This window comes from Ornithorhynchus anatinus, chromosome 4 (genome assembly GCF_004115215.2).
Source record: "Ornithorhynchus anatinus isolate Pmale09 chromosome 4, mOrnAna1.pri.v4, whole genome shotgun sequence".
NCBI classification, from domain to species: domain Eukaryota; kingdom Metazoa; phylum Chordata; class Mammalia; order Monotremata; family Ornithorhynchidae; genus Ornithorhynchus; species Ornithorhynchus anatinus.
Window position 1 is genome coordinate 45,023,066 of NC_041731.1, and position 70,511 is coordinate 45,093,576.

Below are 70,511 nucleotides of genomic sequence, written 5' to 3' on the forward strand. Positions count from 1 at the left end.
AGACGGGCTATGGAGATTGGGACTGCTGCCTTCTGCCCGATATAAAGGGGCAAGGAGTTCCAGGCAATGGGGAGGGCATGAGCAAGACAGCAGCAGCAGCAAAGATAAGAATGATGGGCACCGAGTAAATTAACTCAAGAAGAATGAAGAAAACGATCTGGAGTGAAGTGAGAGAAAGACCTGCTTGAATGCTTTAAAACCAATCCTCAGGAGCTCCTACTTGATGTGAAGAGGAATGGGCAACCATTGGAGGCTAGTGAGTCAGGGAGAGGCTTGTGCAGAACATCATTTTAGAAAAATTATCTAGGCAGCAGAATGAAGGAAAGTCTGAAAAAGGAGAAACTGGAGGCAAGAGATGTGAGCAAGGAAGCTGATGCAGTAGTCAGTCCAGACTGTAAATTCCTTGTGGGAAAGGATTGTGTCTGCTAACCCTAGTGTACTGTACTCTCCCAAGCATTAAGGATAGTGTTCTGCACAGAGTAAGCACTCAATAAATGCCACTGATTGACTGAAATGTCTGAACCAGCATGGTGGATGGAGAAGAAGAGGGAGAGTTCTCTTTCCACAAAAAGGTCTTCTCTCCTCTGGCCGCCTTGACTTTTGTGTGTGTCTCCATTTCACTTTCTTTCTCTCTTTGTCTTTCTTGTCTCCCTATGTGTTCCGTTGTCTCTGTAAGTTTCCTTTTCTTCTCCTACTGAAATATTTCCCTATCCTCATTATTTTCCCTCCCCTATCCCTCCTTTTTCTCTACCTTCTTTCCCCTTCTTTTTCCTCCCTCTTTTCTGCCTCTCTTTCCTTCTTTCTCCTCCCTTCCCTGTCTCCCCCTCCCCCTCACCTCTTCCAGGCATGGATACCATATGTAGTGCCAGGAAAGTGCAGGAGTATTGAGGAAGTAAAGTGGCAGCCTGCTAACCATTCATTTCACCTGGTGTTCATGCTTTTACCATGTTGTAGTATCACATTTTAACCCTTGTGCTACCAAATCAGAAACTTTTAATCAATAAGTAAATTCCCAAAACCTTGGTAGAGGCACTTTCCAAGATACAAAAGCCCTTCAGAGCAAGCTGAAAAAGAATCTTCAGTCAAAGGAATTAATTCTAAAAGTCAAATCTACTAGCTCTATTCTTTCTGGGTCTAGATAATAAACTGGGAAATGCATGTCGATTAGACTGTAAGCCCATCAAAGGGCAGGGACTGTCTCTATCTGTTGCTGACTTGTACATTCCAATCGCTTAGTACAGTGCTCTGCACATAGTAAGCGCTCAATAAATACTATTGAATGAATGAATGTTGAGTGTATATATGGTTTTGTATATTCCTGGGTGCAGTTGTGTAGGTATTTTCACAAATAGTACGTATAGATGTCGATTTCTGATAGAAATGTGTAATCCCATGTTGACCTACTTTAGTCATTGTTATATCTAACTTTTACTAAACATCTTCAAAATGGCACTCTGGATAGTGTTACCTGTCACAGTGTCACTAGTATGGTCTTGTGGAAAGAGCATGGGCTTGGAAGTCAGAGGACCTGGGTTCTAATCTCGGCTCTGCCACTTACCATAATGGGCAAATCACTTAATAATAATAATAATAATAATAATAATGTTGGTATTTGTAAAGCGCTTACTATGTTCAGGGCACTGTTCTAAGAGCTGGGTAGAGACAGGGTAATCAGGTTGTCCCACCTAGGGCTCACAGTCTTCATCCCCCATTTTACAGATGAGATAAATGAGGCACAGAGAAGTGAAGTGACTTGCCCAAAGTCACACAGCTGACAAGTGGCAGAGCCGGGATTCGAACCCATGACCTCTGACTCCGAAGCCCGAACTCTTTCCACTGAGCCATGCTGCTTAATGTTGGTATTTGTAAAGCGCTTACTATGTGCAGAGCACTGTTCTAAGCGCTGGGTAGATACAGGGTAATCAGGTTGTCTCACGTGAGGCTCACAGACTTAATCCCCATTTTACAGATGAGGCAACTGAGGCACCGAGAAGTGAAGTGACTTGCCTACAGTCACACAGCTGACAAGTGGCGGAGCTGGGATTCAAACCCATGACCTCTGTCTCCCAAGCCGGTGCTCTTTCCACTGAGCCACGCTGCTTCTCTCAACTTCTCTGTGCCTCAGTTCCCTCTTTTGCAAAATGGGGATTCAATGCCTGGGCTCCTTCCTACTTAGAATGTGAGTCCCATATGGGACCTGACTATCTTGTATTTACCCCAGCACTTAGTACAGTGTTTGGCACATAGTAAGCCCTTAACAAATACAAGAATTATTATTATTGTCATCATTATTGATGCAGGCTATTTTCTCTTGTTGATTTAGTGAGAACCCTAGAGTTCTATCTGGACTAGTAGCTTAATTAAAGAGATTTCTCAGCTGGGGTAAGGGAATTTTATGGCTCAGTCTTGTTTGAAGGGTTACTCGATGAGTTTGGAGCTTTAATGAAGTCCTGATGTCCTAGAAAAGGTTTCCAGATCAGAAAAAGTCTCAGGCTATTGTCTTTTTTATATAGGCAGGTAGATCTCTTTGATTTTATTGCTGCCCTTATTTTTCTTCCCTGAGTTAGTCCAATGGGTGATGAGATGGGCTCCTATAAAGTTATTGTTAAGGCTTGATTCCTGTATTTGCACCAGGTTTGATGTTGATGATTGGTTCCCTTTTGCAGAAAATCAAAAGGAATTGGAAATGTATCTAATTTCTAGGTTCTGTGGTGTAGTTTTTGCAGCCAGTAATAGATGTGGAAGCTTCCTACTTGGAGGACGAGCCACAGGTGTGTTGCTCCTTGTTGAGCTCCTTTCAAGGGACATTTCAACTAACTTTCAATGGACATCTTCAGAGTTGTGATTTGGAAGGGACACTGAAAATATGGTGCTTCTCCAGACCTATATTTGAGTGAAAGGTTGCAGGGCGTATGGGAGTATATGTATATATGTGATTACTTATTTTGTACTGTAAAAGCACCTCACTCTCCCCTTTGCATCAGAGCCTTAGGGTATCAGCTCCCCTGTGAATGAGGCTGTGTCTATAAGGACACAGTACAGTAGAGTTGAAACATTTAGCTGGATAATTCATTCAGAAAAACAGTGATAGTGAAAAACTAGAACTTTTTTTGCATTGACTCAACCAGCTTGATTGTCCATACTGTTCACATACACTGGGAAACCGCTGCTGCTGTTGTCTCAGTTGGAAATTCCTTGCTTTTCCATTCCCTCCCCGTGTATGGTGTCTCATTGGAACAGCTAGGCATCTTTAAATGTCTTAGCTCCAACTTCTCATTCTGGTAGAAGTCTTTTTTTTGTTTTCAGACTGGAGAAAGTTGTCTTAGAAAGATGGTCTGAGCAACAGAGTGAAGTATGGACTGAAAAGGGGAAGAGGCTGAAGAAGTAGTCAAACTGATAATATGACCACCTCCTTAACATGACTGATGAAGGAAGGAGAAGGAGAGATGAATCTGGGAAATGTTTTGGAGGGAAAACCACCTGGATTTAGCAACAGACTGAATGTGAGAAATGAAAGAAACAAGGAATCAAGGACAATGCCAAGATTGCACGATTTGGAAACAAGAGGATGGTGATGTTGCCTACCATAATGAGAAAGTTACGTGGAGGAGAGGACTTGGGAGGGAAGATTAGGGGTTCAGTTTTGCCCAGGCTCACTCCCAATCTGGCTTCAGCCTCTGTAGGCCTGGGGCACCGCAGTTCAGGTCTCTTTGCTTAGGCCAGACAGGTCAGTAAGCACAGATTTCTGGCCCATGTAGAGTATGGTGGTGGGGTGCTTAGGAAGAACCACAAGGAGAGGTGTGTGTGGTTGGGTTTTGAAAATAAAGTGCTGCCAGTAGGCACATTCTTCATTAGAGTAGGTCCTATAATAATTAGTGGTTAATCACCATTTCCATCTCCTTCCAAATACCTTCTGGTATGTGATTGGACACGTTGCTGTAATTTTCTAGATGGATGATGTCAATGAAATTTGCTACACTAGGAAGAGGAGCCAAAAACCCTGGTAATTCTCCTCTAGCCTCCCAACTATTTTGCATTACCCTTCCGGCTCTGGCAGAGGCATTCCCTGAGTTGGGAACAGGCAGGGAGATGGTGCCATGCCACACTTTGGCTGCCCAGTGCAGCCAGGTGAAGGGAGCAGAGCGCCGTGTCACGCCCTCGGTTCTGCGGGGCCTGTGGCTGCCCCACCTGTGGGCGATGTTGACCGAGGAGTGGGCAGCCTTCCCCTGCCAGGTACAGGAGCTGCTCCCTTCCTTCAGACGCTGCATCCATCCCCCTCCGCTTCAGAGTCAGCCTTTAAACTTGCAGTAAAAAGATATTGCCTTTGAAGTGTTTGAAGTGCCATACACTGGATGACCTCTCGGTGCCCTGTTCACAAAGGAATAAGCTGTAACTATTCTTATTTTTAAAACCTGTGATTATACCAACAGCTAGAGCGTGGACCCATGAAATCCCCTAATATAAATAGGTCCACTGGAGACTTGCTCCCCTGAAAGAAAGAGAGAATGACAATTGACCTGAAAGGACCCTCTGACAGGTTTCATCTTCCTGTTTGCAGAAGGATTTTAGGGATGGGATTTTAAAGAGAGGGCAGTGGAGGTTCCAGAAACTCTCTTCTGCATCCCCCATTTTTCTCCCTTCCCTAGCTAGTCCCTCCTCCATACTTATTCCTTCCGATTATCAGATTTAATGACTCACACCATTAAGGAAGCCAAAGAGGAGGGGAAGATGTTCTTCTTCCCCTTTGAGGAGTTTGGCTGTGAATGACCTTCCAGTCTCATCACCACGCATCTCAGGGAGGCCAGGGAACGTGGAGAAGGTTGGTGATGGGAGGTGGGCTCTCTGTAGTTAGAACCAGAGGCAAGATAGTTTCCAGTGAACATCGCCTCCAGGTGGCAGGGGTTTTCTGCTCACCTTAAAGACCTGGTGAGGAAGGCCAAGCTGAGCCACGCCTGGCCTTGCGTCTAGGCTCAGCAACGAAAGTCTTGTCTGGTTGGACAGCTGAAGTTGGAGGTGGATACGGGTATTTTGCCCTGTTAAGAGAAGGACTGTGGCCTAGTGGGAAGAGCATAGGCCTGGGAGTCAGAAGACCTGGGATCTAATCCCAGGTCTGCCACTTGTCTGCTGTGTGACCCTGCGAAAGTCACTTAACTTTTGTGTGCTTCAGTTTCCTCAGCTATAAAATTGGGATTAAATACCTGTTCTCCCTCCTATTTAGACTGTGAACCCCAGATGGGATTGGAACGGTGTCTAACCTGATTAGCCATGCTGAGCCCGTCTGACTCTGATCATGGGAGTTGGTAGAGTCCTGTCTCTGGCCCAGGTTGACTTGACAACCACTAGGGAATTTTCTCTTCTATGACTTCCTGCCTCAATTGAGTCTCCTCCTCTTCTCCTGGATCTGTCTCTGCCTCATTGTGAGCCCTCTGACTCTGGGGGAGTGCCATACTTCTTCACTTCAGCTCCTTCGCCTGCCTACATGACCCCTGGGTCCTGATTAGCAGATTGTCTTCCGGATCCTACACTTTTTTACCAGCCTCAGGAAAGTATTGCTTAGCAACACCAGGCGTGCCCTTTCCATGCCTCCAAAAGGGAGACTTTCCTCCCGAAGCACAATTAATCCCTCTTTCACCAGGCCATGAGCTTCCAATCACAGTGCTTTCTTTCCTGAGCATTACAAGTGAGGTTTCCAAAGTTGAGGTTTGATAAACCTTTGGAGGAATAGGGGACAAGACAGTAGTTTTTCCCACCCAGGAAATAGTTGAACAACTGACTCTGTGTGTAACTCCACTAGCCTCAAAGAGGTGAATAAAAAAGAAAGATCTTTGGCTCCCTCATTTTCTTGTCTCTCCCTCTCCTTCTCCCACCGCCACCCCCAGGTGAGAGCACCGTCACTCAAAATTCTCTGCTCTGTTCAGGCTCTGGGACTCCAGGAACATGAAGTAAGGTCACTGTTGGCTACGATGGTGTCTAATGACCACCCTGGGTCCAGGCTCAGCAGAGAAAGCCCTGCCTGGTTGGACAGCTGAAATTGGAGCACTTTGCCCTGCTAAGAGAAGTAGCATGGCCTAGTGGCAGGAGCACAGGCCTGGGAGTCAGAAGACATGGATTCTAATCCTAGCTCTGCCACTTGTCTGCTGTGTGACCTTGGGCAAATCTCTTAACTTCTCTGTCCCTCAGTTTCCTTAACTGTAAAATGGAGATTAAATATCAGTTCTCCCTACTATTTAGACTGCAAGTCCCATGTGGGACAAGAGCAGTGTACAACCTGACTAACTTGCTTCTACCCAGCACTTAGAACAGTACTTGACATATAGTAAGTGCTTAACAAATACAAAAATAACAATAATAATAATAACTGCAATGGGAGGGCTGCAAAATTGGCCCTTTTAAATTGAGCGGGGACAAGATTGATACTCAGGAGCAGTAGCAGCTTTATTATTATTTTCAAGGAAGTTACCCACTGTAAATGATGGAGCCCTGCCTTGTCAGTCCAAATATGAGTCCCTACTGAGCTGGAAGTAGTCCAGGCCTCTCCTTGGAAGTGCAGGGCCATTTATGTCCACCTAGCAGCACAGGCTCATCTGAGCAAATCTGATAGCTCTACACATATTCAGGGGCTCCTCCTATAAGTGAAGCCAGTGTCACACCCATGGTATGGTCCCATAGTTCCCCTTTAATGGAGGACTCAGGTCCCTTTAATGGGGGGACTCTGGAGTGGCCTGAGGGAATCCAAACTATTCTTGGCCCAACAAGATTCAGATTCAGGAGCAATGTGGTTCAGTAGAAAGAGTACAGGCCTGGGTTTCAGAGGACCTGGGTCTTAATCCCCAGCTCTGCCTTTGCCTGCTGTGTGACCTGGGGCAAATCACTCGACTTCTCATCTTTAAAACAGGAATTTAATGTTGTTCTTGCTCCTACTTAGACTGTGAGTCCCATGTGGGACAGGCACTGTGTCCGATCTGATTAATTTGTATTTACCCCAGTGCTTAGAACAGGGCTTGACACATAATAAATGCTTAACAAATGCCACAGTAATAACAATAATTTGTGCTATACCTACCAAGCTCTGTCCCAACCTTGCCTTCTATTATTTGGCATCCGTGAAAGCTGAACGTCTAGAGAATTTCAGCAATGATTGCCACAACTTGGCTTTCCTCCTACAAGCTCAAATTAATTTTCGGTCCTTTTATCGCCACGGGCCAGAGTGACATCACTGCTGTTGGTGGAGTGCCGTTTATTCACATGCCGCCCAACTAGATGATGCCACAGAGTGTTTTATGGAATTAGCCAAAATGCCACAGATCACTCCTGTTGTGTATCCTTGTTGCTGTGACAAGGGGAGACTCACAGAGGCCTAGGTCAGAGTTTGCTTCCCCAGTGATTTTGGGGTTTGCTCTTTTAATAGGAAAGGAGGCATCAGGAATATTTAGTGCCTGGAGGCAAGAAGCAGGGAGTGTTGCTGAAAACAGAACTATATGATTGGGACACCCACACATTGGGACACTGTCCCAGGCCCCATCTGCCAGAGGGCCAAGTCAGAGGGGATATTGCTGGCTCTGCCCCTACTTCGATGCCAATTGGCCCCACCGCAGAAGCACCCAATTAGCCGGCAGTGTCAGCAGGGGCAGCCTGGGGAAAAAGCAGCTGTGAGTGAGTGAGTGAGTGAGTGAGTGAGTGAATGAGAGAGTGAGTGAGTGAGTGAGTGAGTGAGTGAGTGAGTGAGTGAGTGAGTGATGGTATAGTGGCAGGAAGCCGGAGCAACTCTTTCTTTCTCGTTCCCCTTCTCCCTGTGAATAAAACCTGGGAGACAGAACCCACATCAGGGAGGATAATAATGATAATAACTGTGGTATTTGTTAAGCGCTTACTATGTGCTAGAGACTGTATTAAGAGCTGGGTGGATACAAGCAAATCAGGTTGGACAGAGTCCCTGTCCCACTTGGGGCTCACAATCTCAATCCCCATTTGATAGATGAGGTAACTGAGGCCCAGAGAAGTGAAGTGACTCACCCAAGGTCACACGGCAGACAAGAGGCAGAGGTGAGATTAGTTCTAGTCTGTGAGCCCTCTTTTAGAATGCGAGCCCATTGTGGGCAGGGATTGTCTCTATTTGTTGCTGAATTGTACTTCCCAAGCACTTAGTACAGTGTTCTGCACAAAGTAAGCATTCAATAAATACAACTGAATGAATAAACCCATGGTCAAGTTGGGGGTGGACTCTCAGCTGGTGTGGGCCCTGGGTTTGGTAAATGGACTTGGTAGGGGAAGGGGTGGTGCCTGAGGGAGTGATGACCCAGCCACAACTCAAGTCTCAAAATCTGGGTCCTCTTTTCAAATCGTCACCCCTAACCCCAACCCATTCTTTCATTTCTAAACTATCACTGATTCTCCTACACCTCGATGTTCAGTTTAGGGCTTTCACTGGTTAAACACCATAGTAATAATCCCAGTGTAATTCCAACATAGCAAGCAGAGATACAGTACAATCATTCAGCATCCGCAAAGGATTCTTGTCACATCCGGGACCTGCTGTTGTTGCCAAAGGTGCTTTGAGTGTTTTCCTAATTGAGCATCAGTGAGTAGTTAAAATCAGGCTTATTAAAATAACACAAAATATATATCAACTCTGTTGTATTGTCCTCTCCCAGAGCTTAGTACAGGGCTCTGCATACAGTAAGTGATCAATAAATGCTATCGATAGTTTTTTATGGTATTTGTTAAGCGCTTACTATGTGTCAAACACTGCTCTAAGCACTGAGGTAGATACAAGTCTATCAGGTGGACAAAGTCCCTTCCCACATGGGGCTCACAGTTTAAGTTGGAAGAGAAGGATATAATCCCCATTTTACAGATGAAGTACCCAAGGCATAGAGAAGCTTAATGACTTGCCCCAGGTCACATAACAGGCATGTGGCGGAGACAGGATTAGAACCCAGCTCTTCTGATTCCCAGGACTGTGCTCTTTTCACTTGCTCACACTGCTTCTTTGTTTGATTGACTGATGTCAGCCCACCCTCTTTAATGTTTTATTACTAGTCTCTTCAGGGAACACTAGGAATAAAATGGGCAAAATCAGCAGCTCTTTCTACTCTTCTGGCATAAATAAGTACTTGCCCTAGGAGAGTAGTTGAGTTGCTGTTTCTAAGTCTGGCTTCACACTGCTCTTAAAGACATGATCCAGTACCGCCCAGTACTTTTGTGACTTCAGAGTATTTTTCAAAGGCCAGGGAAAAGAATAGACTTCCTTCTTTTTTTTTCTTATGGTATTTGTTAAGCACTGACCTTGTGCCAGGCCCTGTACTAAGCACTGAAATAGTTAATCAGATTAGACACAGTCCACATCCCACATGGGCCTCACAGTCTTATTCCCCATTTTACAGATGAGGTAAATGAGGCACAGAGAAGTTAAGTGACTCGCCCAAGGTGACACAACAGGCAAATAGTGGAGCCAGGATTAGAACCCAGGTCCTTCTGATTCCCAGGCCCATGCTCCATCCATTCTTGTCTTATGCCATCTATTCATCTCCAACTCATAGCGACACCGTGGGCGCATCTCTCCGAGAGCACCCCACCTCCACCTGCAATCGTTCTGGTAGTGTATCCATAGTGTTTTCCTGGTAAAAATGCACAAGTGGTTTACCGTTTCCTCCTTCCATGCAGCAAACCTGAGTCTCCGCCCTCGCCTCTTTCCCATGCTTCTGCTGCCCAGCGCAGGTGAGTTTTGACTTGTTCCAGATTGCCTTCCACTCGCTAGCCACTGCCCAAGCTAGGAATGGACAGGCCTCTGCTTGACTCTCCCTCTCGTAGTCAAGACTGGTAGAGCACTGGAAACTCTCCAGGTGCAACCCTGAGAGGGGGCTCCATCCATTAGGCAACACTATTTCTCTCTGAACCCCAGAAGGGATGGGGACTGTGTCTGATCTGATTATCTTGTACCTCTTGTAGTCTTAGTACAGTGTTTGACACATGGTTAAATGCTCAAATACCATCATTGATCAAAAGCCTTTTATGGAACAGGGACTGTTTCAGTTCTGGTTATCTTTTTCTATCTCAGTGCTTAGCATAGTGTTTGACAATCAACCAACGTTTATTGAGCTCTTACTGGGAGCAGAGCCCTGTACTAAGCAGTTGGGAGTGTACAATATTCATTCATTCATTCAGTCCTATTTATTGAGCACTTACTGTGTGCAAAGCACTGTACTAGGCGCTTGGGAGAATACAATATAACAATAAACAGTGTAGTAAGTAGAACTGATCCCTCTCCTCTCAATACCATTGATTAATTGATTAATTGATTTTTTAATGGTATTTGTTAAGCACTTACTCAGTGTCAAGCACTGTTCTAAGCAGTAGGGTAGATACAAATTTATCAGGTTGGACTCAGTCCTTATCCCACATGGGGTTCACAGTCTAAGCTGGTGAGAGAGGGATGTAATCTCCATTTTACAGATGAAGTAACTGAGACACAGAAAGGTGAAGTGACTTGCCCAAGGTCACACAGCAGACAAGTGGCAGGGTCAGGATTAGAACTCAGGTTAATGTTAGATTCTCAGGCTAATGTTCTTTTCACTAGGCCACGTTCCTTCCTCCTGACACTCTGATAGGGATTCCCTCCCTCTGAAACCCCAAAGCTGTGGAGGTCACAAGCTGAGATCTGAGAAAACAGAGCACATGGAGCCAGGAATAAGACAGCTTTGGCCTCTCATAAACTGTTTAATATGGAGTTTATTATCTTCTGGGTCTATTTTAAGCCAGGTCATGGGTTTTTGGCATCTACCAAACTGCAGAGTACTCTCGGCTCTTTAGGAGAAAGCACATCCCTCCCAGGCAGACATCCTGAGAAAGCCCTGCTGGAGCTGTAATAAGCCATTTATTGGTTATGAAATTTTCCTAGCAACTCCAAACGGATAGTAAAATGAAGGGAGGGGAAATCATCACAGGGACTTCTAAGATGAGAAGGTGTTTTTATCCTGGGTCATTGCTCAATGACTTCTTAAAGGAACCTCCACAGCTGCTCCGTGTCCACTTATTGTCACCATTTTTTTTAAATGGTAGTTGTTAAGCGCTTTTTTTGTGCCAGACACTGTATTAATTGCTGGGGTAGATACAAGCAAATCAGTTTGGACAAGGTCCGTATCCCACATTGCGCTCACCGTCTTAATCCCAACTTGACAGAGGAGGTAACTGAAGCAAAGAGAAGTTAAGTGACAAGCCCAAGGTCACCCGACAGACAAGTGGTGGAGCTGAGATTAGTACCCAGGTACTGGAAGTTCAGTGATGCTATGAGAGTATTTTTCTATATTTCTCAAGACTCTCCTTCACAGAGACCAGAGAACCCAGAGCTGTGCGAGGAATCGTGGCAAGGTCGGGGGGATTATGTTTAACTTCCTTCTATATGGGACTGTGTTGGCCTCTCCCTACCCTGGCCAGTGGCCAGAACTGTCTCCTGAGTTGGGAGGGGTTTTCCCCCAGCACACTGGGGTCCCACGCTCTGCCAGCTGTGGGGCAGGAGGGCAACTGACTCTGGGTTTGGAATGTGCTTCAAAGAGCAACTTGAAGTCTGCCACGTGCACGGGCCCAGAGCTAAGGACCGGCTGGACGGGCTCCATAGAGGGCTGTGACTCAAACATCTCTACTCAGCAGCTCAATCCCCGTCTCTCGTTGCTTCTTGCCGACCTGAGACTATTGGGAATCAGATTTCACGTGCTAAATCTCACTGTGCTAGGGCTAGGGAAGCAGGAGGAAGACCTCCAAGGAAAACCCAAAAAAAAAATGGTATTTGTTAAACGATTACTGTGTGCCAGACACTGTACTATCCTTTAACTGTTGGAGTTCCTCAAGGGTCAGTTCTTGGCCCTCTTCTGTTCTCCATTTACACTCACTCCCTCAGTGAACTCATTCGCTCTCACGGCTTTGACTACCATCTCTACGCAGATGACACGCAGATCTATATCTCCGCCCCTGTCCTCTCCCCCTCCCTTCAGGCTCGCATCTCCTCCTGCCTCCAGGATGTCTCCACCTGGATGTTGGCCCTCCACCTAAAACTCAACATGAGCAAGACTGAGCTCCTCATCTTCCCTCCCAAACCCGGTCCTCTGCCAGACTTCTCTATCACCGTTGATGGCACGACCATCCTTCCCGTCTCTCAGGCCCGCAATCTCGGTGTCATCCTTGACTCGTCTCTCTCGTTCACCCCACACATCCTATCCGTTACCAAGACCTGCCGGTTTCACCTCTACAATATCGCCAAGATCCGCCCTTTCCTCTCCACCCAAACGGCTACCTCACTGTTACGGGCTCTCGTTATATCCCGGCTAGACTACTGTGTCAGCCTTCTCTCTGACCTCCCTTCCTCCTCTCTCGCCCCGCTCCAGTCTATTCTTCACTCCGCTGCCCGGCTCATCTTCCTGCAGAAACGATCTGGGCATGTCACTCCCCTTCTTAAACAACTCCAGTGGTTGCCTATCGACCTCCGCTCCAAACAAAAACTCCTCACTCTAGGCTTCAAGGCTCTCCATCACCTTGCCCCTTCCTACCTCTCCTCCCTTCTCTCTTTCTACCACCCACCCCGCACACTCCGCTCCTCTGCCGCCCACCTCCTCACTGTCCCTCAGTCTCGCCTATCCCGCCGTCGACCCCTGGGTCACGTCCTTCCGCGGTCCTGGAATGCCCTCCCTCCTCACCTCCGCCAAACTGATTCTCTTTCCCTCTTCAAAACCCTACTTAAAACTCACCTCTTCCAAGAGGTGTTCCCAGACTGAGCTCCTCTTCTCCCTCTACTCCCTCTGCCATCCCCCCTTTACCTCTCCACAGCTAAAGCCTCATTTTCCCCTTTTCCCTCTGCTCCTCCACCTCTCCCTTCCCATCCCCACAGCACTGTACTCGTCCGCTCAACTGTATATATTTTCGTCACCCTATTTATTTTGTTAATGAATTGTACATCGCCTTGATTCTATTTAGTTGCCATTGTTTTTACGAGATGTTCTTCCCCTTGACTCTATTTATTGCCATTGTTCTTGTCTGTCCGTCTTCCCCGATTAGACTGTAAGCCCGTCCAACGGCAGGGACTGTCTCTATCTGTTGCCGACTTGTTCATCCCAAGCACTTAGTACAGTGCTCTGCATATAGTAAGTGCTCAATAAATACTATTGAATGAATGAATGAATGAATGAATGAATGAATGAATACTAAGTGCTAGGGTGGATACAGCAAATTGGGTTGGACACAGTCCCTGTCCCATATGGGGCTTAGAGTCTCAATCCCCATTTTACAGATGAGGTAACTGAGGTGTAGAGAAGTTAAGTGAATCACCCAAGATCACACAGCAGATAAGTGGCGGAGCAGGGATTAGAATCAGGACCAGGAAGGTCAGTCAGTCAGTCAATCATATTTATTGAGTGCTTACTGTGTGCAGAGCACTATATTAAGCCCTTGGGAGAGTACAATATAGCAATAAACAAACACAGTCCCTGCCCACAATGAGCTTACAGTCTAGAGGGGGAGGCAGACATTAATATAAATAAATAAATTACAGATATGTACATAAGTGCTGTGGGGCTTGAAGGTGGACCTAAAATCTCAGAAAAAGCAAACTGCTTTCTTGGAGTCACCACTGTGACATGGTCCTTCGTTCCAGGATGGGGTGTTAATTTTCCTGAAGACCAGTCAACTGGTTTTATACCAGTTTGGTTTTCAACAGCACTGCCCTCTGCCTGATATCTCTGCTGTTGGTCTGGTGGAAAGAGCTGCTCTGGGAATCAGAAGATTGGGTTTTGGCCCCGGTTCTGCCTGCTGGAGCTATGCCTTCAGTCGTGAAGGTATCTAACTGACAAACCACCTAAGGCATTCCATGAAAAAGACAGGTCCAGCAGGAATCCCAAAAAATAACTGGCCAGTGTGCACTTCAAAGACCACAGAGAGAGGCAAAGACTGAGACAATGGTCTTTTGGGCCAGGGCACTAAGACACAGGTCCATCACTTCAGCTGGGGATCCTGTGTGAAAAAAAAAACCAACCTTTCACAGGCACTTTGCATCCTGCTGCACCCTTACCCACTGACTTCTTCATTGCATTCCATGCCCCTCCAAGAACTGGGCTGACACTTAATGTTTCAGTCAATTCCTTCATGTAAGTCCTCGGTTCTGAAGTTTCAAGAACAACGCTCATCTGTTATTTCCTATGGGTGACTTCATTCCCTGTCCAGTGTGGATTCAGAATCAGATGCTTTCTTGTTTGGTATTTTCACTTTCAGTGTTGGGGCTCATGCTCCCGAGTTCTGCCACTCATAAGCGGTGTCAGGGTTCACAGAGACTTCAGAAAGGAACTCAAAGGCTCTGGAATAAGTGGGATGGTCCAGGGGTCACTCTGGAAAAATGCTCTAGGATTGGCTAAATTAGGACATATGTTCCCAAAAGGCCTCTGTGATATCATCATGTTACACTGCTGATGTAATCAGTCCAATCACTCAGTCGCATTTATTGAGCGCTTACAATGTTCAGAACACTGTACTAAGTGCATGGGAGAGTACAGTATACAGTAGAAGAGACACATTCCTTGCCCACAACAAGCTTACAGACTAGAGTGAAAGTTGTGTTTTTATTTTTTTAAGACAGTATCCTCAGCTGAAGTGATGACAGCAAAGTATTGGAGCTGTGTCTTAGTGCCTTGGCCCAAAAGGCCATTGTCTCAGTTCACCCATTCTCCTTCCTATTTAAGCTGTGAGCCACTTGTGAGACAAGAACTGTGTCCAACATAATTTGCTTGTAACTACCCCTGTGCTTAGAACAGTGCTTGACACATAGTAAGTGCATAACAAATATCATTGAAATAATAAATTTGTTTATTAATATAAATAAATTCCAGATATGTACATAAATACTATGGGGTTGGGTGGGGAGAAAAATAAAGGGAGCAAGTCAGAGCTAATGCAGATGGAAGGTGAAGGAAAAGATGGCATAGTCAGAGAAGGATTTTGGAGGAGATGTGCCTTCAGTAAGATTTTGAAGTGGGAAAGAGTAATTGTCAGATATGAGGAGGGAGGCGTTCCAGGCCAGAGGCAGGACATGGGCTAGAGGTTGATGGCTAAACAGATGAGATAGAGATAGAGTGAGAAGGATAGCATTTAGGGAAGTGAAATCTATGGTAATTATTGAATACTTACCATGTGCAGAGCTCTGTACTGAGTGTTTGGGAGAGTATAGTACAACAGAGTTGGTAGACAAGTCTCCTGCCCCCAACCAGTTTAGAGTCTAGAGGGCAAGACACATATGATATTGTTTGCATTTCCTGAAGTCCCTCCTCCTCTGGGAAATTTTCCCTGATCAATTCACAGCATCCCAGTTGCATCAGCCCAACACCCATCCTTAGCACTTGGGTATTTTATTTTGCACCTCCACACTCGTGAACATATGCATATTTTAATGTATTTATATAGTTTATTTATAACTGTTCAGTTGTTTCACCCTGTTGTGTTGGTACTGCTTCTTGTATTATCCTTGTTCTCCCTCTGGCTTTCACTAGCTATAAATTATTTTTGTCTGTCTCATTAAACCAAAAGCGCCTTGAGGGTTAAGAACATACCTCTTGCTACTGCTGTACTTTGCCAAGTGCTTAAAACAGTGCTTAGCACTCAGAAGGTGCTCAATAAATACCACTGATTGATTAGTGAGGTCTTGGGGATAGGGGACTTTTCATAGGAATCCTAATGGCCTCTCAGCAGGTTATTCCTGCACGGGTAAAATGAAATGTAAAACTGAGGCAGTCATTTAGGTAATGCTTGCAACGAAATCTTCTAGCGGGGAAAAAGAGGGTTTGCTCTTCCTGAATTATCAAGGTTGTCTGTCTACCCTATCGAAATAGTTCAAACCTCCACTGCCGGCTTGCGTAGGCATAAGCATGTAGACACGCCCACCTCTCATTTCAAATTTCCCAATGCAGGATAGAAAAGCCAGTAAATGCATGAAATAAAACCCAACCCCAGCTGGGAAGCTATCCTTGGAATGAAGAAAGGCCTGTGGTATTAGGACACTTGGCTTGGGGAGTGCTTTGGTATCTTTTAAAATAATCATTTAGGCTTCAAAGTCTAGTGAGGTCAGGCTGAATTCACCTGCCGGGTTATGGGAATAGAGAGTTGCATACTCTGGGATGAGAATGGAAATCATCTAGGCTTTGAATCAGGGAGGGTGTCAGATTTAGCAGATGAATCAGTCAAGAAATTTGGTTAAGCATCCACTGTGTGCAGATTCCTGAATTGAGTGCTATGGGTCATAGGAGAAAACACAAATCCTGTTATCAAGGAACTGACAGTCTGATGGGGGAGATAGGACAGACACCCCACACCAACCACACCCACACCTTGTCCCCAACAAACACATACAAATTACAAAGATGTGAGGGGAGAGATTGAGAAACAAAAGACAGTACCAGGTTCCGAGCCACTAATTATCTGATTGAGGAAGCAGAACAGACCCAGAAGAAGAGTGAACAAACCGACATTAAAGTCAAATGACAAGGAATTAGGATATAACTGAAATAAAAGTACAAATACCAGAAACACGTTTGTCATTTAGGGGGAGATAACTATGAGCTGGCTATAATTTGTTGGATTGGAGTACTTGGATCCTAGGTGGGGTTAATGGAGGATGAGGAGGAGGAGGAAAATTTGATTGCACTTTGAAGGAAGGGCGTTCTGAAGATTGCTCTGCTCTCCTGATTGGTCTTTCCTCAACTGCTGTGAAGTCATAAAGTTAGGGTGGGCTATTCTTGGGTATGACTCTAACACAGAGTGGCTACTCCACCTGCCAAGGATCCAGTTGGCCTTTGTCAACCTCCCTGCTTCTGGCACCAGATCAGTGGTGGAAGTACAGACATAAAGAGAAAAAGAGTTGAGGCAATTCTCTGGATCACTCAGGAAAATAATCTCTCATCAATTTGATGTAAAAATTTACAGATAAGGTAACTGAGACTCAGAGAAGTTAAATGACTTGCCCAAGGTCACATAGCAGTCAAGGGGTGAGCCTGGGATTAGAACCAAGTGCTCTATCCACTAGGCCACGCTGCTTCTCATGTGGTTTAACCTTTCTCTTTAGTATTAATCTACTTGCTGATCCCAGAGCTCTGAGACTGAGGTGGGAGGGATGAGGGTGAGATTTTGAATGGGATTTGACAGGCCCCCATCAAAAAAAATATTGTTGTGGAAAGAAAAGAGGATTTCTTCTAACAGGATGATTTTAGATGGGCCATACACTCTGAATGAATTTCCTTGGTTACTGCTAACCTCTCCATTCTACACTACCTGCTAGACACTCATATGGGTGCATTTAGGGTTTCCTGCTTGGGGACGGACTGATATGTGTTCCACTGTGGACAGGCTTGTGGACTCCATCTGCCTTCCCGCAGCAGGGCTTGGGAGAAGCAGAAGTGCTTTCTCCCAGGCTTGGAAAGCCCTTTGCCCCACGTCAACGTTGGAGCTCCAGTCTTGGGAGAAACCAAAGCACTGAGAAGTCAGGTGACTGGCAGTAAGCACAAACAACACTCACACTGTGGATCTGGGACTGGAAAGCAGACTCCAATACCTCCCTGCCAGTCCTGCATATTGCTCATCTTGTCTATTGACCCAGATACCAAAGTGCAGCCCCAAAGGGCCCCTCAGCATGTCTGCATTGCCTGCGTCAACAGCCCAGTCAACCTCATCCTTTAGGACACCATTTGTTAAGTTTCATCCAAGAGTTGGCCCCAGTACTCCAAATTAACCAACCTGTCAAATCCCATTTGAAATCTCACCCTCATCCCTCCCACCTCAGTCTCAGAGCTCTGGGATCAGGGAGTAGATTAATCCTAAAGAGAAAGGTTAAACCATATGAGAAGCAGCATGGCCTAGTGGAAAGAGCACCTAGGTTCTAAACCCAGACTCACCACTTGACTGCTATGTGACCTTGGGCAAATCATTTAGCTTCTTTGAGTCTCAGTTAACTTATCTGTAAAATGGAGCTTAATACTGTAAGCCCCATGTGGGACATGGACTGTGTGTAGTCTGATTATTATTATTATTTAAGCACTTAATATGTTCCAGGCACTGTATTAAGCACTGGGGTAGATACAAGGTGATTGTTTTGCATGGGGCTCACAGTCTTGATCCCCATTTTACAGATGAGGTAACTGAGACCAAAGATGTTAAATGACTTGCCCGAGGTCACACAATGGACAAGTTAGCTTGTATCTAACCCAGAGCTTAGTACAGTGTCTGGCATATAGTACATACTGAATACCTTAAAAAAAAGAGAGTGAGAATGCAGATCATGCTGGGGTGTGTCCACTAGAAGAACACACGATTTGGAAAGATGGTAAGGGGAAAAAACTGACAGTGGGATGGCTGGTGAACCATTAAATTGAAGAAGTAAGGCAGCATGTTGCTTTGTATATCATTTTAATTGGAGAAATGACTATGGGGTGATTTGTTCACAGGCTTCAGCTTTCCCTGAAAGGCAGTGGGTTTCAGGTCCTCCTGAAAAGAAGTGAAATAGCATCACAACACCTCCCAACCCTGTCATAAATCCCAGACCCAGGTTCAAGGTACTGGATCTCCCGGAATCCTTGGAAACCCAGCAGCCTGTCCCAGCCCAGACTTCTGGCAATCGCCATAAATAATTCAATCTGTGACGTGGTGTTGAACTCCTGGATCTGGGACTGGGACTTGGTATCTTCAGGGGCTCCCACTGGGGCCTCCGACCTCACTGGGGTGATGGGCTGTTTATTGAGCCCTGAAATGAAGCTGATGGCCAAGCAGTGACAGGCTAAGGGGTCTGGGTGCTTCCGAAGGCAATCTAGTCAGCCTGCCATTCACTGCAGATTGAGTCCTTTTCCAGGTGAATTTTGTATTCCCGATTTTAATTTCTAGTTTAGAGGTTTGTGTTTAAGTTTGCTAGGTGTACAGTTGAATGCCTCAATCTTGTCTATCTTGCCGCTGACCACTCACCCACATCCTGCCTCTGGCCTGGAACGCCCTCCCTCCTTAAATCCTACAGTTAGTCTCCCTCACTTCAAAGACTTATTGAAGGCACATCTCCTCCAACAGGCCTTCCCTGATTAAGGCCCCCTTTCCTCTTTTCCCACTCCCTTCTGCCCTGACTTGCTCCCTTTGTTCCTCCCCCCTCCCAGACCTACAGCACTTATGTACATATCTGTAATTTACTTATATATTAATGTCTGTCTCCCCCCGACCAGACTGTAAGCTTGCTGTGGGCAGGGAATTTGTCTGTTTATTGTTGTATTGTACTCTCCCAAGTGCTCACTACAGTGCTCTGCATACAGTAAGCGCTCAATAAATACGATTGAATGAATGAATGAATAGGAAAAGGGGATGGCTAGTCAGAGATTGGAAACTCTGTAATCAATCAGTCATCAACACTGTTTATTGGGAGCTGACTGTACTAAGTGCTTGGGAGAGGACAATACAAACATTTTGGTAGATACAATTTCTGCCCTCAAGCAGCATATCTAGTGGAGGCTGATCAAGTTGCTCAACAGGGAAGAGACTGTATCCCCATCCCCACTGGGCAGGGTCTTCCTTGAGGTTTGGGCCAAGGTCAATGAGCGGGGAGAAGAGGAGGCTGGAGAGGGCTGGCTAGCAAGGAGACAGCTTCCTAGTTCCTGCCTGGTCCTGGGTGTAACTCAGGTTACTCCTTGAGATCAGAGGTTGGTCTTCTTTGTGTTCATCACCCAGTCCCTGGAGGGGCAACAGAACAATGATGACAATGGCAAGGAAGAAGATTTTGTTTGGGGAAAAATTGAAAAAGCTCTGACTGGGCTCTGAATAAACAGCTTGGCTTCTTGCATGAGAACCAGGTTTATTAACCATTAAATTCATTTATAAAACCCTCCCCACCCACAAAAAGAAGCACACCCCAAACCTCAAACCTTAACCAAATCAAAAATGCTCCTGGACTTCGGTCTGCCTCGAAATAAAACATATGTTATTTATCCCCAGGGACACCTTTTAAAAGGTCTCTTTTTCTCTATCTAGCTGCCTGTCCCCTCAGGTCTCTCTGCCGGCTGTTCTTGCTGACTCCGTTTTTGTCTCTCTCTTCCCTTCTCTCTGTTTTGCTGCATCTTTCTGTGTCTCTCCATTTTTTTTCCCTCTCTCTATTTTTCTCTCACCTCTATGGGATGGGCCAGAGAAACATTGGATTCTTACCCTCAGATGCTGCCTCCTCACAGCCTGAAGTCTGCTTCAAACCTGAGATCCTCCTCATCCCACATTTTTCAATATTTTAAAATCTGAGAAGATCCTGGAGCCTCTTTCTTCAGCTCTCTTTTCTGATTTCCTCACCTTCCTCCTCTGACCAGGGAAGCCAGAAGCTGGATGATCACACAGGCCAGAGTTACTGCTCGCTGCCCACAGGACCCTGGCGGACTAGGTTGTATTTAATGAGCGCGTCTTTGGTGACAGATTCATTATTCGTGTTCAGTCGCTTCAAGTCAAAACTGATTAGTTACACTTACTGCAGGAAAGATTTAATGATTTTATTGTTTATCTTCAATTTATTTTGATTAACATCTCCGTTCTTTTCATTGCAAGTGCAATTAGGTGCAATAGAACAGCGACTACTTTAATTTTGTTGAAATTAAGATGAATAAGTGACAGATTATGGGGCTTTGTTTAACAAATAAATCATAGTTAAGAGGACTGTATTAGTAATAAATGAAAAAAGGCAGTCTAATTAAAATGCATAGAACTAGTAGCTTGATGTGTACCTAAAATTTGAATCTGAATTTCAAAATCAACTATATTTGATGTTCAAAAAACCCTGAAAGCTTCTTGTAAAAGGACACAAAGATGAATTTGAAATAAAACATGACCTGGGCTTTTTATGCTGTCTGAATGCAAAAGAATAAGGAGCATGGACGTTAATGTGGACATTATAACCTTTACAAGTTAGCATTAGCTTGTCAGGAAATGCTGGGAAGAAAGCAGGTAGAAAACAAACAGACCAAGAAGACAAGAAAAGATGCCTTTTGAAATTGTTTTTGCCATGTTCAAACTTTAACATTTTCCTCGGAAACGCAAAAGGGAGAGGATAGGCTACTTACAAGTCCAGGCCCGTCCATTTCTTTAACTTTCTTTTAGATGCAATTTGCTGATTGAAGAAGCACAAGAGGAAAAAGAGGTAAGCAGTTCTCACTACCCTGAAAAATCAGGGCCATATGCAAATGACTCCTTTCCTCCTCTCCCGACCCCCTCCCTTACCTAAACCCTCAGGCAGACAAGGATACAGGATCAGGCGCTCTCTGACTGTAGGGTTAGAGGGACTTCCCTTGCTCTTGATTTTTAAAAACAAAGTAAGAAACTTCAGACTCAGAAACTTTCCCCTGTGATGTTTAAAAGACCCTGTACTTGACAGGACAGCTTTGAAGATAAACCCGGCAGCATTCTCCAGCTACAGGTTAGTCAGAGACCACAGTCTTGCTTCAGATCTACTTTGCTGGGCTCCAGAGTATTTTAAAAATAGAGAGAGAGGGAAAAAAAGATTGTTTATAGGACAGCTAATTGCTTTAGAAATTGTCTGTGTGTTTTTGGTCTCTCTCTTCATATTTATTTTCCTGTATATCTCTGTTTCTCTTTCTTCCATTCCAAATCTCTCTCTTTACTCTGTTTCTTGCTGTGGGGATGACTTGTTTTTGTATTTTGGTCTGTCTCCCTGTGCCTGAGCTTTATGGGCCTCTCTGAACTTTTGTTTCTAAATGCTTCTATTTCTTGTTCTCTCTCTCTTTTCTCTCTCTCTCTCCCTCTCTCATTGGCTCACTGTCTTTTAGTTATCCCTACTCTCTTCCCTGTTTCCTTATCAATGGTTTTCTCTCTCTCTCTCTCTTTTTCTCTGTTGGATCTGGACCTAACTCCTCTTCTCACCTTTCAGTTCTCCCTGGGTTCCCAGGTGAGGTCGGCTGGAAACTCTGGGTTCACATGGTAGAGAGAAGTACAACGAAAAAACTGCTCCATGTTTTCCCACTGAGATCACAGAAACAAAATGTTTCAGTATTAAAATCAGAATAGAAGTCGATGGGCTATTTCTTCTCTGTTCCAAAATGAATCAGGAGATAGTTCTATCTGTGTTGAGTTATCAAAAGATTTAATTTCCAGGGCAGAAAGGTGAACTGAGAAGATCACCAGAAGTCTGAGGCATGAAAAGTGTGAGAAGATAGAGAAAAAGAGAGGGAGAGAGAGGGAGAGAGGGAAAGGGAGAAGAGAGAGAGAGAGAACCAAGAGCCCCAGGATGACTTCAAGGCCAGGTCACCCTACATAGAAGCTACTCCATTACATTGCCCATAGTAGTCCCATAAAGCCCCTAAGAGCAATACAAAGTATTTCCTCTAGCCACATCAGGGCAAGGGCAGAAGATGAAATCTGGTCCAGGAGCTCGCTCATTGGGCTGCTCCCTCCTGAACACTCCCATCCCACCAGCCAAGTGACACACACAAAGTGCTTCACAGGCACACATAAAAAGAAAAGGGATGGCATTTCTCAGTCAGTGTAGCCATGGCATGCATTAACAGGGGGTAGGTGGTGGAGGAAGGTGCCATCTGGCCTGTCCCTACACAAAGTTTCCAGGGGCAGCTTTTTAGCCCCATGAACTTTTAGAACGGGCCGAGAAACAAAGAGGGAGAAAGAATGGAAAGAGAGAACAGAGTAGAGGTGGAGCGAGGAAGGATGGAATGAAGAGGGGGTTGGGGAGGACAGAGAGCGAAAGAAGCCGGACTGAGGAGTCGCAGAAGAGGAAAGGGAGAAGGAGAAACGGACTGCAAGGGGGGTAGGAAGAATGAAAAGGGAAGGAGAGGGAGAGAGGCTGAGAGAAAAAGAGATGCGCAAAGAGAGAGAGAGAGAATGCTAATGACCAAATCAACCTGTAACAAAACAGGCTGACTCTGACTGGAGCCCCAGTTATCAGCTGAGTGTCATGCCGGAGAGCTGGGGAGAGCCTGGAAGAGGCCGTGGAGGGATTGGGGAACTGGAGCCTGGCAGCATCATTGGTTTGAACAGACTGTGATTGATTTGTCAGCTGAGACCCATTTGACTGGGCAGAGGCTGGGGGGTGAGGGTGGGGGGGAGAGAAAGAGAGAGAGAACCCCTTATGATCTCCGACTCTCCCGCTCGTTCTGTCTCTCTGCCTCCTGTCGCCCACCCTCTTCCCCGGCTGTCTGGAACGGGTACCACAGGCCGGGCACTTGTTTCCAAGGCCGGGTATTCCTGATGGGAAGGGCCCTGCCGCTGGAGCCTTATAAGGGCTGAAGAGGGAGACACCTCCTCCCCCCAGTCAAGCTCTACAGACCATCTTCATCTCTACCTTCAGCACCTAAAAGAGGGGACTGCGAACTCTCTCCCCCCTCCACCCCACCCATCCCCACTCTCCCCCACAACACACCCTTCCACTCCCACAAACGCACGGTCACAGGCTCACACACTCTCGTCCTGCCTCTCCCTTCTTCCCCCTCTTCCCTCCCCCATCTTTCCTCTCCCAAATCCCCCTCCTTTCCCCTTTTCGGGGTTGGAAGAGCCTGAAGAGCCACACAGACTAATTACGAAGGACAACGAAAGGTAAGAAGGCATCAATTATCCCAAGTGTCGGGATGTTATTTCGAGGCAATTTGCAAATTGCACGAGAGGGGAAGGTTTTTTACCCCCGGCGCTTCCTTTCTGCTCGTCTGACGGGGCTGGTGTCGATTCCCTTCTAGAATTGCAGCGGCTTTGCCTTGAACCATACACTCTCCTGCAGGAACCAGCAGGCAAGAAAGGGCCTTTCCAAAATCCTCTCTTCCTCTTATTCATTAAGGGTATGAGGAGAATTGGAATTTGTATAAGAAGGGTCCGATGGGAATACGGTCTCGGGGGGTAGGTATTTACATGACTATCTATGTTCTGGGGTTAGAGAGATATAGCCCCCCCCTCTCTCTCCCCCTCTCTCTCTTCCCCCCCCCCCCCCGCTCCACTTTCGATGAGGCAGCTGCCCCTCTGCTCTCAGCTAATTCCAGGAGGCGAATTAGACCGACCTGCGTGTGTCGTTGGAGAAAATGTGTATTTATAACGAGTGGTATTACCTCCTGGGAAAATATCTGGGTGTTTTGTTTTGTTTTGCTTTTATAACCAGGTTGCTTTTCTTGCTCCGGGGAATCGGAGTACCTTGTTTCAGGTTGTCAGTCTTGGAGTTCAGTCGGACTAGGGCACTTTTTTCTAGGCAAGAAAAAGAAAGACAAGCGTAAAATAAAATATCATTCAGACAAAGAGAGAGAGAGAGAGAGAAAGGGAGAGAAGGAGAGATCTGCATTCTTTGCTCCTCAAAACACTACATAGCCAGGTCTGCTTTGCAAAATTGGGGATTGTATGGAAGGCTGTTGTGTGTTTCCCCACAACTTTAAAATAGTTTAATGAATACAAAGGAAAAATATATCTCTTTCTATATGTCTATCTCGAGAGAGATGTATTTGTGTTGAGCAGTCTACAAAGAAAAAGGAGAGGTGGGGGTGGGGGTAACTTTGATCCCTACAATTAGTTCCCTGGGTATCCAGGGGGGAGTGAGAGAGCATAGCAGGAGCAGCAGCAGCAGAACTGCAGTTCTTCAGATACAAAAGCATTTAGATCGCTTTAGTCCAGTTAATCCCGAGACTGGCTGGGGTCCCTTTTGTTTTCTAACTCCATTGTGGGTTTTGTGCAGTTTTTTCTGTTCGCATGATTGACTGGCCAATGGATGCTAATTATCCAAATGTCGCTTCTGTCCTTTGACTGACTTCCCCCGTATTATGGGCAACTGTCATGCCCTCTGCCATTCTATAGCATATTACATGTATTATCATATGAAAATAGTCCCTCGCCTAAAGGAGGATATCTGAGCCAGAAGATAGATGCTGCAAATATTAGACGACCTGATTAATTTGTGTGGATATGGATAGAAATGGCGTTCAGAATACATATCAGGGAAATCCATAAATGCAAAGTTTTTCAGGTAATTAATTTTGTTGGGATTCCCCCCTCCCCCCGCGCACTGTTTACGTTATGATGTGCAAAGCACGAGCTTCCTAGCACCTTCACCTTCCCAAATGCAGACACTTCCCTGCTATCAAACCAGACAATCACGCTGTATTTATTAAGAGCTGGCTGTTTAAGCTCATTAAACTGATATCTGTCTAAAGTAATATGTACAGAGAGTTAGAATAAACATTTGGATCCTATCGAGAAGGTAATTATAGAGTGCAGTGCCATTGTTACTTTGATAATATGCTGCCATTTCCATAAAGAGCTGCCTAGTTTTGAATATATATAATCGATAATATATAATGTATATATATATTCACATACATACAAATCCTCCTTCAGGCAGACATTGAAATAAAGCCAGAATGTGATGGTTTGTCCTGAAAATGTCTCAAACTACTTTTTGCTTCAGTATATAACAACAAAAAAGAAGGTGAGCTAATATAGCTGTGCAATAAGTTTCTTTAAAATGTCCAGAGCACATATTAGAGCCATAACCTATGAAAGGAAAGGATTTTTCCAATGTTGTTCTCACTAAGATAAACTTAGTGCCCTTCAATGCCATGTACATGCCATCACATAACAGGAATGCAAGATTTATAACGATGAGGCTTTTCCAGATTATCCTCCTGGGTCCATTGAATCCATAGGCAGACCTACCCTTTCCTCTCCTAAAATGTTAGGAAGGTGTTTTATTATTGCTATTGCTATGAAATACTACACAGATGTATAACATCACAGTTAATTATTGTATTCTTCATCAAATTTGCAAACCGTACATTTCTTTCAGTGGGATTCATTTTGGGATGTGTGTGTGTGTGTGTGTGTGTATACACACACTTTATGAATCAACAAAAAGGATACTTTAAAGAAGACTTGATCTGCTGAACCAAGATGCTTTGAATTTTTCAATGATCAAATATACATGATCAAGCTGTGCTTGTTAGGGTATGAGAAGCTCAAGCGGTCAATGGTTATTGATCAGACTGTTAAGTATTTCTGCCCTTTTTTATATCTATCCCAGATGATTCAAGGAAATGAACAGTTAAGAAGTGAACAGTTAAGTGGCATTTTACCTTTGCTCAGAAAAAAAGTGCACGTTTCTGCCAGGCCAATTAGAAAAGAACACCAAAATCTGTCTTTGTAGGCAATACTCTCAGAAAAAACCGAGATGGAAATTTTACTTTAAGTGGAGTGACTCATCAGTAACTGTCAGTAATTCCAGGAACGAAAGGAGAATAGGAGTGTGAGGTGCAGTCACTGAATTCACACTGAGGATTCACATTGAAGAAAGCAGAGACTCCGAACAAGTATCACTCAGTTTTTACACTTTCCCCTTTGTTTATAGTTGTACCAAAATGCTTCCACAGCCTTGAGGCACTTGAAGGTACTCATTCTGAAACTGAAATTCCAGGGTTGGGGAGACTTTTATTTACAGCAGCTAGTTGGAGATGATCAGTACCTTGCATTACCTTTCAAAAGAAATGGGGCTACTTTGCCTTGTGACCTTTCCTAATTAACATTTTTTCCATTAATAAATGTGTGGATTTGGTAAAGGGAAAAATTAATATTTAAAGATAACCTTTGCATGGTTTGAAATAAGGGCACTCCATTCAGTAGATGACACTTACAACATAAATCAATTTTCCCTTTCAGAAACTTTTCTTGAGATTAAAAATTGTCTGTGTGGGGTTATTAAATTGAGCACAGGGAGAGATTCCTGGCTTCTAGTGGGACATTTAAGAGACTTCCTATCAGAGGTGAATTTATTTAATTATCCATTCATATATGGATCCAATCTATATATGAAAACTACCAGTATCTTAAAGTTAGGGAAGACAACGAGAGTCTTTGGCATTTCAGTAAACTTAATCCAGATCAAGTCTGCGCTCATCTCATTCTTGTTATTTACTCAAGTACACATCAGAATTTCTCATCGTTGGCAAAACCAACAGTCTTTCTCTTAAATGAGTGCTTTACACTATCTTTACACGCTGGTGACACCCTTGGGCTATTTTAAAAATTCGTATTGATTAAAATAATAGGATGTGGAGCTTGCACCTACATAAAAAGTTCACCAAACATAAAATTGGCGGAATGCTACTTATTGGTTAGAATCGCCCCTTCACCTCATTGTGTTTGACCTGGCACTTAATTAATCTGTTTTAGATTGAGAGCTGTTGACAATGCTAAAGATAAGCTGTATATTGAACAAAGCAGGGAATACTTTAAAGAACATACCACAGAGAGGGTTTTTTTTTTTGTTGTTTTTGTTTGTTTGTTTTAATCAACACCCCTTGGATGAAGAGCCTTCTGATTTAAAATTATGAAGAAAACATCAAATCAAAGCCATCAAGCTAGTATTTCAGTAAAATGACCCCATCTTGGTAATCATCGCTTTTTCGTATTCACCAATTTCTTCCCACCCTTCGTGGCACTTGCTATCTCTGTCTCTTTCTCTGTTCATTCTGCCTCTGCCCTTGGCTTCTCCCCTTCTGCCTCTCTGCCTCTCTCAAAACCCAGATCACTCAGGTTGGTTGAGTCATCCCGTTTCTCCATCGCTATTCATTTCCTTCTCTGTGATTGTTTTAGAAGATATAGATATTGACGTGATCTGAATAAAGGTCTTAATGACAAAATATTGACTGCTCTCGGAATTCACTTATGAAGACGAACATTCGTGCCATAGAAATCTTTGTGACATACAGGGAATAGTTGGTTAATTAAAAGACCTGCTAATTGCTCCTTGAGTTACTGTGCAGAGAGGATGAAAAGCGTTTAGTAGGAGGTGGATTGTCTATGTTTAAAGATAATGTTTTTGCTTAAAACGTGTTTGTAAACAGGCCTTGAAAATTTGTAGCTGTTTCTTGTCGGGATGATATCTGCTCCATAGTCAAGTGTTCAATTGAGCTTCAATTAATGATAATATATAGTCAGGTTTTTTTTAGCTGGCGCAGATTGATGGAGAAGCTTTGTTTTATTTGGTGCAGGTGGCACTGTTTAATAAGCACAGGAGAGAGTGAATAATGTAGTGTTTGCAAAGAGAAATAAATGCAAAATAGATAGCTATAATTATAGCCGCTCACAGAAATGGAGAATAAATATTAAATGGCCAGATATCTTGTAAATAGCAAATGGTATGGGAATTGGCCTCTACCTGCACTGTGCCTTTTTTCATTTCTACGGATTTAAGTTTATTGCTTGGATGTAAATTCGGACAACAGGATCAGTTTCCCTACATGACGTAGACGTTTAAATACGGTATCCGTTGAGCGCCACAATTTTCATTTTTGTACACTTTGAGTAAGAAATCTTTCCCTGGCATTAGAGTATAAATTAAGCTCTAAATCCGGCGCTCTAAATACAACTCTTCACGAAGGAAATCAGCTCAAGGCTGTTACAATTAGTTCCTGTGTTTTATTGCAAAGCGTCAGAAGCTTTTTTCACTTGTCCATTTTATTTATGCCTGGGAAAAATAGCCTATAGGAAATCAGACTGAATCCTTAAGCAAACAGTATTTCTCATATAACTGCAAGGGTCATTAATGATTTTCATTCACGCAAAAAAAATCTCCAGAACATTTGCAATTTTAATTAATAGAATAATAAAAATGTGGAGTAGGGGACTTCGTGGAAATCAACACCTAGAAACAGAGGCGATGCACATGGAAAAAGAAACACAGTTTCATCTAGGCAGAGATGACAAATGACAGCAAAAAAAAAAAAAAGAAGAACTGAGGTCGTCTTATAAAAATCCTGCTACTCGGTATGGGACTCCAGGTAGGAGGTACTGTTGTGGAGTGTGAAGCCCAAGAATGCGGGAGGGACTGGGGATCTCTGCAACACTTCTAGCTCCCAAAACGTCAGCTGTAGACAGATTTGCTACAGACGATGTCTCCGTGCCGCAACTCCCCTCCCCCACAGCCAACCTCTTACATCTACCTATAAAACGCAAACCGTGCTCCATCCCGACCCATGAGGGCGGCTTCCTTGCACCGAATGAGCCTATTACTAGTTATAGGATTTGAGGTGTTTGCTGATGGGTTCGACTGAATGCAGTGGATTTAAGAGTTGAACTCTCTACCTTTGTGTATAATATTGATGCATAAAATAGGTATGTGCTTGTGTGTGCGGGTGCGCGCTCTCTCTTTCTCCCCTAACGAGTCTGTCCCTGTTAATAACAGCAGCTAGATATGGGGCTGGAAAGCGTTAGTAGGAGTTCCCAGAACTGTGAATTGAGGCGTATACCTTCCTCGGATTATGGATCAGAAGGGGGCATAGCCGGTGGCGTCTCTCGCCACAAAAATCTCTTTTTGTTGTTTGCAAATGTTTACCAAATCCACCCTCCATCCAATCAGGGAGGGCCGGGGAACGTCCCGGATTGGTGGACGGAGAACTCGTAAAAAGGTTTATAGGGGAATGTACGCCTGGAAACGGAGCTTGGGGTGTCCTGATGTCAGAGAGGAGTTACCGAGCCTCTTATATGCGGGGGAGAGGGGGGAGAGGCGAAGAGGGGGCGGGGGCGCGTTAGCCTGAGGAAGCTCTTCCGTGCGTTTAGACATAATAGTTTTCAGTGAGTCAAAATACCTGGTTCGCTTTTGATAAACAAAAATGATTCCGCCCCCGCCCCCACCCTTTCTCTTCCCCTTCCCCTCCCCTCCTCCTCGGAGCAAAAAGTGTTTTCCTGCGAAGAAGTTTATTGCGGTTATTCGAGCTTCAACTATAAAGCCTCGTATAGCAACCAGATTAGCAAAACGGCCCTTAAAAACCGTGGTAGTATTCTGGACTAGATTAAAAATAAATTAGCATTAGAGAACGGTTTCAGCAGCTACAGCAGCAGAGGCAGAAAAGAAAGAACATCTTGTTGCAATACTGACTTTTCTAACACGCGGGGAAACTTGGAACTCCCCCCCACCCACTCACCCTACCCCACCCCCAGCCCCGTGCCTGAAAGTGAACTCGCGAGAGATGCAATGGGCTGCCATGTATTTGGCTAAAATTGTTCTTGTTTAAGTATTATCCGATATGACAGCTGCACAATGCTGACAACATGATTTAAGGCTCAGTTAAAAGTCCTGTCCGCCTCCCCCACCAAATAGTAGTCAGTTCTTTAGCTGAAGTAGGCAACCACTGACCTCCGTATTCATATTTCCTTTTACCGATTCGCTGTAATAAAAATGAACATTTTGTCACCACTTTAGGAAACCGTGCCAAACACCTTAAAACACATGTCACACGCCAGCCTCCCTTCATTCCGACCCTCTGGGAGTGGATACATCTGGAATCATAATCACAGATAAAAACCTTGACAAAATTGCGTGTGAGCCCAGCCCCTTCCCCAGCCCCTGCCTCTTCGTAACATTTAATGCAATATTAATAGCGGCTACCGCGAGGAAGCAGGCGAGGAGGGAGGTGGGTTGGGGGGCGGGAGCAGAGAGAGGCTCTCAACCTGCACGTCCCCGGCCCATCATGTTCAGACCCGGATTTCACCCTTCCCGTCTCGTTTTTGGTTCAGACCCTCTAACGGGGTCCCGGGTCTTCCAAGGTCCCTCCCAGAGTCGAGGAGGAGGAGGAGGAAAAAGAGGAGGAGGAGGAAAAGAGCAGGGGGAGGAAAAAGAGGAGGAGGAAAAAGAAGAAAAGGAGGAGGAAGAAGAGCAAGACGAAGGCGACGAAGATGAGCAAGAGGTGGTTAGGGCTTCTCCCTGCTGCCAAAGGACTCGTGGTCCCGGGGCCCCCGGCGCCCTATGCCGAAAGCCCTTGCCAGGGGGCCCGGAGATTTGGGCCCAGTCGCCACCCCACGAAGCCTCGGCCGTTGCTAGAGAAGGGCATTGGTTTCCCTCCCTTTCCTGCGCACCGGGCCAGTGCGAATCCTGCCGCTAATTTTCACATGGCAATGCCATCTGATCCGATTTGCTGGTGATTGACAGTTCCCTAAATCAGAATAAAACGCATCCCTTGCCGAGCGAGCGTCCTCTCGGAGAGTGTCTCTGCCTGGCCGGGCTCGGGCTCAGGGAACCGCTGGGTCCCAGCAGCCACGGTCCTCTTTCAGACCAGGGGAAAGGGCCACGAGCTCCTCCCCATTGCAAGGATGCCGGGCTTAGGCCGGGCTAGTTCCCTGAAATCTGTTCAACCTGGCTTGTGGTCGGAAAAGAGTGTGCCTGGGGCAGCCCCACCAGCTCAGTTTGAAGAGGCGGGGCCTGGAGGGAGGGGCAGGAATCCCTGGTGGGGTTAGAACCGTCTCTCCGACCCTGGACTTGCCTGACTCGGTTCGCTTTAGGTGGGCGCTAACCGCCCGTTTCTATACATACGCAAAGGCTAAGAACGCCAGAGACGCCAGACAAAAGCCATTCGAGGGTATCTAACTGGACGTAGAGCTGGTTTGGTTTGTTTTTCTTTTCTCTTGTTTTAAGCTTAGGATGTGTAGAGTGAGACCCCAATTCTTCTCCCAGCAGTTTATCGTGAAGGAAAAGGGGGGGGGGGAGAAAAATAACACACTCAAACTCAACCAACAAATTTCCCTGAGCAGGAACCACTTTTGTGAGCAAGGAGAATAATTCGCTGAATTGTGCAAGCCAGGGAAGGGCAGGCAATGCTTCTTTACCTAAGGAACGGAGCCGTCCAAATTGGCTTCATTACTGCAAACATATTTCAGCACACATTCATTTTTGCTCTAAGGCAGAGTGGAAGCTGTAACGTCAGTTTTTGCCACCACGACATCCTTTCCTGAAGTTATCTTTTGGTAGGTTCACCACCGCCCCCTTCCACCCCGCCCCCCCATCTCTTTCAGTTTAAAATGACCCACCACGTCTAGCTTGCGATGCCGAAAGTGCAGGCGGTGATAGATGAAGGGAGGGGAGTTGGTGGTGGGGGGAGAGGGAAGGAGGGAGAGAAGGGGGACCGCTTCACGCAATCGTTTCCAGTTGATCCAGGAAGCTACCAAATCTACTGCGTGCTCGTCTTCCTCCAGAGACTTGGGGAAGCTGCAGATCTGGGCTCCGCTTGCTGTCAAGAAGCAAACTGTCTCACATTTTAGAAGAACACCATCGTTGCCTATAAAAATGAAGGAGAGACAAAATAAATAGAACCAGTTAATGTTGTAGTTAACTTGCAAATCAAGTAAATCTGTTGGTACAGTATTTTAGAAATAAACGCTCACAGCATCACACCAAACACACATTTTCGAACGTCTTCATTTTGATTTAATGGTATATCAGCGTCAACTATTGCTGCCTTTGCTGGTACACACTCCCTGATGCCTACCGAGAAGGGTGCCCATATTTACAACCGAGGAAGATGATTAATTACACCTTGTCAATCACCGTGCATGAAGACATAACACCACAGCAGACAATGAAGAGGATGCCTGAAGCTACAATTACGTTTTAATTCATAGTTTATTGTATGTCCAATATATTGCAGCCTAATAACCGGACGGAGCATCGAAAACATATGAGATATCAATCATTCTCACTCCCTCCTCCCTTCTCCCCCCACTCCCAATCCTCCCCCTCCCGGTAGCCTCCTCCACCCCATCCCGTCTTTCTCCCCTGGACGGGTAAATATCACCGCCTTTTCAATGAACTTAACTAGCTCCTCGTTTTCCTTAACGCTGGCTTCGCCCCTCACCGTACTGGAGGGCCCGCTTACCTTGGTCCTTCAACTAGGAAATCGGGGGGAGGGGGAGAAAGGGGGAGGAGGGGAGAAAGAAGGGAAGAGTTTGCAGCTTCTGAAAATCTGGAACCGACACAACCTGAAACCCGGCAATTAGAGACAGCTTAGGCTTGTGTCCCTTTGTTGCAGGAGGCGTCGAGTTCTTTTGTTCTGATTTAGTCACGGTAGCTGGGTGGAAGCTGGTACCTCATTACGCGGTTGGTCTGTCTGGTAGGTAGCAGATGGTGGTGAGGATGACGCGAGAGGCAGAGTGGAGAAACTCGAGACCCGCTTTGGGTTCACCTGTCACCCACTACAAAACACAGGTTAAGGGATTGGATGATTACTTTCACTTTTCTTTTCTTTTTTTTTTTGAATGAATAATTTCCTGCTTTAGAGACACTGTCTGATATTTAGGACTCGAATGCACTGTTGCACGGGGCTCTCTCGCCTTTCTGTTCATTATACAACAGTATCCTGCTCTTGATTCTGAACAATGTAAATGTCATTCATGTGTCAGTATGTACACCACCAGCTGAATGTTTACAGTCTATTACTTTCCCTGTTGTGTCTCCGCGGACAGGACCGAATGTCTTATGTTTTTCCATCACTTAGGAAGATTAGGAAAGACAACGGCCTATGAGCCGAACAAGGGGTCGGAACACACTTTTTTTTAAAAAATGCATCGTTTGTATGAATGGTTCCATCTAATTCTGTAAAATAGAATCAAAACCTTGAGCGATAATTAGCAAGGTACTTGGGACCCGCAGAGATCAGGACCTTCTCCAGGAGTAACTAAATGCTGGGTCGACGCCGGTGCAAATGTTAGATGGTGATCAGAGACCAGGAAAGTCAAAAGTGACGAGGGACCCAGGATGGGTAGAGCTATTTAATCTTGGGCTCCCGTCCACCCAGCGGGTCGGGAGTGGCAGGTAAAAGCATCGTAACCCCTCTTCCCATGAAAGTAAACGTTGTATTAATCTATTCTCCTAGCGCCCGCTTTCCCCCACAGAATCTTTTGTGCCGAGGCCCAGGAAGTGCCCTGGGCTCGGGAGCGAACCTTCTTAGCTTCAGGCTCTGCAAGGGCCCTGCGCGGATGCACCCAGGTACATTTAGGCATCTGCTTATACACGCAAGTTCATGGATAAATATACAGCTTTGCACGCGCCCGTACCTGTGTGTATGCATGTAGATTAAAAATCTCTGCAAGGGGAAATCTTCTGACTCTGCTGGCTGCCCTTCGGGGGAAAGGAAAGCTTGGGTGTGCTACCCCCTCTCCCTCTCTCCCCGAGAGAACGTGGTGGGGAAAAAAACTGTCATTTATCATAAGGAGATTCCTTGACAAACCCAAACCAAAGCGGCTCCCACCCCTCCCTCCGAAGCGACTCGTCTTCAGGGCCTTCGTCCAGGGATCGCAGCCCCCAAGAGCCCCTTTGTCATTTCACTTGTCTGAGCCATGAATTCACCCCAAACAAGCCTCGAACCACGCTCCTTCCCTTGCTATTGATGGTCCAAGCCCCAAAGTCCTGCGAGACTCGGGTCTTGGAAGCTCCGGAAACCTCAGGCTAGTGGCTTTTTCCTGGAGAACTGCTCCTGGCGGGTTGGAGCTGGGGGTGGGGATTGGGGGGATGCTGGACCTAGCTTTCTGCAAACTGGTGCTGATCGAATGAGGGCGTGTGAAAGGGGCGGGGATATTATTCTGGACATGACAGGGAGCAGGACTCAGGAGAAGTTTGGATTTTGGAGGCTGCCTGGACTTGAAACGTTGGGATGGGGATGGGGGGGGGGGGAGAGTGGGAGTGTTTGATTGTGAGAGAGATAAAGAGAGAAGGATAAAGAGAGAGAGAGAGGAGGGGGAAGGGAGAACGCTTGTGTACAGGCTGAGAGGCGAGAGAGTGGAGGGACGGGGTGGGGGACGTTCCAGATATCTTGGCTCTCCTCTTCTGGAGCCCTAGTTCCCTAGTCTGCTTTCCCTTGCCGCTGGAAAATCCAAATCATGTGATAGATGCCCATCAACTAGGGGCGGGAAATCTGGGGACCTGGCATGATAGGGGTTTGAGTTCCCGCTGAGTTACACTCCGGGCCTCCCCTGGCTGGGCTGAGGAGTTTTCTGCAGTGACCACAGCAGGGTTAGAGAAGAGGGCTCCTCCAGCCCCTTCTTGCAGAAAGCTCTCGAAAGAGAGAGGAGGAAGGGAGAGGGAAGAGATGGGCGAAGCTTTTTTTTTTTTTTTTTGCGAAGAAATAGCAGGAAAGACTCAGCAGCTTGCAAACTCCCAACGCCACCGTCTCCTCCTCCTCCCTCCCTGCCCCCCCGGCCCCCCTTCCCGGTCCATCCCCCCGCCCCCCCTTCCCGGTCCATCCCTCCCTCCCCCCCCCCCGGGCAGGAGCAGCACGCGTTGCTGAGCCCGGGCGGGGGGCGGCCAATAGCGCGGCGGCAGGACGTGATGTCAGGGGGGCTGTAGAAAAGGCGCGGAGGGTTGCGCTCGCCGGGACTGCAGAGCCAGGGCGCGGGCAGCGCTAGCACTTTCCAGGGGATTGCGCCGAGCAGGTCCTGGCGGCAACGGCGGCAGCTCCTCCTCCCTCTCCTCCTCCCTCTCCTCCTCCTCCTCCTCCCGCCTCCCCTCCCTCCCCCCTCCTCGTCGGTCCCTCGAGCAGAGCGGTTCGCCCAGGGCAGAGCGGCGGCGACTTTGGAAAGGCCGGCAGCGCGGGGCGCGTTTGGCGAAGGCGCGTTGGAGCGGGGGCGCTTTGACACCTCCGGGCCCTGCCTCCCTCCTCCCCTTCCCTCCTCCCCCTCCATCCTCCGGCGCGGTCGGGACCGGTCGGTGGGCGCCGTCGAGGCCGCTTTGCGCCCAGGTTTGGCACCGCGCCCTCCCTGGTCCGAAGGGCCGGAGATGCCCTCGGAGTGAGGGCTCCTCTCCCGGGCGCTGCCCTGCCCCTCGTCCCCGGGCGCTGCCCGTCCCACCCTCGCCGACGCCCGCTGCCCGGCTCGCTCTCTGCCCCTCCTCGCTGCCTTCGAAGCCGCTTCGCCCGGCGGCCGGGCCGCTGGCGATGTAGGTGCCCGGCCTCGGGGAGGCGGCGGGGGGGGGGGGTGGGGGCCGCGGGGAAGGACCGGACGCCGAGCACCCGGGCGGGGGGCTGCGGGGCGGCGGGCCCGGCCATGCACAAGGCTCCGGCCCCCGCAGCGGGAGGGTCGAGGCTGCGCTGAGACCTCGGGCAGCGCGGGGAGACGGCGGAGCGGGTCGGGAGCAAAGGGCACATCCCACTCCCGGGGGCCCAGCCGGGGGCTGGGAAACCTCCTTCTCCTCCTCCTTTCCCTCCTCCTCCTCCTCCTCCCAAGCCGGCTCTGAGAGCCCCCTGCCCCTTTCTGCTCCCGCTCCTTCCCACCTCCCGCAACCCGCTCCTCCTTCACCTCTCCTCCCCCTCCTTCTCGGCCTCCTCTTCCTCCTCCTCTTCTCTTCCCTCCTCCTCCTTTCCCTCCTCCTCCTTCTCCTCTCCCCCCACCCCATCCCGCCCCCCACTCCTCGGTCTCCTCCTCCTCCTGGTTGTCTTCCTCGCTGGCCGCCGCCCGCCGGCCCTGCCCGCCGCGATGCTCTTCCACAGCCTGTCGGGCCCCGAGGTGCATGGGGTCATCGACGAGATGGACCGGAGGGCCAAGAGCGAAGGCCCGGCCATCAGCTCGGCTATCGACCGGGGCGAGACGGAGACGGTAGGCGCCGGAGGCCGGGACTGGGGAGCTCCGGGGGTCGGGGGTCAGGGCGGGAGGGAGGGAGGTCGACCTTTTAGGCCCAGATGCCCCCCGCATCCCGCACCCCGGCCCTTCTCCCGGCGGGCGAGCGCGGGGCGGGCTTGTGCGGGGAGGGAGGTGCGGGTCAGGCCGGGGGTCGCCCAGTGGGTCGGGGTGGGGGGGTGAGGCTGCGACCCCCCCAGCCCCAGTCCAGCCCGGAGCCTTCCCCAAAGTTTCAGGGGACAAGTCGGGGAGGCATTTCGGGTGACGGTCCGGCGTGTGAAGCCGCGGGCTAGTCTTGGGAGGCGGTAAATGAGCCCAGGTTGTACGGGTGTGTATGTGTGTGTTTTGTGTGTGTACACACTCGCGCCCCGGCCCCGGAGCCCAGGGGTCGAGGCGGTTCTGGGTCCCCCCTCCTCGATGGGATGGAGATGAGAGAGACGCGGGCGGGGAGAGGCAGAAATCCTCGCTCCCAACGTGGGAGCCGGGAGGCGCGTTGGAGACGAGGGCCCGAGGGGAAGGACCGTTCCTCGGATCTCCTCTTGGGGTGTCGGGGAGAGAGGGGGGCCAGGGGGAGGGTCGAGACCGCTCCCCTTCCCATTCCCCTTCCCGTTCCCCTCCCTCTTCCTTCCCTTCGAGCTGCGGGGCCTGGGGAGGCGGGAGCACAGCCGGGAGGGCCGCGCTCCCCGGAGCTTTTTCCACCGGCCGCAATTCCCCGCTTTTTCTCCTCTTTCCTGCTTTTTCCTCGATGAATCCCGGGAGTCTTGGATTTCGGCGCTGGAAAGTCGACCTCCAGAGCCGGCCCCGCCAGGCCTGGGAGGGGAAAGACGGAGAGAAAATAGCGATTCAGTCGCCCTTGTCCCCGAGGACTGCCGGGGCCGGGGCCGGGGTCTCCTCCCGGACTGGCGTTTTCGGAAAGAAATAGCAGCCGCTACCTGGTCCCTCCTCAGCTTCGAGCCGCCACCGAATTTGGAGTTTGGTTTCGTTTTTTTTTCCTGGTTTTGTTTTGGTTTGTTGAGCGGATCTCTCCAGCCGGTCGGATATTTTCGATTTTCGGTTTCTGGGCCGTGTCGCCGGGCGGTTTCCGTGGCGAGGGGTGGCGCGGGCGTGGAAAGTTTAGGGGTTTGCAGAGATTTCTTTCGTTCCTCCTGAGAAGCCCCTTTTGGCCTGGGGTAGCAAGGCCCCCACCCAGCCCGGTCCCCTCCGGGCCTACGGGAAAAGGCCGCTGCCCAGCTCCACGGTCGAGTGACCCCCCGGTCGAGCCGCTTGCCCAAATCGGGTCGACCCTTCTCGGTGGGCCTCGACCCTCCCTGGCCCAGAAAGGCCATTTCAGCCCAGGCCTGGGTGTGTGCTCGAGGAGGAGACGGAGGGCCGGAGGGCTCCAAGGACCGGCCCAAGAGGGGACCTGGGTCAGAGACCGAAGGAGCTGGTTTGGGCCTAAAATACTCCGAGTGTCCGCCTGGCCCAGGACCCGGCCCAAGGAGGGCGCGGGTCGGGGACCAGGCCCGACCCACCCCATCTTCGTCCCGTGTCTTCTCTGGGCACCCCTCCGGGGCCCGAAGTCTGGGCGAGGGGCGACCTGCGCCTCCGGGTTGGGACGGTCGTGGCGGTGTGGTCATTTCGACCCGACTGGAGGAGGGAATGGAGGGTCGGAGACCGGAGGGGGCCCTGGAGATGGACCAGGCCCCGGGCTGGGGGGCTAACTTGGGGGGTTCAGGGGCGTAGGGCGACAGAGCCCGCTGTCGGAGCCTCCTGGCTGGGGGCGGCAGTTTATCTTCCAACAGGGGCCTGAGGTGAAGAGGAGCAGAATGGGGAGGGTGTCGGGGAGGGGTTTTTTTGTTTGTTTATTTGTTTGTTTTGGGTGTGTGTGTGTGTGTGTGTTTTAAGGGAAAATGATCCCAGTTACTGCCTGAAAGGGTCTGTAAATCGTGGCTCAGGGGGAGGCAGTGAAGAGGGGCGATAGCCTGCTGCCCTCTCCACTTCACAAATCTTCTCCCCCCTCCCCCGCTGAAGGCCGGGGATGGGCCTTCTTGGAAGTGGGGGGGCGGCAGAGGGGGCTGAGGTGGGAGGGGGCTGCAGGGGGTAGGGCCTCCTGAAAAGTGCCCAGGAGACGGCGGCTTCCAGGCCGCAGAAGGCCGGGGTGGGAAGGGTTCGGCCGGCCGGAGGAGAGGAGGGAGGCAGGCAGGCGGCTGGCCGGGGGGGCCGTCCCCTGTCTGCGGTCGGAGCTGACCGTGCGCTCTCCCCCCTCCCGCCAGACCATGCCGTCCATCAGCAGCGAGCGGGCCGCCCTGTGCGCCGGCTGCGGGGGCAAGATCTCGGACCGCTACTACCTGCTCGCCGTGGACAAGCAGTGGCACATGCGATGCCTCAAATGCTGCGAGTGCAAACTGAACCTGGAGTCCGAGCTCACCTGCTTCAGCAAGGACGGCAGCATCTACTGCAAAGAGGACTACTACAGGTACCGCTCCCCTCCTCCCACCCCCGACCCCCCACCTCTCACCCCTCGGCCCCCGTCCCAGACCGACAGGGTCGCTGCGGGGCCCCCGGACACCGGTCAGGCGGGGAAACCCCGGACCAGCTAGGAATGGGGTCGGGACAGCTCCCTCCATCACGTCGGGGACACCGGACCCCCTCGCCCCCTTCCACCTCCTTCTCCCTTTGAAGTTGAAGGGGAAGAAGCGGGGCGCAGCCTCTCGCACCCCGGCTTTGGTCTCAAGGTAGGGCAAAGTCGGAGGCGGCAGCTGGACCAGGGAAACTGGTTCCAGGGATTTCCCGCTCGATTCGAGGGAGACTGGGATCGGGAAGAGAACGGGGGAATATCCCGGTGGAGGGCGGGTGGACGGGAGACTGGAGAAACGAAGCCGCCAAAGCTCCTTCTAATGTCTCTGCCCCCTCTCCGTGTCTCTGTCTCTTACTGCGTCTGACTCAGTGGCTCTGTTTCTCCCCGTCTCTGATGCTCACTGTCTCTCCCTCGCCGGGCTCTAGGTTTCGGCGAGTTTCTCCGGCCCTGGGGCTGACAGGCCTCCAGGGAGGGGGGCGGGGGGGGGGTGGTGGTGTAGGAAGAGCTGAGAGAGAAGGAGGCCTCTCACCAGGGCGGCGAGAACGCGGAGCTTCCTGAAGGAGGGAAAGTGCGAAAACAGCGCTGGCTGTCTGGCTTGGTGGGGGACAGAGGAGGCGGGAAAGGCGGAGAAGGGGGGAAGATGGGCCCGGAGAATTGGCCGGGTGCCGAGGGACCGGGCCCGCCTTCAACAGCCTGGGGGTTCGTTTCCTTTCCCCCCACCCCCCAACTTACCTTAGCCTCCTTCCCCGGAGAGGGGGCCAAGCCCTGCAGGGTGTGTGCGTGTGAGTGTGAGAGAGATGGAGGACGGGGCGGGGGGAGGCTGCTCTCAGCCAGGAGGTGTGTGTGTGTGGGGGGGTTGTTAATCGTCGCTTGGAGAGGAGAGGGGGCATCCCACTGACCCCCTCCCCTCTGCCTCCACTGCTTCCCAGGCGGTTCTCGGTTCAGCGCTGCGCCCGCTGCCACCTGGGCATCTCGGCGTCGGAGATGGTGATGCGCGCCCGGGACCTGGTCTACCACCTCAACTGCTTCACGTGCACCACGTGCAACAAGATGCTCACCACGGGCGACCACTTTGGCATGAAGGACAGCCTGGTGTACTGCCGCCTGCACTTCGAGGCGCTGCTCCAGGGCGAGTACCAGGCGCACTTTAACCACGCCGACGTGGCGGCGGCGGCGGCGGCGGCAGCGGCGGCGGCGGCCAAGGGCGCGGGGCTGGGGGCCGCGGGGGCCAACACCCTGGGCCTGCCCTACTACAACGGCGTGGGCACCGTGCAGAAGGGGCGGCCGCGCAAAAGGAAGAGCCCCGGCCCCGGGGCGGACCTGGCGGCCTACAACGCAGGTGAGCCCCTTCCCCCCCGCCCCGTCCGGCCCCATCCTGGCCAGAGCGCCCCGCGCAGCAGCTCCCTCCACGGCGCTCCGGGCCTTGGTCCGGGTCGGTCCTTCGCCCCCCTCTCCCGGAGCCATTTCCAGCGCTTAGAGCAGTGCTCGGCTCATAGAAAGCGCTTAACGAATACCAACGTTATTATTTGCAGCTTCGGGCCCGGGTCCCACGGGAGGGGGCTGACTTAACTCCTTGCCGACCGCTGCCTCGCCCCGACAGGGGACCGCGGAGGCTTCCAGGATCGGTAGCCCGAGCGGGACCTGCCAAAGTTTGGAGGATTTTTTTGTTTGTTTGTTTTTTTGGTGTGGGCGCGCGTATGAGAGGTGTCTTTGTTTTTGGGTTTTTTTTCCTTCGCCTCAGCTGGAAGGGAAGGTGTTTGGAAGCCGGGTTCAGGAGGGATGGGGAGAGGGGTGGGGGAGAGAAAGTGGGGAAAAGTAGCGCGGCTGGAGATGGAAATCTGGAAACCGGAGATTGTGAGTTAGCGCTTCAGAGAACTGTGAATTTCTTTGGGCAGCCCGGTTAGGAAGGAGGGCGGCTCGCTGCCGCCGCCGGTGCGGTCCTGAGTTGGTTCTTCTGGGCCTCGGCGGGGAGGCCCGAATGCCGACAGGGATGAGGACGATGGAGGAGCCCGGCCGGGCCCCCCGCATCCCTCCCGGGGACCGTTCGGGGGCCAGCCAGGATGAGGGAGCTGGTGTTGCGGAAGAAAGGCCCTCGCCGAGGGCCCCGGAGATCAGCGTGGGAGATGCGAGGGAGCTCTCCGCCACCGCCGTTTTCTACGTCCTTGAGGGCTGGGAGTGTGTGGGTTTGGCTTTTGGAAAGGGGGCTGGGGGTGAGAATGGGAGGATCCCGGCTAAACCACAGTCCTGTCCCTCCGGGGTCGGCGAGCGAACTGAATAAACCGAAACGTGAATTAACTGAAAGAGAATGAATTCAGCAGCGAACCCTTTTGAGTTTGGGAAATTTGGAGCGCACTCTGGGGCCCCGTAGGGCGCGGCTTGGGGCCTTTATTTTGTGGAAGGTGGTGGGGTGGGGAATGGATTGGGGCTACACTTTCCCCTTGCTTTCTCCTCTCCCCCTCCCACTCTACCATCGCTGTCGGTTTTGCTGGACCCCCGGCTTCCCCCCGCCTCCTTTTCTCCATCTCCGGCGTTGCGGGGCGCGTTATTTGCGCGAGATGGGGCCGAGGGGGGGTGAGGGAAGGCTAAGAGGAGAAGGGTGAAGATGGAAAGGGCCAAGGGTTGGCCGAGGGCCTTCTGCCCAGGAGATGGGGGCAGGTCCCGGAGGCAGACAGGAATGGTGATGGCGAGGGAGGGGAGGGCGCGGAGGTTGTGCCCTCCTGCATTCTGCAGCCGGGGGACACGGGCTGTGCCGGTCTACGGGGAATCTGCTCCCTCCCCGAGTTGATGGTGGACGGTTGGTTTGGCTCAGATTCGCCTCCTCTTGGAAAAAGGGCTCTCCTTTTCGCAGTTTTTCGGGTTTCTTGGTTTCCCCTCCACACACTTCTTTTTCTCCAACCGCGGCCTCCTTAGAGAAGACCGATGTTGGGGTTTAGAGGACCCCATCGGGAAACCTTCGAAATCTGCCGGAGCGGTTTAGGCGGCTCCCCAGTTCCTCCCCGCCTTCCTGCAACGGACACAATTCGGGCGCTTACAATGACTTTTTTCATTTTTATCTCGTTTGCAGGATGACTTTTTGAGGGGTTTGGTTTTTTTCGTTTGCTTCCCGTGCAGGGTACCCCCGAAGGCCAAAGGAATTCCCTAGTGGGGGGGGCGAGGCGATAAATGGGGGGGTTAAAATAAATGGGGGGGTTATTTCGTTAAAATAGAGTATCCATAGATACACTCTATTTTAAAAAGCGATGCAGAAGGTGAATTTTCACCCATTATGACTTCGTGGAAGTTGCTGCGAAAGGGAGGGGCACTGGGGGACTTTTTCGTGTTTGTCTGGAAGCTGAGTTGGTTAAAGTTTGAAGCAAACGGGGTTTCTGGGTCTGTGAAACGGTCATTTTTGTTTGTTGTTGGATCTACAGTAACTGCTCCTCTTCTACTCTAGGCTCAGAACCTCCCTTCTTTTCCCTCCCCTCCCTGATCCCCTAAATCTTCCGGAAGATTGGTGATGGGGCTGGGGGAGTGCGGTAGGGGAGAGAAACCGAATCTGTGTCCTCACATCCAATTGAATGGAAGTCGCCGTGAATGTATATCACCCAGAAGTCGATCGGGACAGCGATGATGGGGAAGTCGGGCCCAGCTTTGGGATAATTTTTTCCCCCTCGAAGGGATGAAGTAGAGTTGGGGGTGTCCTCTCTCGAGCTGCATTGGGGTTGCCTTGTAGACTAAATGATTGATACGTACACTCCCCCTCCCTCCAAACCGGTTGAGGTCGCAGCGAGATGGAGGGCTCGGCTGGCGGATGGGAGATGTGTATGGAGGCTGACAAGTGGAAAATAACTTAGAAGGCAGCCGGACTTGAGAAAGTCTCATTCTTTGTCTCTTTCTGTTTCTCGCTCTGTGTCTCCCTATCTCCGTCTCTGTTTATCTCTCTGAGCTTCTCTCCGACTCTCTATCCCTCTGTCTCTGTGTCTCTCTGCCTCCGTTTCTATCTCTGTCTCTCTCTCTCCACCTCCCTTCCTCTCCTTTCTTTTCTTCTCTTTTGAAAAGAGGGCTCTTGTGATCATTTCTCCTCCTCCTCCCGGTGGGCGAAGGCCTGGATGGGATTGGGATAGGCTTGGGGAGAGGAGAAAAGAGGCTAGATATTTTGTATTTTACTGTCTTATTTTGGAATCTAAACCCAGGGGTTGCCGAAAAGACCCAGGACGAATTCTCCGTTTGGCGGATTGTGCAGGATTCCCCCACAGCGCGGAAAGTTTCTTTCGTTCAGCTCTGGTCTCCCCGCACGAGAAAAGCTTAAATTGTCCCTAGAAGGGACCCCCGCGGTTGGAAAACCTGTTGTGGGCAGGGATTGTCTCTCTTTATTGCTGAATTGTACTTTCCAAGCGCTTAGTACAGTGCTCTGCACACAGTGAGCGCTCAATAAATACGCTTGAATGAATGAATGAAACCCCTCTTGTGTTCTTGGCCCCCCACCCTTCCCCTGTCAGGCCGGAGATGCGCAGGCGCGGGAGGTCGGGGGGCGGGGGGTGGGGAGGGGACCGAGGGGGTAGGGGCGCAGGGAGCCGGGCTGAGCCATCTAGGCTGGATCTGGGTTGGGGGAGGGTGAAGGGAAAGGGGCTAAAGCCGGCCACCCCCGCCCCAAAAAAGTTCCATTCTAAGGGAGGGCGGGAGGGAAGGCCAGACAGGGGCCTGTCCTTGGTAGGGATGGGTTTCCAAACGCTTAGTACAGTGTTCTGCACACAGTAAGCGCTCAATAAATGCGATTGAATGAATGATTGGGAAGCCTCCCCGGACAGGAAAGAGTTAGGTGGCGTTGGGGTGGTGGTGGTGGCGGCGGCGAGGGGAGGGGGCTGGCTGGCTAGCAGGCGGGCTGGCTGGCTAGCAGGCTGGCTGGCTGTCAGTGCAGGGCGCTCTGTCTGTCTGCAATCCCCAGGAGGTGGAGCCCGGGGGGATTAGAGGCCTCCTTGGAAAAGTTGTGGCTGTTTCTTCCGAAATGTATTTTCGACTTCCAGACCGGATTTCTCTGGCCGTCGCTGGGGCTCAGGGCTCGGCCCTTTGGCCTGTCTCCTCTCTCCGGAGCTCGAGACGGGGGGCGCGGCAGGGCCTGGCCAAGGATCCCCAGAAGGCGTCTATCCTAGAGACGCAGGGGCCGGGAGAACCGGGAAATGTAGGAAAAGAGGGAAGAGCCGAGAGGAATACCGTCAGACCCCGGCCTCCTCCCGGATTGCGTTCTGGGTGCGAGGTGCGGTGGTGCGCTCTGGGTGCGGATGGTACCCGGAGGCGTAGATTGCGCCCTGGTTCTAGGGTTCGCGCCCGGGATGTGCGGATCTTGCGCCGAGCCTTCCGTCCGTGCTCCGGTGGAGCTTCCAGGAGCCTGGGGACCCCAGGGGAAAGGACGAGGAAAATCCCACCCCTTCTTGGAGAACGAGCAGAGCTGGGGGAGGGCGCTCCTTGCGCGGAGCTGCGGCCCGAAGGCGACGCCTTTTTTTTTTTTTGCCTGGCGGCGTAATTACTGATTTGATTCCAATCCATTATTTAGACCATTGAACCTACAATCTCGTCTTTAGTAAAATGAGGCGAAGTCAGATTTGATTACAGGTTCAGTCCCGGCGACAAGAGCTCGAAACCCTATGGGTTAATAACAGATCACGAGTAAATTATTCATGATTTCACGAGCTCTTTAGCTCCATTGAATTGGCCTAATTGAGAGGAAAAAAAAAAGAGAAAGCACAACCCCTCCCTCCTCTTTTTCCCTTTCCTTTCCCCTCCAACTCCTCCCTCTTTCTTCCCTCCCCCCTTCCTCTCTCGACCTCCTCCTTCCCCCCACCTCTTCTCCTTTTCCTCCTTCTTCTTTCTCTCCCCCAGGTCCGAGGGCAGACAGGCCTCTCCAGGCCCAGGGGATCGCGGAAATGACCAAAAGAACCAGAGTAGGAGAATCTGGCCCCTTCTCTTCCCTTGGGAGCCCCATCTACTATCTTGACCTCTTCCCATTTCCTATCCATCGTTCTCACTAATAATAATAATAATAATAATAATAATGACATGTGTTAAGCGCTTACTACGTGCCAGGCACTGTACTAAGCGCTGGGGCAGATACAAGCTAATTGGGTTGGACACAGTCCCTGTCTCACGTGGGGCTCACAGTCTCAATCCCCATTTTACAGATGAGAGAACTGAGGCCCAGAGAAGTTAAGTGACTTGCCCAAGGTCACTTAACTTCTCTGGGCCTCAGTTCCCTCATCTGTAAAATGGGGATTAAGACTGTGAGCCCCGCGTGGGACAACCTGATTCCCCTGTGTCTACCCCAGCGCTTAGAACAGTGCTCGGCACATAGTAAGCGCTTAACAAATACCAACATTATTATTATTATTATTATTAAAGCAGACAAGTTGCAGAGTCTGGATTAGAATCCATGACCTTCTGACTCCTAGGCCCATGCTCTATCTACTACGCCGTGCTGCTTCTCCCTAGGAAGGTTCACCCAGCCTGTCGGTCGCCCATAAAAGATATCCCCCCTATTGTCCTTTCCGTCTTCTCCCCCGCACCCGCCCATAGTGGATTCCCAGTGTGCTTACCCCTTTTTCTCCCCTTCCCTGGGCGGGCCCCTAGCTCCGGAAGGCTCGGAAGCGGGAGATCTCAGTAGAAGGAGTTGTAGGGGGATGTTGGAGTACGGAGGGCCTTGGACTGGGGACCTGCCTGGAGGGATGGTAAATCGCCGGTGGAATGGAGGGTACAGGGGATTTTCCCCGTCACACCACCGGCGACTTACCACCCCCCTAGAAACCTGAGCCGCCATCTGAGGGGGCTTTGGAGACCTTGAAAAGGCTCTCCCAAGCGTTTAGTCCAGTGCTCTGCAGAATAAGCACTCGGTCAATACTATTGATTGGGAATCCCCCTAGACACATCTCGCCCTTTCTTCTGCCTCCTTTCCACTTCCCTCGCCTTCCCGCATCCCCCCCATTCCCTGCGCAGAGGGCTCTGGTCGGGGGGTGAGCTGTCCTTCTCTCCCCACATGCCCGGTCCCCTCTCGTATCCCTTCGGCGAGTCCAGTTCAACTCCAGCAGGGTTCATTTCGAGAGGGAGGGGCGACCAGGTCTTTGGGGTCTTCAGCCCCACGGGGTATCACCTTCCTCGCCGCCCCCGTCCCTTTCTTTACCGCTCTCACTATCTCTGTCTTCCTGTCTGTTCCCGAGAAACTGCATCGCTTTGAACTGCAGGGACTACCGCTCTCTTCACTTCCCAGGGCCCAGGGCACGAGATAGGGGTAGGGGTCATTCAGTCAATCAATCATTGAATTTAATGAGCGCTTACTGTGTGCAGAGCACTGTACTAAGCGCTTGAGAGACTTCAACACAACAATATAACAGGTCAAGGGAAGATGTGCCGGAGACAGGCCTATGGATCCCTCTGGCCCTACCCCGGATCAACTCGGGACTGAGGAATTCTGTGAGGCCGTTGTTGGGCAGGGATTGTCTCTATCTGTTGCCGAACTGTACATTCCAAGCGCTTAGTACAGTGCTCTGCACATAGTAAGCGCTCAGTAAATACGATTGAATGAATGAATGAATGAATAAAGGTGGAAGGGCCAGAGAAGGGAAGAGAGATGTCGCTTGTCCTCTGTTTCGGTCCTGTCTTCCTGGGAACCAGTCAGGGTCATTGCAGAGGGAATGGGTCTGAGGAGCTGACAAAGATTTAGGTTGTTGGGGTGGTCTTCCTCCATCCCTTCTTTTCTTTCCCGCGGGAGCAGCTGACAGAGCGGTGGGTGCTGAAGGAACTGAGGAAAGGAAAACGCAGCTCATGAACACCCACTTCTTTAGAGAGGTCTGAGGTCAATCAATAGGATATATTGAGCGCTTACCATGTGCAAGATACTGTACTAGGCTCTTGGGAGAGTCCAGTACAACAGAGGGGGTAGAAACGTTCCCTGCCCACAACGAGCATGCCGTTGAGAGGGGGAGACAGACATTCATATTAAATAAATAAATAAATGAATAAATAACGGGTATACACAGAAATGTTGTGGGACTGAGAGTGGGAATAAATACTTATCTTACTTACCCTTAAGGTACAGATCCAAGTGCATAGATGAAGCAGAAGGGAAGTCTTCTCAGAGGAGATGTGACCTTAATAAGGTTTTGACGGCGGGGAGATTTTGAATTCAGAGAGTTGGCTTTTGGGGATTTGGGGGGTGGATCAATACACCGTCTTCCCCCTGGGGAGGAGTAGGGGGTTTGTTCAAGTTGGGACAGGGAGTTTGGCGGAGGGGCTTTTCCTGGGCCAAACTGGCAGAGTTTCCGCAGCAGGGATTTGCTGTGCCCTGAGCAGTCTGCGTTGAGTGCAGAATCCCTCTTCGCGGGCCTGAAAATCAGTAGACCTGGGATTTCCTTCCTTATCTGTCTGTTGTGGTGGCCTTTCCCTACCCTTGTTCTTCGGTTTTGAGCTCCTTGAGGGGCAAGGTCTGTGCCTAATTTTCACCTTTATCATTTTCCCTAGAGTCTAGTACAGGACTCTGCACACAGTACGCGCTTAATAAATACATAAATACCATCACTACTAGACTCGAGTTATAGTCCCAGCTCTGCCACTGGCCTGCTGTGAGGCCTTGGGCAAATCACTTAAAGATCTCTCTGGGTCTGCATTTCCTTATCTGTAAAATGGGGATAAAAGAGATTCGAAGCCCCGTGCGGGACAGCGACTGAGTCCGATCTGACTACCTCGCCTCTCCTAAATCAGCACGTAGTTAATAATAATAACAACAATAACATAATTACAGGACAGGCTGTGGGTACGGGCCGGGGACCCGGGGATTTTAGCCGGTGACTTACTTTTGTCACCCATTTGCCTTAAGGTACCAGGCCTTGGAGGGGGTCTTCGAGCAAAGCAGGGGCAGAGTGCGGCCGGGACTGGTTAAATCATCTCCCACCCCCTCGTCACCACCCTTTCTCCTTCTCCTCGCCCTCCAGCACTGAGCTGTAACGAGAATGACGGCGACCACTTGGACCGCGACCAGCAGTACCCCAGCAGCCAGAAGACGAAGCGCATGCGCACCTCTTTCAAACACCACCAGCTGCGGACAATGAAGTCTTATTTTGCTATTAACCACAATCCGGACGCCAAGGACTTGAAGCAGCTAGCTCAGAAGACCGGTCTCACCAAGAGAGTTTTACAGGTAGGTTGAGGGGACGTTGGGGGGAGCCTTTAGGGCGCCCCCCTACACACACTCCTCCCTCCCCTGTGGATGGGCAACTCTCTCCCAGATCGCCTGGGCTGGTGCTTTCGCTGATATTAAAACTAGAGGAGGAGAGAGGAGGTATCCAAATTAGTTTCCCTTACAAAGCAAGATGAAGGCGAATCCTCTTCCCCTGATCTCTTTCTGCCTGTCTGCGTCTTTGCCTGTAGGGGTAAGAATAGTATTTATTGAGACCCACTGGGTGAAATACACTGCACGAAGTCCTTGGGATAAGTACAACCCAGAGAAGTGACGCCATCCCCGCTCCCAGAAAACTATATATGTGTCTGTGGTGAGTCTGAGAGTCTCTGCCTATCACTCTGAGAGTCTCTGTCTATCACTGTCTCTTCGTCGCTCCCGTATAAGTCAGTTATTGGGTCGGCCACCTGCTTCTCAGGATTTAAAGTAGTTTTTTTGGTTGTTGTTGTTTTCCGCCTACTATTTGAATCTTTTTTCCAATCCCCTCGGGGGTCCCACCACTGCTCTCTCCAGTCTTTTTCCTACTGCAGCGGGAAGGAGGCGGAAACGAGTCGTTGTGGCTTAGTCCGTTGCTCCGGGAGAACACGGTCCCGGTTCAGGGGCTTCTGTGAATATTTACACGCAAAAACTAAATCTAAACTTTAATTTGTTTTGTCAATCAGGGTAGACAGAACAGATTTGCTTCCATGGTGGAAATGAATAATAAATGGATGTTTCAAAGATTAAAATGCATTAATTTCTAATGCGCAGCTTTGTCATTTCTAATGAAGTGGAGACACGGCTCGTTTGGATACACTGTTTCCTTGCGGCCCGGAGATGATTGTTTCCGCGAGGGAGTTTTAACGGGAGCGGCGGGGAAAGAGGTCGGGCCGGGGAGTTTCAGCTCCTTCCGAGTTGAGCCCCGCCTGAAACGTGCTGCGGTGACTCTGCGGGGCGGGTTTGAAAGTCCGGGCAGACCGCGGGAGGAGGAGAAGAGAAAAGAGGGAGATAGATTTTAGATAAATCTCAGAGAGCGATTTTGCTGTCTGAAATGTGAGCGGGAGGGTTCGGGACTGGTCTGGGTGAAAGACATCTCGCAGTCGGATTTTGCCCCGAAGTTAAATGGATTAAAACAAACAAAAAACCCTTGCATTTTTGGTGCCGTGTCTACTGAGGCGTAGTGTTTTGGAGACAGTGCGAGCAGGCATGTCACGGGCTAGAGGGGGGCTCTCTGCGCCCACCCCCTCCGATAAGCTCGTTGTGGGCAGGGGATGTGTCTGCTTCTTTTTTTATTGTAGTCTTCCAAGCGCTTAATAGAGTGTTTTGCGCACAGTAGGCGCTCAATAATAAGCAGCGTGGCTCAGTGGAAAGAGTACGGGCTTGGGAGTCAGAGGTCATGGGTTCGAGTCCCGGCTCCGCCACTTGTCAGCTGTGTGACCGTGGGCAAGTCACTGAACTCCTCTGTGCCTCAATTACCTCATCCGTAAAATGGGGATTAAGACTGTGAGCCTCACGTGGGACAACCTGATATACCTGTATCTACCCCAGCGCTTAGAGCAGTGCTCTGCACCTAGTAAGCGCTTAACAAATACCCACATTATTATTATTAATAATAATAGTGAGGGTCTTTGTTAAGCGCTTCCTAGGTGCCAAGCACTGTTGGAAGCGCACGAACGAATGGATGGATTCAGGTTTCCCCGACTCCCGGTAGCAGCCCCGGTCAGCCAGCTCTGGGCCGGACGAGGCACTCCCAGGGTGGGGGGGGGGGCTCGGTGAAGAGGCCCCCGTGACGTAAGCCAGGTGACTATGTGACGTCATGAGTCAGCTCGGCCCGGGCCCGCCCGCTCGTCCGTCACCCGGGGTTGGGAGCCTCCAGGCTGGAGATGCGGGGACCGGGCCGGAGATTCTCCCCTCCCAAGCGGGACCGACTCCCAGTGGAGCTGTAACATTGCCGGCTAAATCCGCAGGCGCGCACACCGAGGACCCGGGTGTTGCCCCCCACCCCAAGGCCGAGGCCGCAGGATTGCTTTGCGTATGCATATGCCCTTTTCGTCTGCACGTCTCCTCCCACTCTGCTTGTTTGGTCTTTTAGAGAATGAAAGGAAAAGGCTCGGACTCCTAGGGTCCCCTGAGCTCTCAATCCGGGCCCACAATTAGTCCCGGGGTGCGCGGGTGCCCTGGCCTCTGGCTGGTGGGGGACGCCCCCTCTAGACTGTAAGCTCGCTGGGGGCAAGGAATATGCCTGCTTTTTGTTGTATACCTCTGACCTGGAACACCCTCCCTCCTCAAATCCCTCAGACAAATATTCTCCCCCCTTTCAAAGCCTTACTGAAGGCACATCTCCTCCAAGAGGGCTTCCCAGATTAAGCCTATCTTTTCCTCATCTCCCACTACCTTCTGCGCCGCCCTGAGTTGCTCTCTTTCCTCCTTACCCCTCTCCCAGCCCCACTTATACTTATGTATATATCTCATTTTATTTATTTGTATTGATGTCTCTCTCCTCCCCTCTAGACTGTGAGCTCGTTGTGGGCAGGGATTGCCACTCTTTAGTGTTGTATTGTACTTTCCTAAGCGCTTAGTACAGTGCTCTGCAAACGGATCATTCAATCGTTCATGCAATTGTATTTATTGAAAGTTTATTTTGTGCAAAGCACTATACTAAGCGCTTGGGAGAGTACAATATAGACACATTCCCGCCCACAACGAGCCTAGAGCCTAGAGGAGGAGACAAACATTAATATAAATAGATATATAAATAAATTACAGACATATACAGATATATAAATAGAAACAAGATCATCAGGTCCCATAAGAGGCTCAACAAATGCTTGCTAAATACGATTGAGTGAATAAATATTGTACTCTCCCAAGCTCTTAGTAAAGTGCTCTGCACACAGTAAGCTCTCAATAAAGACGATTGAATGAATGAAAAACTTGGGGACCGAGGTTCGGGCTTCTCGGCCGGCAGTTTTCCGGGGCCGAGCGTTCCCTGGAGGGGGATTCTGTGCAAGCACTGAGTGATCGTGACTTCCTCTTTGGATTTCAGTTTCTTCTGCCTCTGGAGGGACTCAGGACGCCTCCGCCTGAGCCCAGCCCCGACTCTGGGGAGGTTGCGTGAGCTCCAGCGGCGGTTCTGGGTTCCCATGGAGCAGATCTCGCCCACCCCCGTCTCCCGACCCTCGTACACGTTAATCCCAGGGCCGACTCTTCTCCCCGGGAGCCCGAGGACTCAGGGGTCCGGGTTTTGACATGTGCTTGGGGTTGCTTCAAACCTTGTGACTCCGGGCTGGGATAAACCCCTCCCTCTTCGGTTTAGCCTAATTCAGATTCAAGCTGCAGATCGGGAGATGCTTGGCGCCTTGTCCGTATTCAACTATGCGGGGCAATGGATACGTAGAAAGATAATCTGAAACTCTCCTCTGCCCTGTCGCCAGAGGTTTTCTCAATTGCCCAGATATTCTGAGTTACGTTTCCTCCCAGTTCTCTGTCCTTTCCTTGTTATGAAGCAGTGAAGATTCTCAGGCCCGAGCCAAAGGAAAAAAAAAAACCTAGGTAATCCACAGTTTGAATAATCAGATGCTGAATCATCAACAATGGACTGTTCCTCATGGGAATAGTGATGTGGAGGTAGGGTAGGCTTCCACTCCCCTCGCCTGAGGGGGTGGGACCTCAGCCCCATGTCTACCCTGGTCCTTCCCACACCCTCCAGCCTTGGGCGTCTCCATTGCTCCCAGATCAGAACCCCTCCCCCCAACCCCCGACCCCCCAGACTTGTCCTGAATTCATTATAGGGGCTTGAAGGCAATCCCAGGCATGTGACAACGAAATGATGTTCGGACACGCGTGTGTGTAGACTTGCCCTGGGGTAATTTGAGGGTTAAATTGGCCAACGTCATTTCTGGGTGGTTTCTTGTCAACAAGCTGGCACTGAGCCCCAGCCGTGGGTTGGGTGGAAGATTTGAACCAGATCTCTAGCAGTAGAGAGGGAGACGGCCCTTTGGGATGATGGGAGTCCCTAGAGTTAGGATCCCCGTGGGCTTGTGAGGACTGAAAATAGTTTTAGTGGCTGGAAAATAGTTTCATGCTGGAAAAGCATGTGCTGCTGGGGAGGGTGGTTAGGCCTGGATCAGGTCAGGGGAGAGTGGAGATTAAACTAGCCTTCCCTTTTCTCCTCCCCTTCCCTTCCACCCTCCAAGTGTCCAGAAAGAGATTAGGCAAAATCAGCTGACTTGGCCTTTTCTTCTCTCCCAGCATAAATGATTACACTCCCTGGGGGAGTGGCAGTTGGCTGGGCTGGATTAGTGGGTCCATTTTACTCTTTAATTTCCTGAGTAAACCAGTCTTGGCTGTGGACTAATTTTCATAGTAAACTCCTGGTGTAAAAATGCTGCCCTCAAATTCCAAATTAAAGGGACATTGTCAGTGTCCCAGCCCGTTCCTTGAAAAATGGTCACATCCAAGAAGAGTGAGGGCCATGCTGGGCCCATGTTAACCTATGAACATCCTCCAACCAGTGCTGAGGACTTTAGGGAAAAGACTGAAAGCCCTGGCATCCAAGAATCTAAGTGGTCTTGCCAGGAGAATGCCCTAATCTCAGGTTTTCTTAGATTTCACCTTGTTTGAACAGCTATCCAGAGCCCAGTAGCTCCAGGGAATCAATAACAATGATGATCGGGGAATTTTTGTGACTGCCCCCAGTTTCTGAAACATGATTGGAAAGCCCAGGAAAAGAGCACTGGGAGAAAGTTGGGAGGAAATTGGTAGTTCCCAACTCACTGCATTTCCCAGGAATTCACTCTGTTGGGATAAACTCCATCATCAGAATCTGGGTGCTACTGGGTGAGCCATAGTTCGGTCTTGCCTTTAAAAATAATCCTGTGCTCTGGCCACAGAATGCAAGTTTGCCCCCTGTTTTGCAGAAGCCTGCACCCAAAATCATATGTTTCTATTTCTTCCTCCTACCTGTAATTTATTTTAGTATGTCTGTCTTTCTAAGCTAAACTGTAAAGTTCTTGGGGGCAGGGATTGCATCTACCAACTCTATTATATTCTCCTTTCCCAAGTGCTCAGTACCGTGCTTTGCATGCAGTAAGCACTCAATAAATGCTTTTGATAGTGTACTCCCTCCCACACAGCCTAATGCTCTGCACTGTGTGTAAATATTAATATTAATCATATTTATTGAGGGCTTACTGTGTGCAAAACACTGTACTAAGCATTTGTAAATAGAAAGAAACCACCTGACAAGTTGCATAATTGCTTTCAATACCATTAGTGATAACAGGCTCCAGATACAAAATTTGCAAGGGAAGTTAAAACCAACCCGTCAAATCCCAGCCTTGGTGAGGCATAAGGAGAAAATCTGCTAAAAGTTCAGCTCTTTCACCTTGCACAAGGGATGCCTGGAGTTCCCTGGCTGGACAAATGACCATCGGGTCCCCCCTGCCCCACAGTAACCCTCGGTGAGAGATACAAGAAAGAATGATCATTAAGGTCGCAGGTGGAGGATGAGCTGGGACAAGTGTGACATTCTCCTGCAGCTCGAGGGCTTTTTGACCATCAGTCCTCTCCATGTCTCTAGGAGATATAGTTAGGCTACAGCTTCTCCTGGGCCTGCTAGGTGGAAGTCACTCACCTTTTTTGCTACAACCAATAGTGGCATCTGTGGGGAAAATGATGCAGAACGCTGATTTTATTAAGCAAGAGAAAAATAAGATCACCCTTTCCTTCCCCCGCCCGACCAGTCGACCCTACTCCCAAGTGCCTGGGTATGTGAACCAAGAAGAGCTTGGACAATTCAGGGTTTTGCTGGGGACCATGTCCACCAATTCTGTTGTACTGTGTTCTCCCAAGTGCGAATCAGAGTGGTTGAGTGGATAGAACATAGGCCTGGAATCAGAAGGACCTGGGTTCTAATCCCAGCTCTGCCACTTGTCTGCCATGTAACCTTGGGCAAGTCACTTCACTGCACCTCAGATACCTCATCTGTAAAATGGGGTCCCACGACCGTGGGACGCGGACTGTGGTTATCCTGATTTAACTTGTATCTATCCCCGTGCTTAGTACAGTGCCTGGGACACAGTAAGCGCTTAACAAATACCATTTAAAAAAATACGATTGATTGATTCTGCACCCTCAATAAATATCACACTGATTGATCTGTTGGTCTAACACTCGCTTCTTACAGTGTAACAAGGATAGAGCTCTAGTGAGGGGATTTCACCAGTCTCTTCGCATGCCTCATATTCCCACACGACCATGTGTCTCACTTCCGCAGTCGGGCTTGCATTTTAATGTAAACCACCCTCTGCCGTTGGCAAGACCATCATGATTCCACAGGCACAGGAAAGGCCCGGGGAGGCCAGAGGCCTGTGGTTTGGTGATTCGAGCTGTGGGAGAGGAGGTGACACCTCTGCTTTAAGCAGAGACAAAGTGGATACAAATCCAGAGTGAGAGAGGGGAGGAAAGAGGCAAAAAGAAACGGGGCGAGGGTGGGGAAGGAGCAGAGAGAGAGAAAGGGAAGGATGGAGGAAGGAAGGGAGGGAGGGAGGGTGCAGAAAATGGGAGAGAAGAGGAGAGCGGGGAGAGAGAGGTCCAGGAAAGCCCTTTCAAGAGGAGTTTATGTAGTTGGTACCAAAAAAAAAGTAGTTCCCGAAGAATGCTGCTGAGGGAGCCTGTTGCTCGATTTGAGTTGTCCAGTAAAGCAGGAGAGTCCGTGGATGCGATGTATCGATGATGACGCCGCCGCCGATTGTCGCTGCAGCTGTCTAAACGCTCCCCCGTTGTGTCGCCCCGTTTCAGGTTTGGTTTCAGAATGCCAGGGCCAAATTCCGGCGGAACCTCCTTCGCCAGGAAAACACGGGGGTGGACAAAACCTCGGACTCCACGCTGCAGACGGGGACCCCGTCGGGTCCGGCTTCGGAAATCTCCAACGCGTCCATGAGCCCCTCCAGCACCCCCACCACCCTCACGGACTTGACGAACCCCACGATGCCAACTGTGACGTCTGTCTTAACTTCTGTGCCTGGGAGCCTCGAGGGTCACGAGTCGAGGAGTCCCTCCCAAACAACGCTCACGAATCTTTTCTGATGACTCTTTCCTCCGAAATTTCTTTAAAAAAGAAATTCCTCTTAGTTGAATTCCAAGTGTATTTTAATAGGGGCTTCGAGCAGCTAACTAACCACATTTTAGGATCGCGCCTGGAAGCAGAAGGGAAAAAAAAAAAAAGAAGCGAAATGTGTTCTGGTACTAGAGAGTGTGGACTGAAGAATAACTTGGAAGGTCTATCTGCAACACAACATTTGTGTAACTGTACAGTTTTGTGGACTGGGCAAGGGAAACAACGATTAATTTAAGTTGGCTAAAGCTTCTGTATTTTCAAAGACTGCCATGTGCCTTATATACTGTTTTATCTACACACTTTGGGTTACATGTCCGTTCTCTCTCTCTCTCAACCTCTCTCTCTCCCCTCTCTCTCTCTCCCGATCTCTCACCCACTTTTTCCTCTCGCCCCCCTTTCTCTCTGTATATTTATGACCAGAACAAACATGTTAAAAAAAAAAGTTTGTTACTTTGAATAGTCCTAAAACCCCCTCCATCGGTTGCTTTGTTGTTTTAGAATTGGAAGGTGGAAGTCTGTTGGAATATCCGAATTTGTAAAATCTAACCAGTAATAAAACCACTTTACGGAAACCCAGGCGCAGGCGGGGCGTCCCTCGGCCGGCCCAGGCGGAGTCCCGCGGCGGTCGGGGTTGGGGTCGGCGTTGGGGTTAGGAGAGATTCCCGATACCGATGTGGCGGGGAGCAAACCGGCTTGGCGTCTAGCTCGGAGGCTGGGGCGGAGAGGGGGAGGTGTAGTAGCCGACGGAGGAGTCGGAGGTCCTGCAATCGCAACGCTGCTTTTCTACCCCCGAGCTGCCTTCCCGCGCCTCCTCCCCGCACCTTCTCCTCGCTCTTCGCCGCACCTCCTGCTCTCCCTTCCCCGCTCCTCCTCTCCGCACCTTCTCCTCTTCCCTCTCCGCACCTCCTTCCCGCACCTCTCCCTCCCCTTCTCCTCGCTCTTCCCCGCACCTCCTGCTCCCCCCTCTCCTCCTCTCTGCACCTTCTCCTTGTCCCTCCCCGCACCTCCTACTCTCCCCTCCCCGCGCCTCCTCTCCGCACCTCCTCCCCGCACCTCCCCCTTGTCCCTCCTCCCCGTACCTTCTCCTCGCTCTTCCCCGCACCTCCTCTCCGCACCTCCCCCCTATCCCTCCCCACGCCTCCTCCCCGCACCTCTTGCTCATTCCCTCCCCGCACCTCCTCGCCTCTCCTGCTCTCCCCTCCCCGCACCGCCCCCTCTCCCCTCCCCGCACCTCCCTCTCCCTCCCTGTACCCCCCCAACCTCTTGCTCGCCCCTCCCCGCACCTCCTCTCCGCACCTCCTGCTCGCCCTCGCCGTACCTCCCCGCACCTCCTCTCCGCCCCTGTTCACCGCCCCTCTTGCTCGCCCCTCCCCGCACCTCCTGCTCGCCCCTTCCCGCGCCTCCTCTCCGCCCCTCCCGCTCGCCCCTCCCTCCGGCCCCTCCCCGCACCTCGTCCCCGCGCCCGAGGCGTCGTCCGCAGGCTGGGCCGTGGGAGCGGGTGCGCACCCCGGGCCCTGTAGCGGGCCGTGCCCAGCGCCCACCCGCTGCCCCCAACCCTCCTCCTCCCCGGCTCCCTCCCGGCCACAGCCTGAAAAATCCCCTCCTCCTCTATTCCCCTTCTCCCCCCACTCCCTGCGCCTTTTGCCCCGTGCTCTTTGCCCTGCACCTTTGGCCCTGTGCTCTTTGCCCTGCCCTTTTTGCCCCGTGCTCTTTGCCCTGCTCCCTGAGCCCTGCTCCTTTTGCTCTTTGCCCTGCGCTTTTTGTCCTGTGCTCTTTGCCCTGCGCTCTTTGCCCTTCGCCCTTTGCCCGGCTCCAGGAGCCCTGCGTCTTTTGCCCTGTGCTCTTTGCCCTGCGCCTTTTGCCCTGCGCCCTACACCCTGTGTCCTGCGCCTTTGCCCTGCGCTCTGTGCCCTGGCCCCCGCACCTTTTGCCCTGTGCCCTACACCCTGTGTCCTGCGTCTTCTGCCCTGCGTTCTTTGCCCTGCACTCTGTACTCTGAGTCCTGCTCCCTTTGCCCTGCATTCTTTGCCCTGTGCCTTTTGCCCTGCGCCCTGGGTACTGCGTCTACGCCGGGCTCCCTCCTTTTTGTGCTGCCTGAGCCCTGGGGGGCGGAGAAGTTGGTCGACCACCCTCCACACCCCATCGCCCTGAGAGAACGCGGATTCGAGGCGGAAAGGGACGCAGGGTAGGGAGAGGTAGGAGAGGGGACCCCCGGAGCCCACTCCACCCCTCCCCGCCCCATATGGATGGAGCTTCGGAACCCAGCGCTTAAAACAACCCTTGGCACATAGTAAGCAGTTAACGAATACCATTAAAAAAAAAAAAACAACCCGCCTCCCTCACTCTCCCCGGGGAGAGTGCTCTAGGATTCGGCTCTGCCCTTCGTCTCTCTGTGAGTCTCTGTCTCTCTCCGTGAGTCTCTGTCTCTCTCGGGGAGTCTCGGTCTCTCTAGCTCCGTGTCTCTGTGTCCGTGGGAAACTGGGGCCTTCTGGCCAGATTAAGTTCCCTAGGTACAGATGATGGGAACTTAATAATAATCATCATCATAATGATAATGACAGTATTTGATAAGTGCTTACTATGTGCCAGGCACTGAACTAAGCACTGGGGTAGATAATTTTAATAATGATGGTATTTGCTAAGTGCTTACTGCATGCTAAGAAGAGGGAAGGAGCCCTGGACCTGACCGGCCAGAGAAGCGGAGAAGTGGCCACTGTCCACCCTTGGTTGCTGGTGGGGCGCTGTGGTTTTCTGGGTTTTGGCGTGGGCAGCGAGTCTCCTCGGTCGGAGGGCACAGCTCGCCGGGCACCAGCGTACCCCGTTGGGCCTGGGGTGGAGCATCCCGCGGTCACTGCCCCCCGGGGATGAGCGGTCTCGGCCCGGATCAGCCACCTGGACTGGGGGGCAGAGGGGCACTTTGAGAGGGACTTGGGAACCCAACTTGGGCAGGGTGGGCTGTGCTGTCAAGGTGGTGGACAAGTGGCCCCTCCTTCCTGTCCCCGTCTCCCCGAGCCTCAACATTGTTCAGCCCCTGCAGGCAGCCCCTCGTCAAGGGGAAGGGGAAATTGAGGGCCAGAGGTTGGAAGACGGAGGGCCGGAACGGGGGGCTAGTCTGTGGTTGAAGAGAGGGCGGGCATTGGCCCTGTGCCCTGAGCTCTTTGCCCTGTGCCCTACACCCTGTGCCTTTTGCCCTGTGCTCTTTGTCCTGCACCCTGTGCTCTTTGCCCTGTGCTTTTTGCCCTGCACCCTGTGCCCTACAGCCTGTGTCCTGCACCTTTTGCCCTGTGCTCTTTGCCCTGAAGCCTGTGCCTTTTGCCCTGTGTTCTTTGCCCCGTGTCCTGCGCCTTTTGCCCTGCGCCCTGGGTAATGCGCCTTACGCTGGGCTCCCTCCCTTTTGCGCTGCCTGAGCTCCGGCGGGCGGAGAAGCTGGCTGACCACCCTCCACACTCCATCGCCCTGAGAGAAGGCGGACTCGAGGCGGGGAGGGATGCATTCCTAGCAGGTGAGTGAGGAGCAGGCAGCTCCCGCGCCATAACTGGGTGGGTAAGAAGAGCTTCCAGCTCCATTGGACTGCTGGTCCTGGGGGATTTTATTGCTCCTAGGTTCCAGCTCGACCGGGTTTTTTGGCCTTAACCCATGGGGAGGGGATGGGGCCTGGCACCACGCTTTAGGCTCTCCTCCTCCGCAGGCCTGGTTCAGAACACACACACACACAAACACAGAAACACAGGAGTCTGAATACCAATAGCCACTTGCATGAAAAGAACGTACTAACTCAATCACAGTCACTTCCAGAGACAGACACAGGCAGGGACACATACTTGCACACACACGACCCCCTCCCCCCCGCAACAGATCTAGACACCCGTGCACACACACTCACAAACGTCCATGCATAGAGACCAGCGCACACAAACCCAGCTGCTGTGTGCCCTGCATTCAGGTCCGGGCAGAGCCCAGATCTCTATCTCCCGTCTGTCAGCGCTGCCACCCAGAGAAGTCTGGTTCTTGGAACCCTCATCTGTGGTTTCCCCTCCCCCTGATTTTCGGCCATTTCCCTCCCCTCCCCGCTTCCCCCGACCTAGGAAACAAAGGAGCCAGTATTGGGCGCCAGGACCCTTCACTGGGGGAGGGAAAAGCTGGGTGCTATGGGTCTGTGAGGGTGGAGGAAAGTCTGAAGAAAGATAAAGGCCAAGAGGCAAAGGGATGGGGAAGAGTAGGAAGAGAGACAGAGTACTGTCAGCTATAAACAAGAAAGATTTAGCCCTCCCTTTTACTCCCACCCTCACCGGGAAAGATGCTTCTTAATTCGGTGGGCAACTTGGGAGGAAAAAATTCCTAAGGCCAAGTCAGGTTTTTAATATCCAAGCCAAGTTGCGAGTGCCCTGAAATTTTCTTGAGTGAAATTACTGTGGGCCGATGGGGCAGGCATTGAGCAGGCCAACCCCCAGGCCAAACGGGGAGTGAGAACATATTTTCTTCTACAGAAGAGTCCTGCTTCCCCATTAGAGCGGAAACCTCTCCTCCTTCTCTTCCTCCTCCTCCTCCTCCTCTACTCTTCCTCCTCCTACTGCTAGTACTGCTACTACTCTTCTATCCCAAATCACCTCTTTTATCCATCTCTCACCCCACCAGCCAAACCCTTTGCTGTTAAATTTGTCCTCTGGTTCTTTCTCCTCCATGGTTTCCCAACTGCCTTTAAGAAGACGTTCAGGAAAAATGTTGGAATTGCTCCAACTCCTTCCCCTCTCTTACTCTCTCTCCCCCCTTCTCCTCACACTCCACTCCTTTGTCTTCTCTCTCCACTCTCTCACCTCTTTTTCTTCACTCCCACCTCTCTCTACCCTTTCTCCTTTTTCTCTGGTCCAGGGACTGGCTGAGTCACCCTCAATCCTACCAAAATCCATATCTCCCTCTTCAGCCTCAGGGAGAACTTCCCTTCTCTTCCACAGTGGAGAAGTCAATACCAACCCGATGCCTAGAAGAAAGACTTCTGCCGTATCCCTACGTGATCCATTTCTGATCTGGATCCTGGGATTTGGGCCCCCAGTCTTGGCTGCAGTATCAATCAATGGTATGTGCAGAGCACTCTACTAAGCACTTGGGAGAGTCCAAACAATAGAACTGTTAAACACGTTCCCTGCCCACGGGAACCTTTCTTGTAACTTTCTCTGCCCTTTGCCCATTTCAAATTTTTCTTGCATTAGTAGCTCATTTAAAAAGCTGTGGGAGGATCTGTGGCCCCTGGGGAGCACAGAACCTCTGCATGGTCAATCTGGATCATTTGTTGAGAAAGTCCCTTCTTAACAGGAGTTTCCTGGATTGGCTGAGGGACCCACAAATCACAGAATAACTTGTGCCAGCCTCAGGCCTGGCTATGTAGATGCTGGCCAAGACTACCATCCAGAGGGTCTGTGGGGCAGGACATGGCTGGTCTAGCCCAGTAAGGTCAGTGTCTTATCTCTTGGGCTCCGGTGAAAGTGTGCTTTCTGTCACCCAAGGATGCCAGAACCAGTCAAAGCCCTGGCTCTACCCTGCTTCTCTCCAGCAGCAACTCAGGTTTAACAATGAAATGGCCCCATTTGTCTTTGTTAAAGGTCATGGGCATAATTCCCCCCACTAGGCCCCTGTTCCAAGGTCCTGTCCTGTATGACTGCTTTTGGGATCAGTTCTTGAAGATTCCATGGACGGTTCTGGAGCCTGGTCTGTTGGTGCCTTGGGGTCTGTCTTCCAGGGTCCCTTTTGGGGGCTGGGAGAGGTTGTGGTACAGGTTGTGGTACAGGGAGTGAGCTTCCGCTGTTCCCAAGGGTTTGCCTCGCCTTGCTTTCAGGAGTTTCAGGCCTTCACAGGCAGCTGAAAAATAATTTGCACAAGACCCGTGTAGAAACTTGAGCAATAACCATGGGCATGCTCATCTCTAACGGAAGGACGCAGTCATGATTGGTAGTTTCTATATAAATTAATGCTCTGGGGTTATTATTATTGTCATTACTATTGTAGTTGTTGTTTCATTTGTTAAGCACTTACTGTGTGTCCAGTACAGATTGAGACTGTGATCCCTATGCGGGACTGAGACTGTGTCCAACTTGATTTGCTTGTACCCACCCTAGCACTTAGTACAGTGTCTGGCACATAATAAGTGTTTAATAAATGCCATGATTTAATTATTAGTGTTCTTGAGCACTAGGGTAGATACAGGTTAATCAGGTTGGACACAGTCTCTGTCTCAAATGGGACTCACAGTCTAAATAGGAGGGAGAACATTTTGGTGAACCTGGAATTTAATAAAAGAGGAAGAATAGTGGAAAGAGTATGGGCCTGGGAGTCAGAGGACTTGGTTTCTAATCCTGGCTTCACCATTTGGCTTCTGTGTGACCTTGGTCACTTAACTTCTCTGTGCCTCAGTTCCCTCAATTGTACAATGGGGGTTAGGACTGTGAGCCCCATGTGGGACAGGGACTGTGTCCAACCTGATTGTCCTGTACCTACCCCAGCACTTAGTACAGTGCCTGGAACATAGTACTTGTTTAACCAATACCATAAAAAAAAGAATCCCTCCAGCCCGCCCCGCCGAGTCAACATTTAATCCTGCCATGTAAATTAGCCAGGCACGTCGACCTAAAATAAATTTAAGAGAAATCAGAGGGTGGGGGAAGGAAGGTTTGAAAATAAATAAGGTAAAACTCTCAACCCCCATCTTAGTCTGCTCTCTTTTGAGCCCCAGATGAACTAGGGCTCGATCATTAGTGGTTTCCCAGGCATCTAGTGGGTGGCTAAGATCTAACCTGAGCCTGGCTGTTAGCCTCTCTGATCCACGATGTCTTCTTAGCCTCTGTTACAGCTCCTCAAGTCCAGGAGGACTCTGGTACCCGACCAGAGTTGGAGAATTTTCTCCAGCGCCATGTGAAATTGATTAATGCAGCAAGAAGTATAGACCAACGGATTGTAAACCTCCTACTGTTTGCACTCATGTTTAATCCACAAACAACAGAATAAAGTTCACCGAAAGTGAAGGTTTGTTGCCTGCTGGTTTCCCGCCTTAAGCTGGCAAGTGAGCATGAATTAAACAGAGGCTCTTGAGAGGGGACGAGGGAACGGCGACGCTGAGAGGCTGCGGGAACGGCGACGCTGAGAGGCTGCTTTCCGGCCGCAGGTGGGAGTTGATGCTTTTCCCACCCCTACCCCGAACCTGTGGGGAAAGGGAGGAAGGAAAAGACAGCTCTCAGGATGTTCCTCCTACCTGCCATCAGATTGGGGTTTGGGGATTCCAGGGGCCCCGACAAAGCTTTGGCAACGGCTGGATACAGGGAGTTGGAACATGCCACGATCTCTGCTGGGCTGGCACGGGCAGAATCACTGGCATTTCAGATACTGACAACTCTTGACCTGACCGAGCTTCCTGTTGGACTGTGGGACGTTCAGGAAGCTGAGTCTCAATCGTCGGAGCTGCTGTGTGGTTTTGAGAGGGGGAGAGAAAGAGCAAAAGGAAAGATGACAAACTATGTAGGGGGTCTTCCCTGGACCCCTGGGAAGGGTCTTTCTGTTAGGTTCAAAATAACCTGTCAGGCATCCACAGATTTACCTCCCCTATGAATCCTCCAGGCCTCCCCAAGCTTCTTCAGAGATTCAGCATATGACAGGATTAGTGAGCGGGGAGGATCTTAAAATTTGGTAAAATAAGAACCTTGGATCCAAATTAACCGTATTTCTTTCTGTCTCTGTCTCTCTTTCTCTCTCTCCCTCTTTTTCTCCTTCTCTTGATAAGGTCCTAATTACGTCCACAGTCCAATTTTATTCAGGCCCTCATCTTCCATGTTTTGTTTAGCCTTCACCCAGCACAGTAAAACAGGCAAGGGGCTAGCCTGGAGAGGAGACACAATTCTTCTTCCTGCTCTTCTCCTTAACACCCTTGAATGTCAGGGCTGAGGACCAAGATTTATCTTGGTTAGTTTCTGGACTCCCACCCGGCCTCTCCCTACCACTCCACTCCCTAGCCGAATCAGTAGACAGAGAGGATTTTCCATTTGGTTTTTCCGTTTTTAATCTGTCCCCACAACTAGAACCCTATCTCTCTCTGGATATCTTATAGGAATCAACCCACTAGCTAGAGTTTTCTCCTTGTCCCTGCCTTCCACCCTGAGCCACTGCTTGCCAGCTTGAGGAGCAGGACTGGTTGGCCCTGTCACCCCTCTGCCCCCCAGACATTGACCAGCCCCATGATGGAGCAGCGGGTCTGTTGTTGCTGCTGTTGCTCCTGCTGGATGCCCTCTGCTTCTTTCTCAGCTTCCTCCGACCCTTGCCCCCACCAGTCCCGACAGGTCAGAAAACTCCCCCAGCCAGTGCTCAGTCTCCCGGGCCCCGGCAAGGAGAAGAGAAATGAGGAAAGAAGGGAAGAAGACAAGAGGTTGCAGTCTGGATCGGTGCGGCTCCGCAGAAGCACGCCTGAGTGAATGCATCTGGGTGTGTGTGTGAGTGTGTACGTGCACATGCTTGTATGTGCATGCACACACACACACACACACACACACAGAGCCACAGACGGAAGCCCTTGGCCCACAGCCTGCCATTTCTTACAAAAACAGATCTAACATGGATTTGCTAACCTTGCCACCCTGGGAGATCCCCCTGTGAGCTCCAGGGCGTAGGGGCCCCCGGCTTGGGCAGCCACAGTGGTTCAGGCCCTCTGGCCAGCAGCCAGTTTCAGGAGCTGGGGACCCCCCGCCCTCCTGCTTCCCTACCCGAGCTGGGAAAGGAGGGTAGACCTCCCAAGGAGGGGAAACAGAGCTTGGGACCCTGAGGCCTCCTGCTCCCTGGTTCAGTGGAGATCTGAGTGGGAACACACACCCCAAGGACACACCCACACATGCACATATGCATGCACATACACACAAACATGCACACACCTGCACACATATCCATATGCACTGCAACAGCTCCTCTCCACCCACAGATCCCCCCCGGTCTCCCGCAGCTCTTCTCAGTCAGATCTGAATGCTTTTCTGAGCTCCATGGAGTGCCAAGCAAGGAAATGTGAATTTACATTACATTGGGAGGGATTTGAATTAGACATCAGGAAGGACTTTCTGGCAGGCAACCCAAGGGAAACCCTAGTACCTAAGCCCTGGAGACTATGGGGGCTATCCAGCACAGATGGCTATCCGCTTTTTATTTAAAGATCCTCATATATGACAGACCACCACCCTCTCCACCTTCAAAGTCTTATTATTATTTTTGATTACTTTATGTTATTTGTGAAGTGCTTACTATGTGCCAGGCACTACACTAAGCGCTGTGGTCAATACAAAATAATCAAGATGAACACAGTCCCTGTCCCATATAGGGCTCACAGTCTCAATACCCATTTTACAGATGAAGTAACTGAGGTACAGAGAAGTGAAATGACTTGCCCGTGTTCACACAGCAGACTCGTGGTGGAGTCAGGATTAAAACCCAAGTCCTCTGACTTCCAGGCCCTTGCTCTTTCCACCAAGTCAAGCTGTTTCTCAAAATTATTAAATCGCATCTTCTCCAAAGGGCCTTCTCCAACTAAACCCTTATACCCCCTGTTTCTCTCTCCCTACTGCATCACTTGTGCACTTGGATCTGTACCTTCTAAGTACTTGATATTCACTCCACCCTCAGACCCAACAGCACTTGGGAATGTGTCCATAATTGATTTTCATGTCTGTCTCCCCCACTACACTGTAAGCTCTTGGTGGCCAGGAAATGCATCTACCAACTCTGATACATTTTACTGTCCCAAGCACATAGTATGGTGTTCTGTATACAGTTCAGCACTCAATAAATACCACTGATTGATTTAATAATTTTGAGGAACAGCATGGCTTAGTGGAAAGAGCATGGGCCTGGGAATCAGAGGACTTGGCTTCTAATCTCAGCTCTGCCACGAACATGCTGTGTGACCTTGGACAAGTCACTTAACTTCTCTATGCATCAGTTTCCTCAACTGTAAAATGGGGATTAAACACCGGTTCTCCCTCCTACTTAGACTGTGAGCCTCATGTGGGGCAGTGACTGTGTCCCATCCGATTCACTTGTATCTACTTGTATCTACTTGTATGTTGTATTTTCTAGAGAAGCAGCCTGGCTTAGCGGAAAGAGCACGAGCTTGGGAGTCAGATGTTGTGGGTTCTAATCCCGCCTCCACCACTTGTCAGCTGTGTGACACTGGGCGAGTCACTTAACTTCTCTGTGCTTCCGTTACCTCATCTGTAAATGAGGATTAAGACTGTGAGCCCCACGTAGGATAACCTGCTTACTTTGCATCTACCCCAGTGCTTAGAAAAGTGCTTGGCACATAGTAAGTGCTTAACAAATGCCATTATTATGATTATTATTGTCATTATTAGCTCAGTGCTTTAGAATAGAGCTCGATACATAGTAAGCACTTAACCAATATAGTAATAATGATAATAATAATAATAATTGATTTATTTCTCTCCAGGGATAGAAACTCCACTACCTACCTGGCAGCTTGTTCCAGTGTTTTATCGCTTAGACAGTCAGGAAATTTTTCTTTCTGTCCAACTGACATCTTGCTCATTTTAAGTCAAACATATTTCTTCTTTTTCTGTCCTTAGTGGCCATGGAGAACAGCTGGCAGCATCTTTCCCTTAAAGCCCATAGACCTTTATAGTCAGTGACTGAGTTCCTCCGTCTCAACCATCTCTTCTCCAGGCTAAACATCCTCAATTTCTGGGGCACCTCAAGTCACTAGGGATCCTTAAAATAGAACGATCACCTAGGAGTGGTTTAGAAGTGGACCAGGTCACCTCTTCAGATCCCTTCCAGCACGGGACTTGTAATTCTATCCTTCACCTGGTTGGGTGGTTGGTCCTGTGATGGCTGTGAACCCCACAGTGAGGATCGGGGACTGGTTACCCCACAAGCTGTAATACAGCACGCCTGGGATGGGGAGTGGTCTCAGAGGTGTCTAGTCTGGAGTTCTCTGCAAGAGAAAGGCTTGTGCCTAGGTGCCTCCTCCCCTCAACTTCAGCTCATTCCCAGTTATTCCATCCTTGCAGGAGTCGGAGGGTGATTTGCAGGGTGTGGGAGGAGGGGCAGAGGGCAAGCTTTAGGAAGAGGAAATCAGAGAAAGGTGGGTGGTTGGAAAGCAAGACACCTTGAAAAGGGACGGAAAGCCGGGAACCCTCTGGGGACATTAACCTCACATGGCTTGGATGCTTGGAGATGCCAGTGGTAGGGGCTGCTGCTCCCCCAGCCTGAGCTGGGGACTCCGGAGGATCTGAAGCCCCGGAAAGCAGAGTTGGACATGGTAATTGGAGCTGGATTCCGGATCAGAGACGGATGGGGAGGGCCTGGGGAGTGCTCAGCCAGCCAGGACACTGAGCCCTGGGATCAGAATGGGGATTTAGGAAGGCAGCGATATCCTGCCGTGGGGGTGGGAGACAGAGGCTGGGCCAGGCCTGCGTTCTTGACTCTATAAAGAGTTCCTGCCTGCCGATCAGCCCACTTAGTATGATGACTTTAAATGAGACAAACCGCCTAAAGGACCCCCCAGTGCGGGTGGCCAAGGATGGGGGGGTGGGGGATGGGGACAAGGGGAGAGCGGTTCCCATCTTGCTTGGCTTTTTCCAGGCCAGAGGAAACTATCCCCAGCTTGCACTGCTGAGAGTAGAGGGGGTCAGTCTTCCGGGTCCACCCCATGCCCCCCGACCCTAGCTCAGCTGCAGCCTTCCCCTTCCAAGTAAGCAGGAGTGCCCTCCCTCCAGGCAGCCTGTCAGCATACAGGCAGCCTTTCTTCTCCCCTCGCAGCTCCAGCCTGGTGCTGATCATCCATCCCTGGGAAATGAGGGAGGTGGATCTCAGGACCCACTTCCACCTTCCACTTCTGGGGCCGCTCCAGGTCCAGTGTTGCTTCGACTGGACTCCCCAGGAAGAGGATGAGGAAAACAGCATAATTTTCCTTCCCTCTCCAGCCTTCTGTGACTCCAGTCCCCCGCAGTTACCTCAAAACTGCCGTCCTGGAAAGAGGAAGAAAGCAGGACATCTCAGTCCAGGAGAGCCCAAAGGTTTCTAGAAATCTACTTCGGAGGTTGAGATCCTGCTGCCCTCAGCTGCCAAGGTAGACCGGCTTGGGAGTCTGAGGTGAGGGTTGGTGGGGCAGAGGGCTGGCAATCTCTCCACTTCAAGGGTGTCACATACCCCAAATGAGGATCCGGCTGGGCATCCCGGATCCCAACTGCATCTCCCTGGGTATCATTCACTGCCCCAGGCTCTTTGCCAAATCCCACATTTACGGCAGCTCTACTGTACTGTACCCAGTAAGCTCCCCAGAGCTGTCCCATTCAGCTGCATTCCTTGGGGATAGCACCATGGATGCCAAGGAAGGGTTCTGGGTGAGAAATCTCTGTTAAAACGGTGAAGGTTGGGGTGGGAGCTTGGGAGGCAAGCAGCATGGACTACTGAATAGAGCATGGGCCTGAGAGTCAGAAGGACCTCGGTTCTAATCCTTGCTCTGCCATGTGTCTGCCGTGGAACCTTTGGCAAATCACTAAACTTCTCTGTGCCTCAAGTTATCTCTTCTGTAAAATGGGGGTTAAGACTGTGAGCCCCATGTGAGATAAGGACTGAGTCTAATCTGTTTAGCTTGTATATATCCCAGCGCTTAAAACAGTGCTTGACACATACTAAGCACTTAACAAATACCATTATTATTATTATTTGGGAAGGAGTTTTGGAGATGAAGGGAAAAGCTTTGCCAAGAGGAAGAGGCCCTGGTCTGAGAGAAACTGATTGGAGAGAGGGGCCAGGAAATCCCCCTCCCTGGCAAGCTGGGCTCCAGAGCTCCCTGGGTGCGTGCGGTAGTGGTCTGCGACTGGTCAGTGGAGAAGAGAAATCAAATGTGGATGTGAAGAGAGCTAAATCCCACTGCTGCTGCCAACCTGGGCCAGGCCCTGGGTAATCCTTTCCCACCCTACCCCACTTCCACCTCAGTCCAGCCTTATTCAGATTGCCAGGAGGGTGGGGGTGGAAGCAGGGGGTGGGTGGGTTGGGCTGAAGGATTCTCTAACCCAGGAGATTCCTCCCGTCCAGCCCCGGGGCTGAAAGGGCTGGGGGAGGAGTGCGGCTCTGAAAACTGGGGCGGGGCTGGGTCAACTTGGGTGAGCCCACATGGGATGGGGGTGGTTTCTGGACCTTGTTTCAGGTTTGGGTAGGGGAGAGGGAAATAATACATCCAGGAAACCTTCCTCCCTAGGAGCACAAAGAGATGAATGTTTTTGCATCCCCTTCTCCCCACCCCCCGCCCCCGCCCCCCTGCCCCACACCTGGTTTGAAGCAACGGGCGTTGGCTATTCAAGATGCCAGGTGATGTGGCAATCGGGATGGTCTGAGCGGGTGGAGACATGGAGTCAAGGACAGAGACAGGGACCCAGAGATACAGAGACAGAGCTATCAAACCCGTACACCCCCTGTCTCCTGTTCTTCCTCTACTCACCTTGGTGGGGTCTTTCCAGGGGGCAATCACCGCTTCTGGAGTTTCTGGGGATTAGAGGTTTACAAACCTCTAGACTGTAAACTAGTCGTGGGCAGGGAATGTGTCTACCAACTCTATTATATTGTACTCTCCCAAGTGCTTAGTATAAATGCTCAGTAAATATCACTGATTGATTGATTACAAACGGGTTGAGACGGGGCTTGGAAGAAGAGCCCTGAAAGAGAAAATTTTTAAAGTCCAGAAGCAGGATTGGAGAAACAATGTCACTTTTGGCTTTGAGCTCTTCCCCTACTTCCTTCCCTCTGGAGCCAGTCTATCCACTGGCCATAGGATGGTCTAGTCCTAGTGGCTGGGTTGTTTGCTCTCAGGACCAGCTGGACCGAAGGGCCTTTTCTCAGGACAGTCTCCTCGCACCCTCTCCTTTAGGATTTTGGGTTTGTTTTACCAATCAATCAATGATATTTATCGAGCACTTACTGGGTGCAGAACACTGTACTAAATGCCTGGGAGAGTACAATAGAGTTGCTGTGAATGAAGGATTTGGCAAAGAGCCTAGGGCAGTGAATGATGTCCAGGGAGATGCAGTTGGGATCCTGGTGAGGGCTTCTGGACAGCCCTCTGCCTAGTGCTGCCTATTTCCCAAGGTTTCCCAATAATCATAATAATGGTATTCACAAAGCACTTACTATATGCCAAGAATTGCACTAAGCACTAAAGTAGATGCAGGATAATTAGGTGAGGCATAGTGCCTGGCCCACATGGGGTTTACAGTCTAAGTAGGAGAGAAAACAGATAGTGATTCCCTATTGGGTAGATGAGAAAACAAGGCCCAGAGAAGTTAAATGATTTGCCTAAGGTCACACAGCAGGCAAGTGGCAGAGCCAGGATTAGAACTAAAGTCCCCTGACTCCCAGACTCATGCTCTTTCTACTAGGCCAAGCTAAGTGCAGTAGCTAGACCATGGTCTTTCCCCTTCTCTGAGCCTTGAGGTGTCACAAACTTCCAATGTTCTCCAAGTGATAGGTGGGCAGGGCGGCAACTTAGCTGCTGGGAACTGGAAATGGGAGGTAATGAGTTCTCGTGGAAGTGTGCAGAACTAGTAGTCAGAAGCGGTGTGGCCTAGTGGAAAAAGCATGGACCTGGGAGTCAGGGGACTTGGGTTCTAATGCTGACTCTGCCACTTGTCTGCTGTGTGACCTTGGGCAAGCCACTTAATGTCTCTGTGACTCAGTTTCCTCATCATAAAATGGGGATTAAATCCTATTCCCTCCTTAGGCTGTGGGCCACATATGGGATAGGGACTGTGTCCAAACTGATTATCTCGTATCTACCCCAGCACTTAGTACAGCGCTTGGCATTTAACAATTACCATTTAAAAAAACAAAAAAAAAAGAGTTGGGGAGGTTGGTCCTAGCTCTACCCAGATCTGCTGGTTGACTTTGAGCAAATCACTCTCCCTCTCTGGGCTTCCATTTCCCTCAGTGTACAGTGGGGAGGTTAATCCCTGCTTCTCACTGAGCAAATGAGGACATGTGAGGTGTAAGGCCTTTGAAAAATAGATGTGCTAAATAAATTCAAAATCTTATTATTAATAATAACTTTAATAGCAGCAACAGCAGACCTAAACTCTGTATTGACTGTAAACTCCTCCCTCCTCGCCTCCAGAGTTTCCTGGACCTGAACCCCATGAAAGCTGATTTCTTCCCACCTGGCAGGAATGATTCCAGAAGTGGCTCCACGGGGCACGGGAGCCAGTGTGGAACTTGGGAGGAACCAGGGC

The 70,511-nt window shown here is 50.3% G+C and overlaps 1 protein-coding gene across 2 annotated transcripts; it reads left to right on the plus strand.

The window, feature by feature from the left end:
• Window positions 1-23,523: 23,523 nt before the first annotated feature.
• Window positions 23,524-55,827, plus strand: LHX2 (LIM homeobox 2). 2 transcript variants are annotated; one of them, XM_029062066.2, is made up of 5 exons: window positions 23,524-23,589; window positions 38,649-38,851; window positions 39,883-40,292; window positions 47,908-48,113; window positions 54,933-55,827. In XM_029062066.2, exons 2-5 carry the CDS (start codon window positions 38,652-38,654, stop codon window positions 55,218-55,220), a joined length of 1,104 nt encoding a protein of 367 aa, XP_028917899.1. In that variant the 5' UTR covers window positions 23,524-23,589; window positions 38,649-38,651; the 3' UTR covers window positions 55,221-55,827. The 2 variants fall into 2 exon arrangements, with proteins under 2 accessions (XP_028917899.1, XP_028917898.1); XM_029062065.1 differs by lacking the exon at window positions 23,524-23,589 and adding an exon at window positions 36,214-36,375.
• The last annotated feature ends 14,684 nt before the right edge of the window (window positions 55,828-70,511 follow it).

Coding starts and splice junctions, on each gene's coding strand:
- LHX2 (XM_029062065.1), top strand. CDS start 36,256: ATGCTCTTCCACAGCCTGTCGGGCCCCGAGGTGCATGGGGTCATCGAC. Junction 36,376..38,648: donor ACCGGGGCGAGACGGAGACG/GTAGGCGCCGGA, acceptor CCCTCCCGCCAG/ACCATGCCGTCCATCAGCAG. Junction 38,852..39,882: donor TGCAAAGAGGACTACTACAG/GTACCGCTCCCC, acceptor ACTGCTTCCCAG/GCGGTTCTCGGTTCAGCGCT.